This window comes from Perognathus longimembris, chromosome 10, assembly GCF_023159225.1.
Source record: "Perognathus longimembris pacificus isolate PPM17 chromosome 10, ASM2315922v1, whole genome shotgun sequence".
NCBI lineage: Eukaryota > Metazoa > Chordata > Mammalia > Rodentia > Heteromyidae > Perognathus > Perognathus longimembris.
The window spans coordinates 30,788,036-30,860,124 of NC_063170.1; the positions used below are offsets into that span (position 1 = coordinate 30,788,036).

General features: G+C 38.4%; 2 protein-coding genes and 2 pseudogenes across 2 annotated transcripts; all 4 read right to left on the reverse strand.

Moving 5' to 3' along the window:
• Nucleotides 1-6,362: 6,362 nt before the first annotated feature.
• On the reverse strand, nt 6,363-15,969 carry LOC125357915 (olfactory receptor 4K2-like). The gene is given in 5 exon segments (XM_048354760.1): nt 6,363-6,387; nt 8,020-8,712; nt 8,937-9,148; nt 9,150-9,209; nt 15,838-15,969. Coding segments are annotated over 5 exon segments (1,122 nt in total).
• A 10,461-nt stretch (nt 15,970-26,430) lies between these two features.
• LOC125357916 lies at nt 26,431-27,397 on the reverse strand (annotated as a pseudogene).
• Nucleotides 27,398-45,656: 18,259 nt separating this feature from the next.
• Nucleotides 45,657-46,594, reverse strand: LOC125357917 (annotated as a pseudogene).
• Nucleotides 46,595-61,002: 14,408 nt separating this feature from the next.
• LOC125358040 (olfactory receptor 4N4C) lies at nt 61,003-61,929 on the reverse strand. Its single transcript, XM_048354879.1, has one exon. The coding sequence runs from the start codon at nt 61,927-61,929 to the stop codon at nt 61,003-61,005; it is 927 nt and encodes a 308-aa protein (XP_048210836.1).
• Nucleotides 61,930-72,089: the final 10,160 nt, after the last annotated feature.

Here is a 72,089-nt window from a genome sequence, read left to right on the forward strand (position 1 = left end):
CTGATAGAGGCATAAAATTCCATTGTGTATATGTACCACATTTTCCTGATCTATTCGTCTACTGAGGGGCATCTGGGTTGGTTCCAGATTCTCACTATAACAAATTGCGCTGCAATGAACCTTGTTGTGCTGGTAGCTTTACTGTGATTTTGTTTGTGGTCTTTAGGATAGATACCCAAAAGTGGGGTTGCTGGGTCATAGGGGAGTTCTACATTTAGCCTTCTGAGTAATCTCCATACTGCTTGCCAGATTGGCTGAACCAGTTTACATTCCCACCAACAATGAAGTAGGGTTCCCTTTTGGCCACATCCCTTCCAACAACTGCTATTGTTAGTTTTCTTGATATATGACATTCTTACTGGGGTGAGATGGAATCTCAATGTTGTTTTGATTTGCATTTCTTTTATGGCCAGTGAGGTAGAGCACTTTTTCATATGTCTCTTGGCCATTCTTATTACCTCATCAGAGAAGTCTCTTTGTAAGTCTTTAGCCCACTTGATGAGGGGGCTATTGGTTCTTTGCGGTTTTGTTTTGGAGGAAGGTAATTTTTTTAGTTCTGCATATATTTTAGATATGAGGCCTTTGTCCATTGAATGGCCGGTAAAGATCTTCTCCCAGTCTGTGGGCTTTCTGTTTATCTTGCGAGCTATGTCCTTTACCGTGCAGAAGCTCTGAAGTTTGATGCAGCCCCATTTGTCCAACCTTTCTTTGATTTGTAGCCTTTCTGGGTCTTTGTTAAGGAAGTTCCTTCCTGCGCCTAGGAGCCCAAGTGTTTCTCCTACTCCTTCCTTTAGTGTTTTCAGGGTGTCTGTTTTGATTTCGAGGTCTTTAATCCATTTGGAATTGATAAAGTCTAATTGTTATCAATTAAGAAAAATATTTCCCATAAAAAGTACACACAAAACTCATCAACCCATCTACTTAAATTTTTGTGCTATTCTCCTGTGTACTAATGTACCTGTCTACTAATGTATCCATTCATGTATCTCTTCACCTTAATAACTATTATATGCCCTGAACCACCCTACAGGTGTTTTAATTTTAGACTATTTTTTGCATAAGTGCTTTTTTTTTTGCATAAATGCTTTATACAAGCTGCGTCTGGCCTGTCTTCAATCTCTGAGCCTTCTGCATTACCTTTCCAGGAACTGGAATCACAAATGGCATAATAAATAATAGTATAAAACTATGAGTTTTCTATAATTTATTTCCTTTGCTCCTAAAATAACTATGTGGTTTTAGCACCATTGTTATCTCCTTTATAGGTGTAGAAACTGAGACTAAGTGGTGTTAAGATTTTTGCCCATTTTTATACCAGTGATAAGAGAACTTGAATTAAATACTCATAAAAAGATAACCAAGTCTAAGACTTAATAGCCACACTCAGTTCTTGCAGACCCTAAAGGTTATAAAATTCCATGGTATCTATTTTACAAACTATCAAAATTGCTATAAATTACAAATACAAAGTAAAAAACTAATTTTATATCCTTTGCCAAAGTTTTGGATCAGCTCAAGTAACTTGAGAGTAGAATGTTGGAGTTCTTTAAACACAGGATCATGTCATCTGCAAAGAGAGAGAGTTTTACTTCATCTGTCCCTATTTAGATCCCCTTTATATTTTCTTCTTGCCTTATTGCTCTGGTAGGAATTCTAGTACTATGTTGAAGAGAAGTGAAGATAGCATCCTTGTCTCATCTTGATTTTAAAGGAAATGGCTTTAAGTTTTTGCCACTAAGTATAATGCTAGCTGTAGGTTTGTCATACACAGCCTTTATTATATTCTGGAATGTTCCATGGATTCTTTATTTCTCCAGAGCTTTCATCATAAATGAGGGTTGGATCTTATAAAATGCTTTTTCTACATCTCTGGAAATGATCATGTGGTTCTTCTCCTTGCTCTTGTGTGATGTGGTGAATTACATTAATTGACTTGCACAGATTGATCCAGCTTTGCATCCATGGAATGAAGTCTGTTTGATCATAGGGTATAATTTTTAATGAGTTGATTTAACGTTTATTGGCCAGAATTTTGTTGAGGAACTTCAGAGCTTCTGCATGGCAAAAATATATCTGACAAGATAAATAAAAAGCTCACAGATTAGGAGGCAGATCTTCACTAGCCATACAATAGACAAGGGCCTCATATCTAAAATATAATTAGAAATCAACAAATTAAACTCCCCCAATAGAAATGCAATATGACAAATGAAAGATGTCGGGCTCGGTAGCCTCTCCCTGCGTGGGGATCGAGACTCAATGACTCTTTTTACAACTCCCTTTCTCACCCTCTCCCCTAGTCACCCAGCCCGCAGATAAAGCTAGAGTGGGGCAGGGGAGCCAGCACCATCCTAACGCGCTCATGGCCGAAACTAGAAAGCGTGCCCACCTCCTTACCAATAGACAAAGTCAGATGTACACAAGTCTCGGAGTAGGCCTCCAGAGCCAAACTGCTTTATTAAGACAAAGGTACCAGGGGATGATTCCGAGAGAAGGCGATAGGCCCGGACGCCAATAGGCTGAAGGGTGTCACCTGATCCCCTTGAGCTAACATCACTCGAAAGCGCCAAGCCAGGGTGGGACAGATAGACGCCGGGCTGGCTAGACTGGGGGACGCCTGGGCTGGCTAGAGAGTTGGGGGCTGGGAGCAAAGCCAGTCCCTCTGGTTCCGGACCCAGAGAGCGTAGCCTGCTTCCGCTTTCCCCCATGGCTTGGGGGTGGGGCGTCAAGCCCCTCCATCAAGTCTAAGGGCTGGATCCCAACAGAAAGGGAAGGAGCAAGAAATACCTGCCCGCAAGCAACCCTGAGGGGAGTGAGCACCCACATGTAGATGGCACATTAGGGGGACTTTAATCTTTCTTTAACCACAATAATTCTTTCCTTTTATTCACATGATTTCTAAGTATATTTTTCATGCAGGACAGTTTTTCAAACTTGATGTACAGTGACTGGAAAATTATTCTTTCAATGGCAACTTGTAATCCTTTAAAAATGGTAAGCATTGTGTCTGTTTTGAAAGGGGATATGACAATAAATCTACCAGGTGGAAATTCCTGTTGGAAGTAGAAAAAAAAATAAGCTCCCCAAAGCAAATCCTCAAAGAAACTGATTTCAAGAGAGACTTCTCTGAAGTGGAAACAAGAATGGCCAATAGACATATGAAGAAGTGCTCAACATCTATGGCCAGAAAAGAAATGCAAGTCAAAACATTGAGATTCCACTTCACCCCATTTATAATAGCCATTATCAAGAAATCTAATAACAGAAGCTGGCAGAGATGTGGACAAAAGGGTATGCTACTACACTGTTTGTGGGAGTGTAAACTTGTTCAACCACTCTGAAAAGCAGTATGGAGGTTTCTCAAAAGACTAAGCATAGAGCTCCCCTATGACCCAGCAACCCTACTTCTGGGCATTTACCCAAAGGATCACAAACAAGTCAATAGTAAAACTGCCAGCACAACCATGTTTGTTGCAGCATTATTCACCATAGCTAAAATATGGAACCAACCCAGATACCCCTCAGTAGATGAATGGATCAAGAAAATGTGGTATATATACACAATGGAGTTCTATGCTTCCACCAGAAGAATGACATTGCTTCATTTGTAAGGAAATGGAAAGACTTGGAAGAAATCATATACTTAGTGAAATGAGCCAGAACCAAAGAAACATAGACTGTATGTTTCCCTTATTGATAATTATTCATATGTATCTAGAATAGTCCTAGCAGAGGATATCCATAGCTCAATGACTAGGTAAATATGATCATATGAGATGATGCTAAGCAAAATGAACTCCAAGATAAGAAAAATGTTGTTTTTCATTGTTGTTATTTTTAATGTACTATGTAAAGTTATTTTTTTCTTTTGTCTGTCTTCCCTATGGTTTAGCTCTTGTTGTCACTGTGTTTAATTTTGGTACCCTGGGTATTGTATGTATATTAATCTGAATTAGAGAAGGGAAGGGGAACATCAAAATGGTGAGACAATGAATAAAAGATGAACCAATGAAATAGTGACAATATATTGGAAACAAGACTATATATTGGAAATTAACAGTATAACTCATGGAGGGAATTGGGGAAGAGGGAATGTGGGAAATAAATGAGGGAGGACATAACAAGTTTAACAAGAAATCTACTCACACCTTGATAATAAAAAATAATTTTTAAAATGTATAAAATTATCAAATCCAATTGAAGAAAACAATAATCAATATTATTAATAAGATGTTGTTGGACCCATTGCAGGATCTTAGAAGAAATCCATATAAGGAAGAGAAATGAAATTCAAGCTTCCCATCCTCATTAAACTTAGCTCTGGAATACTTTTAGAAGCAAACAAATATATTTTATTGGACTAAATAAGTTTAATTTTTATCACAAATTATAATTTATATTGTATCAGCTTTCATTAGTTGATTTTTCTACCTGCATTTGGTTGTGCTATTTTATTTTACAAGACTTCTTATAACTGGACTTTTGTACTTCTTTAAAATGTATAGCTTTGGGCTGGGAATATGGCTGAGTGATAGAGTGTTTTCCTAGCATGCATGAAACCCTGGGTTCGACTCCTCAGTACCACATAAACCGAAAAAGCCAGAAGTGGTGCAGTGGCTCAAGTGGTTAAGTGCTAGCCTTGAGCCCAGGCCCTGAATTCAAGCCCTAGGACTGGCAAAAATAGGTTTAGTATTGTTAAACTTTATTGCTCTTCAAATACATAGAGGATGAAATTCACCACATACTGATAGATTTTCCATATGCCCGTATTCTATTAATGGTGGGGATAATTTAGAACTAGGACAAGCCATTAGAAATTGTTCATGAATTTACACGTCTCTGTTAACTTATTTCTGCTTATCTAGCATGTTTTGCAAAACATCATTTCCACCTGTTTACATACTTTTGGTAAATGGTGCCATCCTTATTACTGCTGAAGGAGCCCATGGTGATCTTACTTGCCTTATCACTGGTAAGAGAGTACCAACAGCTTCTCAACGCTATATAATTGTAAAAATACCAAACATAGATTATATTTAAGGTTTTAAATGTCTGTATGATTTACACATATCTGGAATAATGATCCTTGGGATGATCCAACAGGGAATGTTGTTATTGATTAGTTCTCTGTATGCCTGAAGTCTTCCAGTGGCTATCTATAGCACTTTCAATTCTCAGATACAAATTCCTACTGTCAAGTCAGCTACTCAGTATCAATGTGAACTTGCATTATAGAGCTGTGTGCTCTTTGATAAATTTTGGCAGTTTTTCATGAGCTTTAGCATTCTCCATAAAAATACAAATGATGACCAGGCACTGGTGGTTCACAACTGTAATTGTAGTCAATCAGGAAGCTGAGATCTGCGAAATGGTTTGAAGCCAGCATAGGCAAGAAAGTCCATGAGATGCTAATCTCCAATAAAGCCAGAAGTGGAGCTGTGGCTTAAGTGATAAAGAGCTAACCTTGAGAATAAGAAGCTCAATGTCAGTGTCCAGGTCCCAAGTTCAAACCTCAGAACTGATAAGTAAATAAATAAACAAACAAACACACAAATAAATACAGATGAGGCAAAGCATTTCAAAAGACTCCACAACTTATATATCATAATAAAAAAATCATTTTCTAAAATAGTCCCTGAACAAGTAAATACTACATAACAGAAATATATGGGGAGGTCCCTAAAAATATCAGCTGAAGAAGATTTGTACAAGTGAGATCCTTAAACCTAAATATATCCCCTCATAGAACTGAAACCATAAAAAGTTCACTCATGCTACCTAAACTGATCTATTTTCATTGTTATTTATATAAATGTATGCAAATTTCTATGCTCTACATGCATTGTATGCCCATATTAATACTGAAGATATTTTCATCCACTGATTTCAAATTTGTAGCTTAAACAGTATCACACATATGGTATCACACACATATTAAATTTTTCCTTGCTCAAACACAAGGAGATGAAAACAGTACCTTCCTCTTATGATTTGACTTACAATTATAATTTATAGGTTCCATTGCTTAATTTCACTTTCCTAATTTATTCTTAATACATATGTTAATCATGGTTTTTCTCCATTTACTCAAAAATTCCAGAAAGAATTAGATATTTATTAAGTTTTTATGCAGTTGTAACTTGTTTTATTTTGGAAATACAAGTTGGATATGTTTGAAAGTATTTTCATAAATATTCTAAAAAATTTTGTGTGCTGCCTTAAAAAAGTAGAAATAGTAAAATATCCGAAAATGTGAGATTAACTAAATGCACTGTTCTGATGAAATACTACAAAATCAGTAGAAATTATGTGTGGAGAAATATGTGGTAGATATATGTAAGACAGATTCACACATGAGGAAATCAGGTTAAACGAATGCACATATATCTGCAGATGAAAAGGGTACAAGGTCGTTATTAATAATTTCCTTTCAGCAGTTTAGAATTAAATGGAATTGTTATTGTATTTTATATACTTATTTGCATTTTCCAAAGCATGTACAATGAACATAAAATAACACAGAAGTATTTTCTTGTATTTTTCTTTCCCAAATAAATAAATATGTCGAAGCAGGAAAAAAACAAATTGTGTGCCAATCCTGGGCTGAACTCAAGGTCTGGGTGCTATCTGTGATCTTTTGTGCTATTTTGAGCTATAGATCCACTTTCAGACTTTTTGGTAGTTAACTGGAATTAAAAGTCTATAGGACTTGTCCTGCCAGGGCTGACCTCTAATAACAGTACTCAGATTTCAACTTTCTGAGTATCTAGGATTTGCCTGCAACATTTTTTAGTGTATTTATGAAAATGCCTTCAAACATTTCCCACTTGTATTTACAAGGAAACAGCATGCACATAGCAAATTTTAAGTAACTATGAATTGCTTAATCTTTATCATCATTTTGCAAAGATGATTTGTGAAGTGAATTACAAAAATTATAGTAGTTCTCATTATTTCAAATACTTGCAATTTGAGTGACTGCCAGCAGGTGGTATTGATACATTAAGGATTTGAAAGCTATATTTAACAAAATTCATTGTATACCAAACCATGTAGATTACATCGACGGGGTATTAATAAACACAAACTTAATTTATTCAAATGTTAAAACGAAATTCTACTTTAAAATATAAAGCAATGTAAATCTTTTTAAATAAAGCAGACTAATTCCATGTTTCAGAATCATTTGAATTAAACTTCTATAATTTCTGTATGAAACAAAATATGCTGCTTTGCTGCTCATTTCATATTTTCTGCCTTGCAGAATTCTTCCACTTGCCTTGTACACTGTGCATTACCAGAATAGGGATTATAGCAATATGACCATTTTGTTAGCCAATTTAATGTGTAGAGACTGTTGCATCATTTTTTTTCATCTTATCAATGTTTGCAATTAAATGTATTCAGACTTTTTCTTAATAATAGTGATTTGAATTTTAAATTGATTTGAATGTTAAAAAGGAATTTTCTGAGGTATATGTAGAAAAGTATACATACCTCCTTTGGCAAAAGCTGATTTTCTGAAGTAGTTTAGATTCCTAAGGCCTATTGAAATCTTGCTGTTTTGTGAAACTTAAGGGGAAACCTCTGTGTAACTAGACAAATAGCTGCTTATAATTACAATTGTATCCCATTTCTCCTTTAATCTGTACTTATCCTCTTATATTTCAAATTCATTATTAATAATCAATGATTAGTCATCATTAATTCATTTATAAACAGTTGATAATTGATATTCAATGTCCTAACTAGTCATTCCTTATATTTTTATAGATGGTCTTTTTTCCTGGAAATATTAATCCCATTAAACTACTTTCCTGAAATTTCAACACATATTTTAAAGAACACATATATGATCACACATACTAACAGATACATAAAAAGACCTTGTGAATGTACAAGTTTCTGGCAATTACAGTTTGATACGAAGTTTGAAAGCAAGAGCCTAATACAGCATTCTAATCAAGGCTTTGGCATTGTACTCAAGGCTGTGTGTCACAAAATAATGGCACTCCATACCTATAAGCCTGAAAAGCCTGAGAAGGAGCAATCTTCTTGGAATTTAGAAACCTCTTTTTGAGCCTCCTCATGGCTGTTTTTACGTCTTGATATCGCAACGTATAGATAGCTGGGTTCAGAACAGGTGTAAAGATGGTGTAAAATACAGACAAACTCTTCTCTGTCTCGAATCTGCTTTGTGGCCACATATAGATGAGAATGCATGGCCCAAAGGACATGAAGACAACAATGAAATGAGCTGTACAGGTTGAAAGGGCTTTAGAAGACCCTCTGGAGAAATGATTCTTGATTGTAATGAGGACAAACACATATGAAGTAAATAAAAGAATAAAACAGGACAAAGCAATAATTCCACCTGTTGAGATCATGAACAGGCCCAGAATGTAAATATCCACACAAGCCAGCTGGAACACCACAGGAAGATCACAGAAAAAGCTGTCTACCTTGTTAGGGCCACAGAATGGTAATGTGAGGCCAAATATAACCTGACTCATTGAATGCATGATTCCCACCACCCACGAAGCTACCCCAAGGGCAATACATACCTGGGGACTAATGATTGAAGCATAATGCAGGGGCTTACAGATTGCTATATATCTATCAAAACACATAGCCATTCGTAAAACAATCTCAGTACCAATGAAAAGATGCAAAAAAAACTGTGTGATACAACCATTAAAAGAGATAGTTTTGGGCTGGGGATGTGGCCTAGTGGCAAGAGTGCCTGCCTCGGTATACCCGAGGCCCTAGGTTCGATTCCCCAGCACCGCATATACAGAAAACGGCCAGAAGCGGCGCTGTGGCTCAAGTGGCAGAGTGCTAGCCTTGAGCGGGAAGAAGCCAGAGACAGTGCTTAGGCCCTGAGTCCAAGGCCCAGGACTTGCCAAAAAAAAAAAAAAAAAAGAGAGATAGTTTTATGACCAGTAAGGTAATCTGTAATCATTTTGGGAGTGGCAAAGGAAGCGAGGGACATATCAATAATAGAAAGATTGGTAAGCAAGAAATACATAGGAGAATGCAGTTGGGAGTCAGCAGCAATTGTGATGACTATGAGGCTGTTACCTACCACTGTTGTCACATAAAACAATAAAAACACCATAAAGAAAAACATAGATTTTGCCGAAGAATTTAGAGAGACCAAGCAAAACAAATTCAGACACAGTAGACACATTGGCCATGTCCAAAGTATTAGTTCATAGGTAGAAGTCTGTATTAACAAAGAAAAGAATAAAAGGAAACATGATTTAATTGAAGAAAAAGTTATTTCTGATTGTCTACTTCCAAAGACTCTTTTTCTTCTTTGAATACTTACACTTCAACTTATTTTATCTTTCTTATTTGATATATTGGCTTAAAAGGAAATTATGTCATAGAGGTAGATTAAATCATTCTGTAAAACACGTAATCATATGGATTGAAATTAGCATACTTTTTTGAGACAAAGCCTGGCTATGTATTCCAAGATAGACTTTTCCTTCAAAGTCCCCAAAATAGAGATCACAGGAATACTCTAACATTCCTGGTTTTAAAAAAAACATCCTGTGGTTCTCAATATCAATCAAACAGAAATAATAATATGAATATTTTATACATATAGTACTTTAATATTTGTCCATCAACTTGTTCTTATAATCTTAATTATAATGGTTAACATTTAATAAGGATTTAATTTATGCTGATGATGTGTTAAACACAGTGAGATGTGTGTGTACCCCCCCCCTACACACACGCATCTAATCATTTGGAATTTATACATAAAGATACCCTTACTGAAAATGTGTATAACTGTATATCACAATAACTTTCAAAGAACATTGTTTTGCAGCTTTAAATATACTCATAGGAAAGTTTTAAAGTTCCAGAGAACTGTTAACACATTTTCAGATAAAACTTTGAAACCCAGAACAATTCCTAAAGCATAGAAGAGTGAATATCAAGTTTAATATAAAAAAATTTAACTTATTTGAGTCATTTTCCCTTACTGAAATGTCACACTCTTCCTTTTATAATATTTGAAATTGTACAATTTAAAATTCTACCCTTATCTCCTAGAGGACATATGACTTCACTTTCATGGAAAGAACTAAAAATATCCATCTCCTTCATCTCATTTCACTTTCAAATCTTCCATAAAATATTCCAACATATGAAACTGTTTTATTTATCTCAGCTCCATGATATAGAGATTAGAAATGAGTACAGAATGCTCAAGTGTATAATGTCTTCCACTAGAAATGATTTCTAATTCACCCCTGCTTACCAGGTCTATTGACAGAAATAGGACTTTAAATTATTTAGTATTAAGTAGCTTCTGACAAAGATCAAAGGAGTATTCTTAAGCACATTTTAAATGACCTACCCCATTCATTAATTATTCAGCAGCTATACATAAAGTGGATGTTTTAGGGATTTGGGAATTTACCAAGAAATAATCTTGCATTGGGATATATTAAACAACAGAGATAACTAAGGGAAGTTTTTTCAAGAATCTTAAGGGAATTTGCAAAAATTCGTTTTTTACAGGCACAAAAGAAATTGAGGAAACAGAAGTTAGAGAAGTCCTTATTTCAGTGGTTCATGCTTGTAATATGAGCTTCTCAGGAAGACCTAGAAATCTCTGTTCAAAGCCAGCTGAGGTAATGAAATCTGTAGGCCACTATCTTCAATTAACCATTGAAATGCCAGATTGGAGGCATGACCTAGAATGCCAGATGTGAGAAAGGAAGCCAAGCAAGTGTGAAGCTCTGAGTTGAAGTCCTAATGCCAACATAAACACACACACACACACACACACACACACACACACACACACACACACAAATACTGTAAATATCATTGAATATCTACATGTAATCATAACTAAATAAATTCCTCAATCTCTCAATCTCTGAGTACTCTAAGACAAGAATAACTTGAAATTGGTATGGCTGCAGGCTGTAAATAACAAGCTAAAGAAGTTTTATAACACAACATTGGAGAAATGATTTTGAGCTGTTAGGGGAAAAATCAAAGAAAATAAAAATGTTAATGTTTAGATTGATAAGCTAAATCAAAGATTGATACTTACACTACCTAAAACATTATATTACATTAAAAAGTATGCTATTAACTTGAAAAAACATACTAGTCTAAAAAGAGAAATCAAAGAGGATACCAGGAAACAGAAGGACCTCCCATGCTCATGAGTATAGTAGGCAGAATCAATATAGTGAAAATGGCCATATAGCCAAAAATGTTATACAAATTAAATGCACTCCCCATCAAAATCCCAGCTACATTCTTCACCAAAATAGAGAAAACAACCCCAAAATTCATATGGAGCAACAAAAGACCTAGAATAGCCAGAGCAATTCTACGCGAAAGAAGCAGCACAGGAGGTATCACAATACCAGACTTCAAGGTTTATTACAGTGCCATCAAAAAACAGCCTGGTACTGGCACAAAAACAGATCTGAAGATCAGTGGAATAGGGTAGAAGACCCAGAAATAAAACCACATACCTACAGTCAGCTGATATCTGACAAATGAGCCAAAGACTCAAAATGAAATAAACATAGCCTCTGCAACTACTGGTGCTAAAAAAAAAAACTGGGCAGCAACATGCAGAAAACTCAAAGTGGACTCTAACCTATCAACATGTACTGGGCTCGGGTCGCCTTCCCTGGCGCGGGGATTCAGGCTCTTCTCTACTCCAATCGCTCCCTTTCTCACCCTCTCCCCTGGTCACCCGACCCGCAGGTAAGGCCAGAGTGGAGTGGGGGGCTCAGGAAAGACCTCAGGTGCACGCGGCCATAGGAGATTGCTTTACCTCCCTCCTTACCCGTGAAGAAAGCCAGGCATACACGGATCTCAGAGATGCTTCAAGAGCAAATCTGATTTAATAAGGGAGGGGCTAGCAACTGATATAGTAGAGGGCGACGAGAGAAGGGGTCATCGACCAGAGAGCTGGCAATAGGCTGGCGAGCTTGTCATAGGACCCCCTCATGAGCTAACGTCACTTGGATAGCGCCACCCCAGGGGCAAAGCCCATGAGACTGGGGAGCACATGGGCTGGCGAGAAATTTGGGGGGCTGTTCGCAAAGCCAGTTCTTCAGGTTCCGGACCCAGAGAATTGTGGCCTGCTTCCGCATTCCCCCAGGGCTGGAGGAAGGGCGGCATCTCGGGCGCGCTCTCCGTTGCCCTTCCCCCTCAAGGCCAAAGCTGAACCCCAACATCTGTCCCTTTTACTTTTATTTTTTCTTTGAACAGCAGGAGGCTCCCTACTCGAGAGCGCACCATGTCTTAGGTTGTCCCACCCCCCATGGGGAGTCGTACCTGTCCTGGGCCACACCCTAGCTCTTCAGGCTGACCTTCCTGCCAGGCTGGCTGGCCCGATGAGAGGACTCGGGGAGAGTGGGATTGGCACTTGAAAGAAAGCCCTGATAATTTTTCTCTCATTCCAGCAGACCTCAGTGAGCAGCAGGTCCTAATGGTCGAGTGACAAGCCTCATGGGGTTCCTAGATGACTAAAAGGCCAAAGGCCACTTGTTGTCTAGACAGCTCTGGCCTATCGCTTACAATATAAGAGACCCATGTGTCTAGCACAGGGCAATGTAAACATAATGTAAATGGGAGCATAAAGCAGACATGAGCATAAGCAATCATAATACAAGGCAAATGCAAACATGAGCAACTGTAACACATGAGCAATTACAACACAGGCAAAAAGCAATGGAGGGTCTCTTATCTGGCTTAATCCATAGGAAATAGAGGAATCCTGGTCCATTCTGGTGTCACTCAAGGTAGTGCAGATGTCTCTTCCTTTCCTCAATGGTGAGGTAGAGGTAGGTTCAGTCCCTGGTGATCTGGCAGCCAGGGTGCTGGTAACTTAACAATTGAGGTTAGTAAACACTTTATAGTAAACATTGCAGCAAGGTGACAATCCCTTGCTTATTGTAAACATTTATCATAAAACATTAAGGTGTCCAAATCCTTTAGCTCCTATTTCCCTCCAATGGGGGCTGCTAAAATAAGCAGCAAAGGGGGGAGCGAAGGAAGGAACAACAGTGTGCAAAATTTCCCTTTGGTTCTTGTGCAAGGCTGTGGGCCACACTGCCACGGCAAACATTACTCCAAAGGGCACCAGGCAAGGTCCAGGGAAGAAACAGGGCCAACACTGGGTCCATCGCCGGTACAGGCAGGCTTTTCCATTTCTCCATAAAAAAAAAAAATCCACCACGGTCTTTGCTTTCCTGAGAGGAAACAAGGAGAGACATCCCTCAAGGGCAAGTGCCCTTGGGTGGTCATTTTGATGAACAATGTTTTAAGTCTCTAGCTGGTATCCAGATTGGATTTGGTTCCCCAGTTGGGAAAACGCATGCAAAGCCCCTTCCCGCACTGATAAGTGGGTCTGTGCCTCGCCATGCCCCTGTAAGGGGGTCCTTCCAACGGACTTCCACCTTTAAGTAGGGTGTTTGGCTTGACCAGTGTCTCTGGAAAGCTGCCAAAGGTTGGTCCTTAGAGAAATTTAAAGTATTCAATGTAAACATCGCTGTCCTCAGCTGGTCATGGGGGCTTCACCCCCTTTTTGTTTTAATAATTGATCCTTTAGGGTTTTATTATGCCTCTCAATTATGGCCTGACCCTTTGGGTTATATGGTATTCCAGTGGTATGTTTAATATTCCACATTTGGAAAAATGCCTGTAAAGGCTTACTGATGAAGCAAGGTCCATTATCTGTCTTTACCTGTAAAGGAAGCCCTAGGATAGCAAAACACTGCAAGAAGTGGCTTTCAGCATGCCGTGCTCTTTCCCCCGCATGCAGAGAGGCCCAACAGGCACCAGAACATGTGTCAATAGATATAAATATATATTTTAGCCTTCCAAAAGGAGCCTAGTGGGTTACATCAGTCTGCCAGATAACATTGGGCTTCAGGCTTCTGGGGTTAACCCCAGGAGATTGCAGAGAAGGGACCTGCAGGAAAGGCATACACAATTTGCAAGTCCTTATAATCTTTTTTTAAAGACTTTTATAGGAATTGAAGGAAATCTCTGATGTAACCCTCTCCAATTTAAGTGAGTATGCTCATGGAGTTCTTGGGCCATTTGAAGGGTTTGAGGTTGTACAATGGTCAGAGCTATAATGGTCCCATTAGTGGCCAGATGGTCAGCCATATGATTACCTTGTGCCAGGTCCCCAGGCAATCCTTGGTGTCCAAGAAGGTGCTATAAAAATATAGGCTCACCCCGCTCTTTTAACAGAGACCTGACTTGGATCATCAGAGGGGTGATTGGGTTTTCATCTAATTTAATGTATGAGAATACCAGGTTGGGTAGCAACTTAACCACATAAAGACTATCAGAAAACAAGTTCATTGGCTGTTTGACATGGGTCAGTGCCAGGGCAACTGCGTACAATTGCTTAAACTGCGCAGATCCAGTGATTGCTTCAAAGTAATGGGTGTTTTCTTTCCCACCGGCAGGGGGCAAGGCGGAGTGTACCACTATGGCAGCCCCTGCTCTGCCCCCATCTGTAAACACATTGGCAGCCTTGACAAGAGGCCTGGTAGAGAAAAGTACAGGAGGGGTCCATGGTAGCCTGGAAAATGAGGTCACCCACCTCGAGGTGCCATAGTGGCAATCTACCTTTCCCATAAAGCCCTCCAGAGCACTGGACACACATGCATTATTCCTTCTGACCCATTCAAAATCTGACAACAGGTAGGGAATGGTTAGTACATCGGGATCAATCCCATAATGTCTCAGGGACGTATCCCTGCCCTTAATTACCAACTCAGCTCGCTGGTCTAGCTGGGAATAAACTCTGGGAGCTCCTCACACTGATGCGTGCACCCATTGAAGAGGCTCGCCTGACTGGGTAATAGCGGCTGAGGAAAGCTCAGACCCGGGGAGGATCCAAAGGCAAAGTAGGCACTCAGGCTTGTAACGTGCCAGCTGTGCCATATTTAGGGCCATTTGGATTTTCCGGAAGGCTGTTTGAAGTGATGGAGTTATTGTAATAACATCAGTGGGCACTTCGCCCTTTAAAGAGTCATGGAGTGGAAGCAGCTCCTCTGTAGGCAGGTGAAGCCAGGGTCTTAACCAGTTAATCTCACCTAACAGTCTTTGCATCTCCACCAGAGTATAAGATGACTGGAAGGATAACTGGGGCTTAAGGGGGCACACAGAGTCTAGTTTAAGTTCTGCCCCTCTGGTCTGGCCCCTGGTAGTTAACCGAGGGCACAGAGAAAGCAAACTTCTCACAATCCTGGGGGTCAAGGGGAATGGAAAAGAAACAGTCCTTGATGTCAATTATAATGAAATTAAGATCCCGAGGAATAGAGGGGATCCATTGAAAGACCCCAGGCTCAGAACCTTAGTGCAGCCATTTTAGGCTAACCAAGCTGTTTCTGGCTTCTGTACCAATATGCTTTGCTAAGAAAAAATTATATTAAATACCCTACCCCCTCCCCTTGATAAATTAGCTAAGCAGGAAGGGCCGCCGTACAGCCCCTCACCCCCTAAAGCAAGATAAGCTCGCATTCTGCTGAACCGGCCCCCGCAGCTGGACATCCTGGTCTGAACAAACAACATGTGCTGACTCGGATAAGGGTCAATCCCTCATACCAAGGGCCGAAGAAAAGCAACTCAGCACACTCCCTGCTAAGGGATGATTGGCTAAACTGTATGATTTGTTTTAAAGGGACTGGCTGCCTGCGTGCAGACCTAGTTGTAATACTTTGAATTTACTGGCTGAAAAAGTGCGGGCTCTGTTGTAACGGACTGTAAGGTTCTATAAAAAGTCATCCCCAAAACAGCTCGGGGCTCTCAGCCACTGACCCGAACCTTGCGGATCTCGAGGTCATGTGTACCTGGGAGCCCGGGCATGCCTGAATAAAACCCTCTTGCGTCTTGCATCCAGTGGTCCGTGTTTGTGTCCTTGGGTGCGGGTCTCTGAGGGTCTTTCACCATGGCAGCCCCCGTAAAGGAGTGCCAGCGGGGATTATCCGCTCATTAATCTTTCTTAGGTCCTGTACCATCCTCCATTTACCTGAGGCCTTTTGTAATTTGTTTGAGGGACTAGGCCACTGTTCCACCCAAATTGGGGCGCCCGGGTGCCATCGAATGGCAGGGACAGTAGGAACAGTGGCCCTTAGGATTGGGTGTGAGGCCCTGTAGAAGAATCAGGAGCCTCCTGCCCCAAGGCCTCAGAGGGAGGCGCTTTTTAGCAGGCACTAGGGCCACCTGACAGGTCCTGGCCTGTGATGACTACAACCTTTCCAACCTTTCCAAGATATCTCATCCCAACAGGTTATCTGGTGATTTTGTTATTATTAAGGGACATACTATTCCCTTGCCACCATTCATGTCATCCCAGGGAAGCCAGTCCCTGGTTGTTTCACTCTCAGCTGTGCCTCCCACCCCTGAGATCTGGGGGCCGGGGATTAGGTCCCACCATGGAGGTACTAATTCCTTTTTTAATATGGTCCGATCTGTTCCGGTATCGATTAAGATTCGGAACTTCTTTCCAAATATAATGATTTCTGTCTCTGGCCTCATCTCGGGGGCAATTGGGACTGCCCAGAGGGCCTTAGGCTGTTTATTGTCTTGATTGGTGGAGAATCAGTAAGTCAGGCCATAAAGCAGATGCTCCGCCCAGGGCGTGTTTGGCCCGCCTCTCTCAAGAACCACCCTCCTGAACTCATGGAAATCTTTAGTTTCCTGCAACTCCCACGAAGTGGTAAGGGCTCTGAGTTTAAAATCGCCAGGGCCTTTTGCGCTCAGAGGCAGAGCGCCACCGTGGCTGCGGCCGTGAAGCGGCCGCACAGCGGGGCTCCCGAAATCTGCATATGTATGAAGCCGAGCCAGGCCTCCGGTGGGGGAGGGGTAGCAAGCCAGCAGTGTTGCATGCCTCTCAGCCGCTGCGGGAGCAGCATCTGGATTGGGGTCCCAAGGGGCAAATTCACACTCGTCCCTGGGCCTCTCGGAGCGGGGCGTTGGGGCCCTCTCCGGACCAAAATTCCCTCCGGCTGCCCTCTCCTGACTCTCCTGACCCAGGGACTCTCCCCTGCGTCCGAGGAGAAGCAAGCCTTGAGGGTCTTAATAGCCTGAAGGGCCATGAGTGGGAGTTGTTCTCCCCATTCTGCCTCCTCTAACTCCCACTGTAGTCGGTCCCAAGTTTCCCACGAGAGTGGGTTGGCCTCAGTGAACCACGGGACCCTATGTGTCAACTCCTCCCAAATTCGTATAGCACAGGGTTCTGAAATACTCATCCCCACGTTTTGGAGGGTGAACTTCAGGATTTTAAGGGGCAAATTACTTGGCCTACTTTGAACTTGTCCCATCCTCTTTGCTGACCTGGATGGGAGGACCGCGCGTCCCGGGGTTTACACCCCAATTTCCCTGAGGGTCTAATGGAAGCCGGACTTCCTCGAGTGGGTTCTGTGCCCCACGCTGGGCCACCAAAATGCCAGGCTCGGGTCGCCTCCCCTGGCGCGGGGGTTCAGGCTCTTCTCTACTCCAATCGCTCCCTTTCTCACCCTCTCCCCTGGTCACCCGACCCGCAGGTAAGGCCAGAGTGGAGTGGGGGGCTCAGGAAAGACCTCAGGTGCATGCGGCCGTATGAGATCGCTTTACCTCCCTCCTTACCCTTGAAGAAAGCCAGGCATACACGGATCTCAGAGATGCTTCAAGAGCAAATCTGATTTAATAAGGGAGGAGCTAGCAGCTGATATAGTAGAGGGCGAAGAGAGAAGGGGTCATCGACCAGAGAGCTGGCGATAGGCTGGCGAGCCTGTCATAGGACCCCCTCATGAGCTAACGTCACTTGGATAGCACCACCCCAGGGGCAAAGCCCGTGGGACGGGGAGCACATGGGCTGGCGAGAAATTTGGGGGGCTGTTCGCAAAGCCAGTTCTTCTGGTTCCGGACCCAGAGAATTGTGGCCTGCTTCCACATTCCCCCAGGGCTGGAGGAAAGGCGGCGTCTCAGGAGCGCTCCCCTTTGCCCTTCCCCCTCAAGGCCAAAGCTGAACCCCAAAAACCATGCACCAAGATCAGCTCAAAATGGATTAAAGACCTCAACATCAGACCTGAAACTACTGAAGGACAGAGTAGGAGGTACACTACAACTTATAGGCATAGGCAGGAACTTCCTGAATAGAGTCCCAGGGCCACAACAGATAGGAGAGAGACTTGACAAATGGGTCTACTACAAAATAAAAAGTTTCTGCACAGCTGAAAACATAGCCATTAACTAGAAAGACAGCCAACCATATTGGAAAAGATCTTCACCAGAAAAGCAACAGACAAAGGCCTTAATATTCGTCATCTCCAGAGAACTCAAGAAACTTACCCCTTCCAACCCTATAAATGGGCAAGGGAGCTAAAGAGAGACTTCACAGAAGGAAAAATAAAAATGGCAAAGATACAAATAAGGAAATGTTCAACACCCCTGGCGGTAAAAGAAATGCAAATAAAAACAACCCTAAGATACCACCTTACCCCAGTCAGAATGGCCTATACTCTGAACTCAGGCAACAACAAATGCTGGAGGGGATGCAGAGAAAGAGGAACCCTTCTCTACTGCTGGTGGGAGTCTAAACTAGCACAACCACTCTGGAGAACAGTATGGAGGTTCCTCAAAATACTCAGCATCGACATACCCTACGACTAGCCACACCAGTCCTAGGCATCTATCCTGAACAACAGGATCCAGGATGCCCCAAGGACACCTGCACATCCATGTTCATAACTGCATAATTTACAATAGCCAAGATATGGAAACAACCCAGATGCCCCACTACAGATGAATGGATCCAAAAATTGCGGTACCTGTACACAATGGAATTCTACAAAACAATTAGAAATGATAAAATTAAGGCATTTACAGGGAAATGCTCAGATCTCAAAGAAATAATGTTGAGAGAGAGAAGCCTAGAACACCGAGAACAAAGGCCCATGCTCTCCTTGATATGTGGATGGTAGGGGGGAAGAAACTAAGAAGCTGAGATTTTGTCTGTAAAATAACAAACATCTTTTCAAATGGTATTTTTATATGTTTTAGTCAGTGACTTTACATCATGTTCCTAAAATCAAACCATTACTAAATAAATATAAAAGTGTCTAGGATAGCCCTAACAGAGACGGCAATAGCTCAACAGCTATGGACATATGATTATGTAATATGAGGCTAAGCAAAATGAACTCCAAGGTATGAAAACAAGTGTATTTTATCATTGTTGTTATCTGTAATGTACTATGTGAATTTCCTATGTCTTATCCCTTGTTGCTACTGTATATGATTCTGGTACACTGGGTATTGTATATATGCTTATCTGAAATAGGCAAGGGAAAGGGAACATCAAAAGGGTGAGATAAAGAATAAAAGGCCAACCAACACAATAGTTATACTTGTAAGACAATATGTTGGAAAGGAACTGTACAACTAGCAGGCTGAGAGGGAGGAAAAGTGAGAGAAAAATGAGGGAGGGAGTAACAAGTATGACAAGAAATGTACTCACTACGTATGTAACCATAAATCCTCTGTACATCACCTTGACATTAGAGGTAAATTTTTTTAAAAAAAGAACTTAACATAGTACATTAAAAGTAACAACAATGAAAAAATATTTTTTCCATATCTTGGAGTTCATTTTGCTTAGCATCATCTTATATGATCATATGTACATAGTCATACAGCTATTGTGATCTTCTGCTAGGACTATCCTATATATATACAAATTATTATCAATTAGGGGAAACCTAGAGTCTATGCTTCTTTGGTTCTTGGCTCAGTTCATTAATTATATGATTTTTTTCCATCTTTCTTTCCATTGTTCTTACAAATGGGGCAATGTCATTCTTTCTGACAATTCCATTGTGTATATACTACCAAATTTTCTTTTTTTATAATAATAATTACTTATTTATTGTCAAAGTGATGTACAGAGGGGTTACAGTTTCATACGTTAGGCCATGGGTACATTTCTTGTACTATTTGTTACCTCCTCCCTTATTCCCCCCTTATCTCTCCCCCTTTCCCTCTACTCCCATGAGTTGTTCAGTTGGTTTACACCAAATGGTTTTGCAAGGATTGCTTTTGGAGTCGTTTGTCTTTTTATCCTTTGTCTCTCGATTTTGATATTCTCTTTCACTTCCCTAGTTCTAATATCAGTACATACAGTATCCAGGGTACTCAGATGAGATACAGTGATAGCACGGGTACAATCACAGGAAGGGGATACAAGAGGATCATCAACAAAAGAAGCTATGGTTTCACATGGCTATTACCACATATTTTTTGATCCATTCATTTACTGAAGGGCATCTGGATTGGTTCCATATTTCAGCTATGGCAAACAATGTTTCAGTGAGCATGGTTATGCTGTTTGTTTTAGCATGGCCTTGTTTGTGGTCAACTGGATAAATACCCAGAAGTGGGATTGCTGGGTCATAGGGGAGGTCTATGTTTAGTCTTTTGAGGAACCTCCATACTGCTTTTTAGAGTATTTTAACAAGTTTACACTCCCACAAACAGTGAAGTAGCATTTCTTTTTGTCCATATCCCCACTAGAATCGGTTTTTATTAGTTTTCTTGATAATGGCTATTTTTAGCTGGGGTGAGGTGGAATCTCAGTGTTATTTTGATTTGCATTTCTTTTCTATAGCCACAGATATTGAGCACTTGTTTTTTGGCCAGTCTTGGGGCTTGAGCTCAGGACCTGAGCACTGTCCCTGCCTCCTTTTGCTCAAGGCCAGCACTCAACCACTTGAGCCACAGCGCCACATCTGGCCTTTTCTGTATATGTGGTGTTGAGGAATCTTAACCCAGGGCTTCATGTATACAAAGCAAGCACTCTTGCCACTAGGCCATATTCCCAGCCCCTGTTGAGCACTTCTTCATGTGTCTATTGGTCATTCTCATTTCCTCATCACAGAAGGCTCCCTTGAAGTCCTTAGCCCATTTTAGTAATGGGGCAGTAATTTCTTTGAGGATTTGTTTGGGGGAAATTAATTTGTTGATTTCCAAGTGTATTTTTTATATGAGGCCCTTGTCTGTTGTATGACTAGTGAAGATCTTCTTCCCAATCTGTGGGCTTTCTGTTTATCATGCCAACCATGTCCTTTGCCGTGAAGGAGCTCTGAAGTTTCATGCCATCCCATTTGTCCAAGATTTTTTTGGTTTGTCTGGGTCTTTGTTAAGAAAGTTCTCCCTGTGTCAAGGAGTCCAGTGTTTCTCCTATTCCTTCCAGCAATGTTTTCAGGGTATCTGCTTGTACCTTGAGGTATTTGATCCATTTGGAATTGATTCTCATGTAAGGTGATACATAAGGATCTAACTTCATTTTTTACAGGTGTTTAACCAATTTTGCCAGCACCATTTGTTGAACAGGCTGTCTCTCTGCTATCCTAATTTTGGGCTTCTTTACCAAAGATTAGGTGACCATAGATCTCTGGGTTTATTTCTGGGTCTTCAGTTCTATTCCACTGATCCTAAGGCCTGTTCTTGTGCCAGTACAAAGCTGTTTTTATTAATATAATTTTTTAATAGAGTTTGAAGTTTAATATTGATATTCCTCCAGTACTGTTCCTCCTGCTTGGGATTGTTTTTCTATTCTGGTTCTTTATATTTATCATGCTAGCTGTGCCCTTTGCCATACAGAAACTCCTCAGCTAAATGCAATCCCATTTACCCAGGCTTCTTTCTATTGTTTTGTTTCTGGGTTGTTTTTCTTAGTTCAAACCTTGCCAAGTAACCCTAGGGTTTCCTCTGTCCTCTCCTGTAATATTTTCAGGGTTTCTATTCTTATTTGAGGTCTTTGATCCATTTGGAATTGATGCTGTTTCAGGATAATATATAAGGATCTAACTTCAGTTTTCTACAAATGTTTAACCAATTCTGCCAGCATAGTTTGATGAATAGGATATATTTTTCATATACTGTGCTCTTGGCTTCCTTATCAAAGATTAGGTGGCAAAGATCTGTGGGTTAACTTCTGAGTCTTTGATTCTATTCCACTGGACCTTAGCCCTGTTCATTTGACTGTACCAAGCTGGTTTTTTATACAACTCTAGCTTTGAAACAGAGTTTTAAAGTTGGGTATTCATATTCCTCCAGCACTGTTCTTCCAGAACTGCACTTCCTGTTTTGTTTTGTTTTGTTTTTTTTTTTTTACTATTCAGGGTCTTCTATTATTCCATATGAATTTTTGGATTGTTCCTTCTGTATCATTGAAGAATGTTGTTAGGATTTTGATGGGTACTGCATTGAATTTGTAGATAAATTTTGAGCAATAATGCCACTTGATTCTATTATTTTCTGGTTCTAATTTGAATAATTTCCACAATAATACTTTCTCAATATTTCCAAATATGTACTTGATTATGTTTCCATAAATCTAGATAGTCTTTGTATCTGTAAGTGAATCATGTTTAAAAATTGCTTTATATAAGGTTAGGTATGTCATCATTCATTTTCCTGTTAACCTATGTAGTAAGTCACAACATACAAGAATTGGAAGCATTCTCATTACAACCATAAAAGATAAGTATAAAAGATAAGACAAAAAAGGCAAGAGATGAAATATCTTAATTATACCTCATATTTGTTTATTTAAAGCATTATTTGATTTTAAAAGGCAGTCCTTTTTCCCACAGTGAAATTATTATTTTGCATCCTTCATGCAATCAAGAAACATGCTTCAATTTGTTTTCTAAATTGTTTTTATTGTCTTTATTAAGTTTTACAAAGATTTTACTATTCAATGTAAGGTTATAAGTACAATGCATCTTGATCATTATTCCTTTTTTTCATTTTCTCCCCATCCCTCCCATACCAATTCTTCTCATCAATTTTCCTAGTTTCATAGGATATCCATTGAACTTTATGAGACATCTTCACATTCTAATATTTCTTCAGAAAAATACAGTGTTGGGGATTGTTATGGCCTGGGTGGAAGGCTGCCCTTCCACCAGCCTTGAGACAATGGGAGGAAGTCCCTCCCACCTTCTGGCCTCAACCGGAAAAGAAAGCCTCCGCCCCTGGGAGGTGAACACGTGCGTGCCACCATGATGGGGTTGTCCCTCCCACAAAGGAAGTTTCGTGATATCACTTGATGGACATGGTCCTTAGCCTGTGACTGGCCCTTTGGCCAGCCCCCTTTCTTTACCGCCATTGCCTCTATATAAGTGCCTTCCCCTATTAAAGATTTTGAGACTCATCCCACCACTGCAGCGTGTCCCTGATGCCTTCTTTCTGCCCCCGCTCCTGGTAACATGTGAGGGGACTGGGGGGAGGGGAGGCTTCAGCAACCTTTCCTCAACTTAGCACAAGTCCATTAGAGTACGCCTTTGGCCTTCTGCCGGTGGAAGGCAAGGCCGAGTGCTCTTTCATAGATTTTGGGGTTCAACCATTCTCCCCGGGAGATCGGGGAAAAAAGGATCGTTCAGATCCCGACATAAAGGAACATAAATAAAAGTGGTAACTGTAGAAATGCACCCAAAATAATCAATATTGGCATAGATCAAACACTAGATAAATTTACAAAGTCTATTCAAATAGTACTTATGTCTGCATTTAAGTAACATCAATTTGTGTGTGTTGATCCCAAAACAAACATCAAGATTATTAATATATAATTATTATATTCGGTATGGATGTCAACCACTGGTGAGTATTTCACATGTATTTTTCCTGAATTATCACAATAGTGCTAAAATACTATTCATATATATGAAGAAACTGAGAGTTAATAACATTATAAAAATTACTCAAACTTTCACAAGTGGTAAGACTGGAATTCAGAGTTACTCTAAACTGATAAACACCCCACAAGACAGACAGATTATGTGCTTCAATAGGGTATGTTATACCTAGATAGGGCCTGAAATAGTATATGTCTCAATAAATAATTACAAAATAATTGACAACTCAAGAGCAGAGACTCATATTAAGAAAATTTGTGAAAGAATGAAAATGAGGTAAAAGTAAACTTCTAACAACTTAGCCTGTTTTATTTGTTTAACTAACGTGAGAAAATAAAAATGGTTTCTGATTTGGTTTAAAATGTAACTAGTTTTCTAACTGAGAGTCAGTGGCTCACAACTATAATCCTATTTACTCAAGAGACTGAGATCTATGGACCATCATTCAAAGTCAGTCTAGGCAGGAAAAGCACAGGAGAATCTTATTTCTAGTAAACTACCAAATAAAAATGAACCTGAAGTAGAGTTATGGCTCAATCGACATAACACTATCCTCAAGCAATAGAAGCTCGGGGACAGTGCCGAGATCCTGAATTCAAGCTGTAGGGCCAGAAACACACAAACAAACAAGTTTTAAAATTTCTTTTAAATTCTAAATAGTAGAACATTTTAAATGTTAAATATTTAATGAGAAGTTTGTTACTAAAATATACAGAGATCTTAAAGGTCCAAGTTAAAAATAAAACAGTATGAAACTATACAACTTGAGGGGGATGGGAGGGCAAAATTGGGAGAAAGCGAGGGAAGGGATGACACTGTTCAAAATAAAATGTACTTATATAACTATTTGTATAAATCTACTTATATAACCTGACTTATGTAACTGTAAACCATCTATACATCACCCTTCAAGAACAATTAAAAACATAATGTCTTGGTGAGCAAAGGAAAAATAATAAAATAGATTCCACTTGTTTAAAATTATGAAATTGTTAATGCCATTTCTTTCTTTTTTTTAAGGTAAAGGCTTGAGTTTTTCTCATTGTACTCACCATCCAAATTTCATCAGATTACTACCAGAACTCTTTTCATATCAGTCAATTCATTTAGTATGTCACAATATCTGCCCATCTGATCTAGCTTTGCCACACACCATCATTGCCAAGGGAAAGTAGAAAAATGTTCTACTTTTCTTCTATCATATTGTAAATTAAGTCCTAGAAACATCCAGAAAATATTATACCAAAGATTACATTGCTAAAGCTTTGACTTGAATGAAGTCATTCCTCAAAAGCATAGGAATTACAAACCAGGTGCCACTATGCACCAGTGGCTGATGTTCTGTAATGCTAGCTATTCATAAGGCTGAGATCTGAGGATCACATTTTGGAGCCATCTCAAATTAACCACCGAAAAGCTGAAAGTGGAGGTGTGGCTCAGTGATAGAGCACTAGCCTTAACAGCACTCAGGGACAGCACTCAGGCCAAGTTCAAGCCTCAGGAGAATCACAAAGAAAAAGAATGAAATCAGATCCACTTGAAGCCAAGGTCTAAGACAATATGAAATGACTTTTTTTAATTTATTCTAATTCTATAAAATAGTCACAGAAATATTTATTTCCTTTTTGTAATAATCAGATATGAAAAATAATGCCAGAATAAAGAAATGCTCCACAACTTAATATAAGATAAACACTGATGTAGGGAAATGTTCTTTGTTCCTAGTAGTGACTCAGCTTTAAACTAGTTTTATGAGCCTCTGAATCTTTTGGCCTTTAGCTGTGAAGAAAATAATATGTTAGCTGATTTCCTAAAACAATAATAAAAAATCTATTTTATATAGTCCATAATAAAGCAGGAGAAGTGAACTATATATTTCTTAAATTACTTTCATATTTTCTTCTCACTAATAATTTTATCTATAAAATTAGAAGCAAAATTTACACCAAGTCTAATATTTTGAAAATGAAAGGGATGTCATGAATGTAATGGTTTAATAGGTCTTTCAAGAGTTTAGTGTTAGTAACAAGTATTTAATCAGACCTACAATTTTTCCACAGACATCTTTCTAAAATGTAATCTGATTCAAGTAGAAGTTTACATTCTAGGATTTTAAACCTTACAAACTATTCTTACCCTATTTGTTGTACCTACTATCAAGTGACAATTACAGTTTTAAGAACCTGTTCTGTTAAATTTTAAATCTTCCAAAGTGTTCTATGTTCAAAATTGAACTCAATTTTCCCCCCTCAATCAATGTTTTTAACAGCATTCAAAATTTTTCATTACATTATCAATTTTCACATGGAAAAAGTCTGTTATAAAAGAAGTCCATTATATCCCAAACTCCTGATTAAAACTGTGAATTAAAGTGGATACCATCAAGATACCACCATATGTCTGATAGCAAGAATGAGATGTTCCTGAGTAGAACATAAGAGAGCTACATTTTGTGTCAGGGTTCTCTATGTGTCTTAATCTGAAATATGTATGTAGTATTTGTGAATATATAAAACCTTCAGTTTATGTTCAGAATTTTGAAAGTTTGTGCATTTTCTTTGAAAATAAAAGTTAGATTTCAACTATTATCAAATAGAATAACAATCTCTCAAGAGGTTTGTAATCACTGTACTTTTAACCCAGGTGTTACTTATTTTCATCACTGGCTGTTTACTAAACATGGTTTTAGGCAGATAGACTCTTCTGTTAACAAAACGGAAAAGTCATCTCAGATAGAATATTTTGTGCATAATATTGGATATTTTGGCCCATTATTGAAATATCTGTGACTTCGTTTCTTCACTACTATCTTTACTTCATGATTTCTCAATGTATAGATATAAGTGGATTCAGAAAGGGAGTAAAGATGGTATAGAAAACAGAAAGAATTTTGTCCACCAGGAAGCTTGTAAAAGGCCACCCATAAATAAAGATGCAAGGCTCAAAGAACATAAACACAACCATAAAATATGCAGTACAAGCAGAGAGAGCTTTAGATGATCTTGTACAGGAGTGAACTCTAATAGTGACAACAACAACAATATAGGAGGTGAGCAAAAGCAAAAACTCATCAGAGCAATCACACCACTGGTTGAGATCATGAAGATCCCAAGAATATATGTATCTATACAGGCCAGTTGAATAACCAAAGGAAGGTCACAGAAAAAACTATCTATAACGTTAGTATCACAAAAAGGCAAAGACAGCATAAGTGCTAACTAGCTCATTGTATGCAGGAAGCCCACTGTCCAAGAAGTTACCACAAGCCCAACACAGACCTTTTGGCTCATAATTTTTTTGAATAATGTAGGGATTTACATATGGCAATATACCTGTCAAAAGACATGGAAATCAGTAATACAATCTCAGTCCCAGTGAAGAGGTATAAAAATACTATTTGAGAGATGCAGCCTTCAAAGGAGATGGTTTTATGCTGAGCCAACAAGTCCATGATCATCTTTGGTGTGGCAAAGGAGGACAGGCACATGTCAATGAGAGACAGGTTACAAAGTAAGAAGTACATGGGGGAGTGGGAAAGGAGTTGGATTGGATCGTGAGCAAAATCAAACAGTTGCCAAACATACTCATGAAATAGAAAAGAGAAAACACCACAAAAAAGAATATCTGAAGATCAGGAGAACCAGTAAGTCAGGTAACTCAAATTCAAGCACTCTGGTTTGGTTGAACCTCTCCATTGATTTACAGGTACATCTGCTTTACCATCTTGAAAAGAAGAAAATAACAGAGTTGGGGGAAGCTATCGAAGATGGCAGAGGAGTAGCAGAGCCCTAGCTAAGGTCCCTCCAACATCCCAGTTTTACCACTCCAGAGAAACTTCTACTCCTAGAACGACAGCCCAAGTAAGTTATAACCATATAGGCATTCTGGCAGGAAGGAAAAATCGACTTTGCAGGCCTGAAAACACAGATTTCAGCTCTAGATGGCAGCTTGCCGCCTTTCCAGTGCCAGCACCAGCCCAATGCTCAGCATTCCGCACACCTAACGCGCACAGCGTTGACCAGAAAGAAATCCTCCAGATGGCGGCAGACAGACGCAGATTGCAGGCTGAGCACGGATGGCCCAAATTCACAGAGAAAGTATGAATACCCCACAAAAGACATTCTCACTCACACCCACAGAGCAGCATCTGGAAGGTAGCCCTTCCCCCACTGCAAGAGTGAAACACCATCTTTGACCCTGGCATAGACCTGGTCAGACCAGACTGGAACTAACGTGGGCCAGGGGAAAGCGAGGACAAAGAGTCCATCTTTGAAAAGTGCAAGAGTGAACTGTGAGAGCCAGATTCGCTCAGGAGAATGACCTCTGCCCAGGTGGGAGACTTGTCCCCAGGATGCAGCTCACAGACTCAGGTAAACTCAGGCAGAGGTGCCCCGCCCCACCCTGCCCCACCGACTCAGTGGCTGCTAACTCTCCAGGAGCTGGAATTTCTAAAATCAAACCAAAAGTGGTAAACAGCTGTGGGTGGCACGCAACAATCAGACTGGAGAAAAAACAGTTCCCAAGACAGATAAACATCCCCATTACAGAGGATAACCAATTCCCAGCAGGAAATGGAGCTAAATTACACAGCCAGCTCCACCTAGGAGAAGGTCTCCCCACCCAGGAGGAAGGAATCTCCCCAAGGTAAGTGACTCTCAACCAAGTAAACCAGGCCACAAACATCCTTCCCTGCTCAGTCCAAAGCCTAGTCAGAGCCAGGCCTTAAAGGCAGCAGCCCCACAGCAGACAGGAGGAGCCATGATTCCCAAAACTCTCAGTGTCCCCCATCTACAGAGGGCACCCAAGTCCTACCTGCAAGCTGTGCGAACCACAGAGCCCCAGGATTTAACTAACAGGGGATGAGGGTCATACCAGATCCACCCCCTGCAAACTGAAAGCAAAGCAAACTAGTCAAGCAGCTGGAAAATAGACTGTAGACCATGGCAAGGAAACTAGAAACTGGAGAGAGCCCACCCAAACAAGTAAGACTCCATTTTTTAACATACATTTTTAATTTTTAATTTTTTATTTTTGAGTTGTAGTTTATTTTTTGTTTTCTGTTTTTATGTTTGTTTTATTGGTGGTGTTTTTGGTAATTTTTTGTGTTTTGTATATTTGTTTTCCTGTATTTTTTCTTTGTTTTTCTTATCATATTTTCTTTCTTCAAAATTAGTTTCCTTTGATTAACACCTTTAATCATTTCTGCTGACTTTCCATTGTCTATCACTTTAACCACGTTCTTTCTACCAATTCTACTCTTAGCCACATTTCCACTTCACTTAAACTAAACCAAAATTATCACCCCTCCCCCATTTATTTTACTCTATTCACTTCACTACCCCTAACTTACCTTCCTAAATTTAGTTTCAGGACCTCCACACTCAATTGACCCATGGTTATCGGATAGAGGGTATCCCTGTTCAATCCTAGTGAATCAAAGGGTTTCATAGAGAAGTCCCACCAGTCCAAAAAGAACTAAATATAAGAACAAAAATTGCTCATAGGGGACTGGGGATATAGCCTAGTGGCAAGAGTGCCTGCCTCAGATACACGAGGCCCTAGGTTCGATTCCCCAGCACCACATATACAGAAAACGGCCAGAAGCGGTACTGTGGCTCAAGTGGCAGAGTGCTAGCCTTGAGCGGGAAGAAGCCAGGGACAGTGCTCAGGCCCTGAGTCCAAGGCCCAGGACTGGCCAAAAAAAAAAAAATTGCTCATAGGGTTTTAATGGTAAATAAGTAGCCACTGAATACAGGGCTCAGGGTTAGTTGTTACATTAAAATTGTATTCTTTGGGGACACAAAATCGGAATTTATATTACAAAAAGACAGGGAAGGTATTTGTATGTAATTGTGAACTTCTAAGATTTATACAACTGTGTTTGGTAAGGTCTGCTTTGGGTCTTAAACAGTGCTCATAGTGCTTGTAGATTGCCATTTTTCAATCTAAATGTGCAGAAGAAGCACAAGAAAGATGGCAAGCCAGGGAATCTCATCTCCCATGTAAATCAAGCAAGAAGCAGGGCAGTCAATCAAAGACCTAGAAAAGAACCCTCAAAATGCCCTACAAGATCTACTGATAAAAATCTTAAATGAAAATTTGAATCAATACATCAATCCATCCATAAAGTTATAGGGGATTTCATGGCCTCCACACATAGAAAGGTAAATGAACTTCAAGAGTCCAATGAAAAGAGAACTACCCAGCTGAAAGATTTGAGAGACACCGTTCAGAACCAAATGAATAAAGTAAAGAAGTCCACACAGGACCTAAGAGAAAATTATAGCATAGATGTGGAAGCCGTCAAGAAGGGTCAGTCAGAAAGAAGAGAGATTCAAAAATCAAGTAGCTAGCCCTCAGTCCAGACTAGATGAAGCAGAGGATCGAATCTCAGGAACTGAAGATTCCCTAGAATCTATGGAGAACATCAAAAACCAATGCAAAACCAATGCAATCAACAAAGCAGATCACTCCAGGTGCTCCAAGATATAACCAGAAAGCCCAATTTAAAGCTAATAGGTATTGAGAAAAACCTAGGGAAGGAAGTTGGTGGACTAGCCAACCTATTTAACAGAATATTAGCTGAGAAGTTCCCTAATATCCAGAAGGATAGGCCTATCCAGATACAAGAAGCCTTTAGAACCCTAAACCAACCAGACCAGAATAGGACATCCCACCAACATATTGTGATCAAAACAAGATCAATAGAGTCCAAAGAAAGAATCCTTAAAGCTGTGAGGGGGAAGAAAATAATCACATATAAAGGAAAACCAATCAGAATTACCTCCATACTTCTCTGCAGAGACCATGGGAGCAAGGAAAGCCTGGAATGAGGAATACCAAACCCTAAAAAGAAATAAAATATCAACCAAGAATACTGTGCCCAGCTACAGTCTCATTCAAAGCCAAAGGTCAAATAAAAGTCTTCCACAGTAAGGAAAAATTGAAACACTATCTCCACCAAGTGAGCTTTACAGAAAATCCTCAAAGATGTACTACACAGGGGAAAAAATCAAGATCACAATTCAGACAGAGAAATGAACCCTAAATAGAAAACCAGAATATTAGATCAATAAATGGGAAGACACAGCTCTTAACAAGATAGATACAATGAAAGGAACAAACGATCGTTTCTCAATCCTATCTCTCAACACCTAATTCCACAAATAAACAACATAGGCTCACAAGTTGGAAGAAAAATCAAGATCCGTCTTTCTGCTGCCTCCAAGAGAGACATGTATCCAGCAAAAGCAAACATCTTCTAAATGTGAAAGGATGGAATAAAATCTACCAAGCAAATGGCCCGCATAAGCTGGCTGGCATTGTAATCCTAGTATCAGATAAAACTGACTTCAAATTAAAAACGGTAACAAGAGACAAAGAAGGTTCTTACATACTAAAAAAAAAAGGATCTCTCCTAGAGAAAGATATAACCATCCTAAATATCTACACCCCGAATACAGAAGCACCAAACTTCATCAAACAGACACTACTGACTCTAAAAACACTCATAAATGCAAACACATTGGTAGTTGGAAACTTTAACACCTCACTGTCACCTCTGGACAGATCAACATCACAACAACTGAGCAAAGAAACCACAGAACTAAACAACTGCATAGACCAACTAGATTTAACTGACATCTACAGAATATTCCATCCAACAACATGAGAGGATATACTCTTCTTGGCTGCACATAAACATTCTCCAAAATAGATCACATTTGGAGGAACAAAGCAAATCTGTACAAATTCAGAAGTATTGAAATCATTCCCTGCATTCTCTTAGACTACAATGGAACAAAATTAGAGCTCACCTCAAACAGCCACCACAGAAAATGATACAATTCATGGAGACTAAACAACACATTGCTGAACCATCAGTAGGTCATTGAAGAAATTACAGATATTCAAATGTTTATGGAATTAAACCAAGTTGAGCACACAAAGTACTGGCTTCTTTGGGACACAGCAAAGGCAGTACTCAGAGGAAAATTTATATCTCTGAGTACCAACATAAACAAACTGTAGAAACAGCAACTCAACAACTGAAGGAAACTCCTTAAGGTCCTCAAAAGAGAACAACAAGCCAAACCCCAAGCCAGTAGAAAGAAGCAAATAATTAAAATCAAATCAGAATTAAATGACTGAGAGTTAAAAAAAATTTGAAAGAATCAACAAAACGAAGAGTTGGTTCTTTGAAAAAATTAACAAGATAAACAGACCGCTAGCAAACCTGACCAACAAACAAGGGCAGCACACCCAAATAAACAAGATCAGAGATGAAACAGGTAACGTCACAATAAAAACAACCAAAATTCAGAACACCATAAGGGACTATTTTGCAGACCTTTATGCCAACAAATTTGAGAACCTGGAAGAAATGGACAATTTCCTGGCAAAAATTGATATCCCCAAACTCAACCATGAAGATTTTAACCTTGTAAACAGACCCATATCCAGCACTGAAATAGAAATGACCGTAAGAGATATCTCATCCAAGAAAAGCCCAGGTACAGAAGGATTCACACCAGAATTCTACAAGGCATTCAAAACAGAATTCATACCAATATTTCTCAAACTCTTCACTGAAATTAAAAGAGAAAGTTCACTACCACACATATTCTATGAAGGCAGTATAACCCTCATCCCAAAACCAGGCAGGGACTCATCATGGAAAGAGAATTATAGACCAATTTCCCTAATGAACATTGATGCAAAAATTCTCAACAAAATTCTGGCAAATCAACTTCAACAAGTCATCAAAAAAATCATACACTATGATCAAACTGGATTCATCCCAGGAATGCAAAGTTGGGTCAATATATGCAAGTAAATTAATGTAATCCACCGCATCAACTGGAGCAAGGTTATCACTTGGTTATATCCCTAGATGCAGAAAAGGTGTTCGATAAAATCCAGCACCCATTTATGATAACAGCCCTGAAGAAACTGGGATTCCAGGGAACATTCCTGAATATAATAAAGGCAGTCTATGACAAACCAACAGCAAGGATAATTCTAAATGGTGAAAGACTAAAGCCATTCCCTTTAATATCAGGAGGAAGACAAGGATGTCCATTCTCTCCTCTCCTCTTCAACATAGTACTAGAATTCCTAGCCAGAGCAAATAGGCAAGAAGAAAACATAAAGGGGATCCAAATAGAAAAAGATGAAGATAAACTTTTTCTCTTCACAGATGACATAATCCTATACCTAAAGAACCCCAATAAAAATCAATGGACTTTCTATATGCCAACGAACTGAAGACCGAGGCCGAAATCAGGAAAGCAACTGCTTTTGTAATAGCCTCAAAAAACATAAAATACCTAGGCATAACCTTAACCAAAGAAGTGAAAGACCTCTATGCTGAAAACTTTAAAAACATAAAAAACTAAATTAAGGCAGAACTAAGGAAATGGAAATACCTCCCATGCTCCTGGATAGGGAGGATTAATATTGTCAAAAGGGCAATATTGCCAAAGGCTATCTAGAAATTCAGTGCAATAACCATTAATATCCCAACACCATTTTTCAATGAAATAGAGGAAGCAATCCAGTAATTCATATGGAGCAATAAAAGACCCCAAATAGCAAAAACAATCCTAAGCAGAAAGAACAGTGCTGGAGGAATTACAATACAAAATAATTTTTAAAAAACCAACAGCTTGTTATTGGCACAGGAACAGGCCTGAAGACCAATGGAACAAAACTGAAGACCCAGTAATGAACCCGCAGAACTATGGCTATGTAATCTTTGATAAAGGAGCTAAAAAAATAGGATGGAAGAAAGATAGCCTCTTTAAAATATGGTGCTGGCAAAACTGGTTTAACAGTTGCAACAAACTAAAACTAGATTCTAAAATATCACCCTGCACCAAAATCAATTCCAAATATGTCAAAGACCATGAAATAAAAACAGATATCCTGAAAACACTAAAGGAAGGAATAGGAGAAACGCTTGGGCTCCTTAACACAGGATGAAACTTCCTTAATAAAAACCCAGAAATGCTACAAAGCAAAAGGGTGGACAAATGGGACTGCATCAAACTGCAGAGCTTCTGCAGGGCTAAGGACATAGCTCACAAGATAAACAGAAAGCCCACAGATTGGGAAAAGATCTTTACCGGCCATACAACGGAAAAAGGCCTCATATCTAGAATATATGCAGAACTAAAAAAATTAAATTCCTCCAAAACAAAACCGCAAAGAACCAACAGCCCCCTCAACACGTGGGCTAAAGACTTAAAAAGAGACTTCTCTGATGATGAAATGAGAATGGCCAAGGACCGCATGAAAAATTGCTCTCCATTAGTGGCCATAAAAGAAATGTAAATCAAAATAGCATTGAGATTCTACCTCACCCCAGTAAGAATGTCCTTTATCAAGAAAACTAAAAATAATAAATGTTCATATTTCTGAATTTTAGGAACTTTTGTTTCCTATGAAAGTGACACATTCTTTTTATAGTAAGCATAGTGAAAAATCTCGGCTTTACAAAATTTCCCTATTTTCTGACAAGTTAAATATTAATAGAAAGTATTCTTGTAGCATTTGGGTCAAGTTCTTTAAATCCTGGTTTATCTAGGAAGGCAATTTTAATCACTATTTCATTAGGACTATCATCCTTTTTATTTAAAATTTATAATTTTATATTAATAATTATTTCTTGACTTAATTTTATTGTCAATGTGATATACAGACAGGTTATCATTACATATGTAAGGTAGTGAGTGCATTTCTTGACAAACTTGTTACCCTCTCCCTCATTTTCCTCTCACCTTCCTTCCTCCCCAGTCCCATGCCCCCACATGAGTTGTACAGTTAACCTCCAACATATTGTCTTGTGAGCATCACTGTTGGATTGGTTCACCCATGTTTATAATTATTGAGTATATGTTAATGTTGATACCTGAAGAACACAAGCCATAGTTGCTTCTTAAGAGCTTTAGAATTATATCCAGGTTTTAACCTATCAGCTGTGTCGACAGAACCAAAAATACATCCTCTGACAGTCAGAAGTTTACTGAAATTGCCTGTGTTTTGTATAGTAGGCATCAGAAGTATGGATTTCTGGTTTATATCTTCTTTTATCTTGGCTAAAAAAAAAGAAGAGCATGTTTCGGACATCAGGGATTACACACTAAGATCTACTGGTGATTCATACCTGTCGTGCCAGATAGACAGAAAACAAATGGGAGGATCATAATCCAGTATGTCTCAGGAAAAACACAAGATACTATTAAAAAATAACAGAAGCTGAAATGGCTGGGAGCATGTCTGAAGTGGTAAAGTACCTACTGAGCAAGTATAAGGTCTTGAATTCAAACCCCAGAACTGAAAGAAGAAAATGAAACACTCAACATTATGCCCATCACAGAGAAAATAATAATATATGGAGGAGTGGAGAAGAAATAATAGAAATGATTATAATTATTAGCATTATTGATCTATGTGTTATGAATTCACATCATAAAGTCACAAACTAAGGGACCTTCTGTATTCACTGACAGACCAAATATTCTGAAAAGGCTTGATTTTCACATTCACATTCTTCCCAAATATTACAGTAATTTGAATTCCTCACAAGCCTCATACTTGCCAATATTCCCTGCAAGTGGTTTTTTAAGATAAGAAAATAGATCAACTCAATTGTAAGAAGAAGGAAAAGAAATAACTTCTTTAAATGATTTATTAACACAAAGATTCTGTAAACCTAGTGTGAAAAATTGAAGAGTATACATATGTAATTTCACTACAGTAATCCTGGGAAAAGGTTAAAGAAAATTGCAAAAAGGGCTTGGAATGTCGCTTAGCAGTCGAGTGCTTGCCTAGCATGCACAAAGCCCTGGGTTCGATTCCTCAGCATCACATAAACAGAAAAAGCCAGAAGTGGCATTGTGGCTCAAGAGGTAGAGTGCTTGAGCAAAAAGAAGCCAGGGACAGTGCTCAGGTCCTGAGTCCAAGCTCCAAGATCGGCAGGAAAAAAGAAAAAAAAGAAAACTGCAAAAAGATTTAAGAGAGGAAGGAAGAAAATAAAAGGTAACTCTGAGAGGGTGTCAGGGACATGGACGAGCTTGCAGAATTTTGAACCTTGTTGGGATTCTCGGCCCCCAGCGCTTCTCCTGGCAGGTGGGAAAAGCAGGGAGCACATCCCACGGGGTTGAGCTGAGAAGAGGCAGAGCTGCGAACCACCTGCTTGAAGCCCAGAAAAGACACGCAGGCGATTCGGGAGAAAGTCAAGCATTCATCCGACTTTTTAATAAGAACAACTGCATTTATAAAGGCTAATTGGCACCAGGAAGGGGAGGGATGTGGCATGCCTAGCTAGGCGCTGTGATAGGCTGACTGGGCTGTCCACCAAGGGTGTGGGCCGGGGGATTTCCTCTAAGCGTGGCATAAATCTACATCACAGCCCACAGGACCACCTCTGGGTTCATCAACCGAGGCCATCTTGGCTCACACGCAGTTTGAAGTGGGAGGCAGGGCTGGTTAGAGCCACCTTTCCTGTTCCAAATCCGGAGAAGGCAGGCAGGGCTAACAACCACGCAGCCCCAGGGCTGGAGAAGAGTCGGGCTGGCAAGGACCACCTCTTAAAGCTGCAAGCCAGTGCCCCACATCTCCCCCTTCTGTTTTTAATTAGCAGGAGGCACCTTACTCGAGAATGTGCCTGTCTTAGATTGCCCCCCCCTTAGGAGATCTTACCCATCATGGGCTAACACCCTAGCTTTTCAGGCAAACCTACCTACAGGGACTACCAGCCCAATGGATGAACTCAGGGAGAGTGGAATTGGCACTCAAGAGAAGGCCCTGTTATTTCTGCCTCACACCTGTACAACCCGGTAGGCTGTACGTCCTGGTGGGTATCTTGACTAACCTCATAGGGTTCCCAAATGGCTAAAAGCAGCATAATGCTCAGACCACCATTGACTGGACAGCCCTGGCTTATTGCTTAAGAATTAGGGGAAACCTATTTGCCCTAGTAAGAGGCAATGTAAACATGAGGCAAATGTGAACACAAGGAAAATGTAAACACAAGGAAAATGTAAACACAAGGTAAATGGGGGGCCTCTCCCACAAGGGGGAGTAGGTGAAGGAGCCACCCATTTAGCTCAGTCCAGGGAAAATTGAAGTTTTTAGTCCATTTCTGTGCCACTCAAGGTAATGCAGGCAGCATTCCCCTTCTCTGGCGGTGAGGTAGAAGCAGGTTCAGGCCCTGGTAACTCTGGAGGTCCACAGCAGCCAAGGTGCTAGTAACTTAATGCATGTGGTTATTAAATATTTTATCATAAACATTGAAGCATGGTGCCAAACCTTCAACGCCTATTTCCCTCCAACGGGAACCCCTAAGCTCAGCAGCAGGGGAAAGGCAAAAGGGAAACAACAGTGCAATACTCCATTCCAGTTCTTTCGCAAAGCTGCAGGCAATATTGCCACAGCAAAACATTACGCTACGAAAGACTTTTCTTCTCTCTGTCTCTGTTATGAAGGAAAGTGAAGTGAAGGAGTCAGATGCAAGAGAGCATAGGGTCTTCCAAGTCTTTTTTCTTGCCTCTGTCCCTTTTTAAAAACTAACTTTTAAGTACTCAAATAAAGGAGTTTTGGTTCCACAAGTCAGGTTATGAGTATAACATCTTGACCAATGTTATCTTTTCATCATTCTCCCCCATTTTCCCCCACCTCCTCCCTACCCTTAAGTTGCAGAGCTTAACTTTCACATAGTGTACATTTAATATAGCCTGTTTACTCATCCTTCTTTCCTCCATTGATGTCTCTCTCCTTCTACCCCTCACCCCAAAATCACACATTTCAGCTTCTTGGTATTCATTTACTATTTATTACTCAGAGGAGCTTAAAGTTAGAAAAATTTCCCAACTTTGTAGAAAGCAGATGAAAGCAAAAATTTTAAATATCATTTCTCTTAAATACTGTAGTGCCATATATTTAAATAATATAGAAAATGTCACAACAGGCAAAGAAAAGAACTTGAGAATAAAAATAATACAGAACAAGTTTACAAAAAATATTTAAAATGTTACTATGTGAATATATGACCTGAATTGACATAAGGGACTTTGCAGATTAAATTAAGCATGATTTAACAGCTGGCTTTATGACAAGAGTATCCAATACTATATGGATAGGCTTAATAACAGTAGTGCTTAAAATTAAAAGTTTTATAAATATCAAAAACCAATTCTAGGGCTGGGAATATGGCCTAGTAGTGCCAAGAGAGCTTGCCTCGTATACCTGAAGCCCTGGGTTCAATTCCCCAGTACCACATATGTGGAAAACGGCCAGAAGTGGTGTTGTGGCTCATGTGGCAGAGTGCTAGCATTGAGCAAAAGGAAGCCAGGGACAGTGCTCAGGCCCTGAGTCCAAGGCCCAGGACTGGAAAAAACAAAACAAAACTAATTCTAAAGTTTATATGGTAAGAAAGAAGTTTCAATAGCCAATGCAGTAGTGAAGAGAATGAACATTAGAAGGTTTTTACTGCCTGACTTCAAGACAAACTGTAAATTTACTATAATTAAGAAAGCATGGTCATTGCCTGTCTCAAGATAACTGCTGGTTGACAGTACCACACTCCTGGTATGTTCAAGAATCAGAACTATAATATCAAATACATGGATGAAACAAGAGGGGGTAAACAAGTAGAGGATATCTACTGAGAAAGGAGTAGCTAGAGGGGCTGGGAATATGGCCCAGTGGCAAGATTGCTTGCCTCCCATACATGAAGCCCTGGGTTCAATTCCCCGCAACATGCATATAGAAAATGGCCAGAAATGGCGCTGTGGCTCAAGTGGTAGAGTGCTAATCTTGAACAAAAAGAAGCCAGAGACAATGCTCAGGCCCTGATTCCAAGGCCCAGGACTGGCAAAAAAAAAAAAAAAAAAAAAAGAGCAGCTAGAGAAATCCAAAGTATAATAACAGACTCTATATCTCCACTAGATCTCTAAAACAATGAGAAAACATTGCCTGCTGGAAATCAGAACTACCACCCAGATCATCTCCATTTGTACCTGTTATTATATTCCCTTTCACTCCCTATTTTTATTTGGGTGATTTCTCATCTCCTTTTTGTAAACATAAACTGTCAAATACATATACACACAAACATCTTAACTAAAGTACGGCATGTGCAAGGGAGGATTCCAATAACATTGAACAATTAAAGTTTAACAACATGAATTGAAAGAAGCTGGGTCATGTGTTGTTGGGGGATGAGGTCAAGGGAAGGCAGACAAATGGTAAGAAGGCTAGGCAGAGGTAGTCATAATAGTCAATGATCCTCTGTGAAAATGTAAGAAGCTGAATTAGTAGAATATGTGTGGTGTGGAGGGGTGGGGAGATGGGAAGAATGATAAAAGGGGTGAAATTTATCAAGATGCATTTTACTCATGAATGGCATGTTGAATTGAAAGTCCTTCGTACAACTACTTAGGAATAATAAAATGAAAACCACTCAAAGAATCAACAACACAGTTAATAATTAGACAATGAACTAAACAGACAATTCTCAAAAGAAGTAAAAATGGCCAATAAATATATGAATAAATCATCAATATCCCTGACCATAACAAAACTACACACCAAAACACTGAGATTTCATCTCACTTCAATCAGAATGGACGTAATCAAGAACACAAACAACCAATACTGGCAATAATGCTAATAAAAGGAATCTTTATACACTATTGGTGGGCATGAAACTAGTATAACCACTGTGGAAATCAGCATAGAGGTTCTTCAAAAGAACTAAAAATTGAACTACTATATGCATCCAGTGACATGTGCATATTTGCTAGTCCGGGTTAGGTTTAGATACTCCATTTGTTTGCTTGCTTACTTACTAGCTTTTCAAACTGGGTCTCCATATGTGAAGACTAGCCTCAACCTTGCTATACAATCTTGGCTACTCTCAAACTTGACATCCTCCTGCCGCGGCCTCATAAATGCTAGTTGCAAAATAAATACAATTAGTTATTATATTTGTCAGATACCAATATTAAGTACTATTGAAGAGCCAAGTAGCTATTCCCAAAGCCTAATTACATTCATTTTGAACTTTAAAGTCTAGCATATATATAAATAAAGTCTAGCATATCCCCTGAACAGTCTTGAACTAACCTTGGTGTTTCCCATCTTCATTTTTCAGTCTTAAGAACTTATAAAGTAAAGGCAGGCTAATGACAGAGTAGTAGCTACTGAAGCAGTGGGATGTGAGTGGATTTGAATCTTAAGACATCTGTGACCTCTAAGGATAACCCCCTTTCATGAAATCTTATGGTGTACCTAAATGACAGAATGACATGTAAAACAATTTAGGTCTATTAGGTGAAACCATGGAATGCTTCTCTTACAGCTTTTTATGCTGTCAATTCCTGTATATCCTCTGGAGTTTCACTTATACAACATAGACTTGCAATAATCACCTTCAGGTTCCTGGCTTTATCACTGTGGTCAAACACACTTTAGTCAAATGGGATCGTGACAACACTTAGTCAAATGGGGTCATGAATGAATGAGCTAGATAGAATGGGTTAAAGAGACTGATAACACAGAATCTGGCTCTCATCTATGCCATTTACAAGCTGTGTTCTCATGAACAGCTATAACTTAACCTTGCTGAGCCTCAGATTTTTCATTTGTGAAGTGTAAATAATATGACATACCTCTAAGTTTTAGGGAAAAAGTTACAACATTGGATGCATTGCAAAATAGGCACTCAATAAGAAAAAAGATGAGGCCTGGTACTGTGGCTCACACCTCTAATATTAGCTACTCGGGATGCTGAGACCTGAGGATCACAGGGAGGAAAGTCCATGAAACTCTTGTCTTCAATTAATCACCAGGACACAGAAAATGGAGCTTTGGCTCAAAGTGTAGAGCACTAGCCTTAAGCAGAAAATCTTAGGTACAGTACTCAGGCCCTGTGTTCAAGCCACATAACCTATGAAAGTGAAAGAAAAGTAAAGAAAAGACAGAAGGAAGGATGGAAGAAAGGAAGGAAGGAAGGAAGGAAGGAAGGAAGGAAGAAATAAGAAAGAAAAAGAGAGAAAGAGAGAGATGAGAATGGCCAAGTTGAGACAGAAAACTTGCCAAAACTCTAGCAAGGTCATGTTCTAGCTTAGATGCCAAAACCTGTATAACAAGAAAGATGGATCAATGAACTGAACTCCAAGATATGGAAAGAAGCGGTTTCTCATTGTTTTTGTTATTTTTAACATACTATGTGAAATTATTTCTTTTTTTCTTTTATCTTCCCTGTGGTTTAGTTCCTGTTGTCACTGTATTTGAGTTTGATACCCTAAGTATTGTATATATGTTTGTCTGAATTAGGAAAAGAAAGAGAAACATCAAAATGGTGAGACAAAGAGTAAAGGTAAACCAATACAACAACAATCCTTACAATACAATATGTTGTAAACTAACTGTACAACTCAAGAGGGAGGATATTGGGGAAGATGGAAGAAAAATGACAGAGAAGGTAACAAGTTTGACAAGAAATATACTCACTACCTAACATATGTAACTGTAACCCTTGTATCAAGGTGATCCTTGACAATAAAAATTAAAATAAAAAGTTTTGCTAAAAAAATGACCACACCATTTATCTGTGATTGACACACACAAAAAAAAGGATGTTTTCACTAATTTTCTTCATCTTTTGAGTTCCTACAATCTTATTACATCCATTCCCTCTTTATCTGAAGATGAGCATGATATTAACCAGAAGTGATTTCACATTGGTTAGTAAAGCTACTATATACTGCAGTGGGTTCAATTGTCCCTAAAAGACATGCCCAAGTCCTAAATCAAAATATCTAGGAGTGAGTCTTTATTTGGAAAATAACTTTATCTATCTAATCAAGTTAGGATACAATCATGCTAAAATAGCATATATCCTAAGTCTGTTGACTGGTGTTTTTATAAGGAAAAGAGAGAGAGATTTGAATGCAAAGGCACAGAATTACAGGATCAAAGGCCAAATAACAATGGAGCAGATGTTCTAGAGATACAGCTATAAGCCAAGAAATTCCAACAACCACTTTTAACCACAGAAGCTGGGAGGCCAGAGAGGGCTCTGCTTGTATCAGATTTCACACATCTTGCCACTAGAACTATGAGAAAACAAAGTTCTGTCATAATCAAAAAGGAAAAAGAAAAAAAGCAATAATGCATACACTTTAAATCAATAGACATGCTTTGCCATAGTCAAAAGTGAAAATTATAAAATATGATGATAGACATAATGCCTTATTCAAAATAGAAATCTTTCAAAGAAAGTATTCATGTAAGAAGTAGTGAAGAGCAATAATGTTACATATTATCGGTAAAAATTAAATTGATAGAATGGGAAAGGTATTGTGTCTCGTGATCTAGTATTTGTAGTGCTTCTAATGGTATATATCTCAAACATAATCAAACCACTACAAAAACCATATTTATAGCACTTTATGTAAATGGCCTATAGCAGTACAAATTTAAGTATACAAAAACTGAGATAATTTAAATAATAATCAGAACTCATAATTGGCTAGTTCATAGAATTTTAAGAATACTTTTATTTGTATTCATTTAACATGTACATAATATTTTAACAATTATGAACTGCACGAATAATAAGTTTTATATAATTATTCTAATTACATCTAGTCATATGGTAAAGTATCACAATTTGATATATGTATATGGTGTATAATGATCAAATCAAGATAGGTGTTACTTTCAATTTCTTTTATTTTTTTTAATTTTTATCAACACAATACCATACATATTTATGAGATAAAATGTAATGTTTCAATTTAATACTGATATATATCAGTAATATTTTAATACTGATCATTTATAGAACAAATATTAGGTTATTATGAACTATAGTCATTTTACTGTTCTATACAATCTGGTATTTCTCAGAGATGGAATCATAACAATTTCACATTGTTGGCAAACTCATTTAGTCAATAAATATTTATTGAGCACTTTCTTTGTGTCAAGTAGTAAAAAAAAAAAATGAAGCAACCTGTGTTTCATCGAAGTCCTGTATCCAAGTGGGGAAAGATTGGTGTACTGATTAGTAACAAGTTCTTTAAAAAAAAAAAAAAAAGGTTATGAAGCATTATTGATGACCAATGTCAACAAGATGATCAGAAAAGGTCAAATGTCAAAGTGACACTTGAGGTTCAAAGCCAGACCAAGTAGGAAAGTCCATGAGATTTTTCTCTCCAATTAACCACCAAAAAGGTAGAAATGGAGCTATGGTTCTAGCAGAGTGCTAGCATGGAACACACAAACTCATGAACCTTGACCAGGCCCTCAGGAACTGCACACACACACAAAAGGAAATAAAAGAAAGAAATTATGAAGAAGTCTTGGCAACATCTCAAAGACAATCCTTCAGAGAGAGGGAAAAGCAAGTTAAATCCTTCAGCAGGGAAAGCATGCCATATTAGAAGCTTATAAGCAGAGTGACTGAAGAGAGTGAAGCATTTGTCAATACCTGTAACACTCTCAGCACAGAGTGAATTATTCTAAAGTAAATTCTGGACTTTAATAGTAAGGAACCAATTTCACCAATTATAATTAACTTCTCATGTGTGTTTGTACTGGAGCTTTAACTCAGGACATCAGACTCTCATTTAGCCTTTTCACTCAAGACTGGTAATCTACCACTTGAACCACGGCAACACTTTCAGCTTTTGCTGGTTAACTAGATAGAAGAGCCTTTCAGATTTGTCTTCCTGGGCTGGCTTTGAACTGGGGCTTTCATATCTCAGCCTCCTGAGTAGCTAGGCTTACAAATATGAGCTAATTATGATTAATCCACTACACTAATGCAAGGTACTCATAAAAAGGTTGTATGTGCACGTGTGTGTGTGTGTGTGTGTGTGTGTGTGCATGTGTATTGAAGAATGGGCATGTATTTTCTGCTCAACATTTTTTTCACAGCTGTAAAGAGTTTATTTAGCAAGCAGAGAGTAAATCTGCTTGACTTTTGTATCAACATAAACTCTCTTTACAAAGTATTTTAACTTTTAAATAGTATAAACAATTATTGAAATTCTATACTATAAACAGAAGAAAAAATAAGGTAACAAGGAAAAAGATGGCAAGGAATTGTTAATTATGATTAAAGAATTATGGGCCAACTGCCATAGCTCACCCATTACAGCCCAGCTACTCCAGAAGCAGACGTCAAGAAGATAGAGGTTTAATGCTCATGAAAACCACTAGTGAGAAAGCTACCCTTCTCAACAAACAATCCTGGGCATTGTGCTTCTCAGTAGAAGTCATTCAGTCCATTGCTGAGATGGGAATGAAGATATAAATAACTAAAGCAAAAAGGATTAGAAGTGTGATTCAAATGGTAGAACACTTGTTTAATTCCAGTCCCTGGACCACCAAGAATCAAGAGCAGAAGGCAAAAGAAAAGGAATTATGTGGCAAAACACAATGGAGAAGTTTTGTTGGTGTCTTACTCCTGTAATCTGAGCTACTCAGGAGGCTGTGATGTGAGGATCCTGATTCAAATCCAGCCTGGGCAGGAAAGTCTGTGAGACTTTTCCTTTCAATTAACCACACAAAAAAGCCTGAAGTGGCGCCGCAGTTCAAGTGGTACAGAGCTAGCTTTCAGCAAAACTTCATGGGAATATAGCCCAAGCCTTGAGACAGACATGCCACACACACACACACACACACACACACACACACACACACACACACACACACTCACTTGGGAAGCAGCCTGGGCATTTGCGAGTCGTTAATCGAAATTGGGAGGCTGAGACTCTCTTCTTGCTACTCTCTGTGCTGCCTACCACCTGGAAAGCCACCCCCCTTTGTTTTCCCTCCTGGATTGGGAGACACTGGGCACCCATCAGCAGAAGCCCTTGCTGGTATCAGAAGCTCACATAGCAAATATTTACCCACATGTACCCATTATGCTGTGCATTCTTGGTTTGATATTCTTGGTCTTCACCAATAATAGAGTCCCAGGAAATTGAACCCAGAACACAACAGGACATAGGAAATGCAAAGGCTTGGATTAGATTAATAGATGGAGAATTACATTCCTTCTAAATATTTTCTGGGGATGATTTTGTCAGGAAGAAGCTTAATTTTTCTTGATATAGTGCTCTGAGCACACCACAGAGACTGCACTCACTTGCTAGCTTCTGGTTCTCTGCTTTTCCACAATTTCCAGTGAGTGATACTTTCTATCCTCTAGTGCCATTGAGGTTCTGAGTTACTTCACTATACCAGGGATTAGCAAAATGTCAGCTCCTCAAAAAGACCCGTTCAACACTGAAAGTAAACTCTTTATCCACAATGCAGAGGCAAAGTGTAATTCTCCATTTTTCCATTCAGCTCTTTAAGAAGAATATTTTTTCCTGAAACATTGAAAATTATTTTATGTATCCAGTAAAGGAATATTAAAATAATAAACAAATAATAATAATAGGAATAAAGGCATATGATTCAGTGAGAATGCCAACTAGATTTACTCCAAGAGGGCAATGAATTTACTTTACTCAATAGATCTTGTGTTGGTACTGTAGAACAGTAAAATAGCACTAATGGGAGGTGATCAATAAATGCAACATTTGAATGAAAATAATCCAACTTCAGATGCAATTCCATAGTCTTGGCTTCGTTAACCATTTAACCCTTTACTCGGCTAACTGCTAGCTAAACTTCACTTTCTCCTTACAAAAGATGTAAATTACAGGATTCCACAAAAGAGATATCACTGTAAGGAAGAGAAAACCCATCTTGTCATCTAGAAAATTCCTAAAGAGATGGGTGTCCATAAAAATGCCAAAAACAACCATGAGCTGTACGATGACATCATGTGTGAGGACAAGGCCTTACCTTTTTTACTAAAGATTGTCAGCCAAGTTCCACTATGATGCTTGTGCAGATGAACTTGATGACATCCTTAATTTCTCATTAAAAATTCCAGTAGCAAATTATACACCGAATCAACAATTTTTTCATGGAAGTTTTAACTTCCTGTTTTTGAAGTGTATAAATCACAGGGTTCAGCAAAGGAAATACCACTGTATGAAATAAGGAAACCACCTTGTCAGCTGGCAAGGCCCTGAATGGACGAGTATAAATGAAAAGTGCAGGTCCAAACATAAGCACTATAATAATAACTTGAGTGGTGCATGTGGACATGGCCTTGTTCTTCCCTTCAGAAGATGACTTCCTAATGTGGCATAGGATGATTGCATAGGAGAAAAGAAGTCCCACAAAACACAACAAGGTAAGCAGACCACTGTTGAAAACCATGAGGATTTCCACCACAAAGTATCAGTGCAGGCCAACTTGATGACCTGAGGAACATCACAGAAGAAGTTATCGAGCTGGTTTGGACCACAGAAGGGTAAATGAAGGATGAGGACCACTTGAACCATGGAGTGCACAAACCTTCCAAGCCATAAAGCCAAAAGCAATGCATAGCTGGTTCTAGGACTCATGACAGTGGAATAGTGTAAAGGTCGGCAGATGGCCATATAATGGTCAAAAGCCATCACAACAAGAAGTAAGCCTTCTCCTCCTCCAAGGAAGTGCAGGAAAAAGCATTGAGTGATGCAGCCTTGGTAGGAGATCACCTTCTTCTCAGAAAGGAAGTCCACCAGCATCCTGGGAGCCACAATGAAGGAATAGGAGGCATCCAGGAAGGCCAAGTTGCCCAGGAAGAAATAGAATGGGGCTGTGAGTCAAGGATCTGACCTTATGGTGACAATGATGAGAATATTTCCAGGAAGAATGATGAGGTAGAAAATCAAGATGAGTGCAAAGACTAAAAGCTGAATATCTCATGACTGGGTCAAACCAAGGAAAGTGAATTCTGTCACCACATTGCTGTTGATTCTCTCCATCTTCCTGCCCTACAGGACATCATGAACATTGTTTGGTCTTATTTACTCTGTAGAATAGAGTTACTGTCATTACATTATATCCCTTCTAGACTAGACTTCTAGGTAGCATACCTCTAGCTAAATATTTGGCAAATCTTACATCAGCTGAAGCAACACTTTATCGAAGAGACCCAGTATGAGGAGTCATCTTCATCCGCTTCATTTGTCTACATTCAAAATGAAAAATAAAAAAAATACTTCTCTGAAAGCTTTGGTCATATTCCCATTCAACCAAGTTTTTATAAAGAACTTCTCCCTTTTAAAGACAGACCTTCTTCTCCTTTGCAAATCCAAAACTTTTGAACTATAAAAGATGTTTCCTAGTTGAGACATAAGATAACTTCAATCATCAAGTATGTATATTATATACATCATGCTTGAAGCTAGGCCTTTGTCTCAAGTTAGACTCATTTCTCCACATTCAATCTACAAACTTTTATGTACAGATGTTTTATTTTTTACTGTGAAATATATATATATATATATGTATGTGTGTGTGTGTGTGTGTATATAGTAACACTCTTGATTTCTATATGTCTCATTAATTTGTAAATTGTCATGGTTTCTTTGACAAGTTGTCCTTATATATTCTGATCACAAAATGTCTACTGGGTCCTCAAATAGTAAGTATGAATATTAGACCTTTGAGATTTTGCTCTGTCTGTTACCCTGGTCAAACACCACTCCTGTCTCCAATCCACACACATTCTTCATGCACTGAATTGTCACTTAGTCTCATGTATTTACATACTTAGAACCCACTTGTTTCTCTGTTCGCATAATTAATTTAATTATGATTATGTATGTAACTCAGTATAGAATACTATAGTACAGAGCAACTAAAATTGGGGAAAGGGAGAAATGTAAGTGTAGTCTAATTCCTTCCTTCCAAAGATGAGAACATAGAATCTCCTCTGATTAGGGTTCTTAAACTTATAATAAATTTTATTTTTGCTCTGACTGACAAATACTAGAAGAATAGATGTGGGTATAGCTTAATTTGGATGAATTTCATTCCTCGCTTTGCTGGTTTAAAATTAGAAGTTCAACATAGTTCAAAATTCAAAATATTATGCAGGTTGGGTGAAAATTTGCATTCAAAGTTTAGTCTGCTTACAGTACATATATATTTCAAAAGGTACATATTGGTGGAACCATTAAGGTTTGACAAGGATATGGGAATGTATATATTTATACATATATAAATATATATTATATTTTGAATATTATGTATATGATTATATATTTATATAATGCATATTATATATTACATAATTTTATATATAATATAGGACATATAATTAAAATGTATATATAATTTTATAATATACTATAAAATGTTGCATAATTATATACATTACATGGCATAATGTGTTAATAACATAATATGATGTTATGTTATATAAAATATATGCTATATGTAATATATTTTTTCTACACATCATTATGTTTATGTCACTAAATTCTTGTTAAAATTCCACTTTTAATATTTGTAAATATATAGAGATATCATATGCATGTATACATAATATACAATTATATAAAAGCCTTATAAATAAATGTGCATGTGTTTATAGTACATATTCAAAAATTTTTGTAGAATAGACATACAATATTTTAAAGTTCAATCCTGTGACTTCCAACAAAGTATAACAATGTTTAACCATCTGCATCATGTACAAGAATAGCACCCATGTTACAAACAAGTACATCAGAAAATGGGAAAGTCTTTGACAAGAAGTATGCAGAAAAAGAGAAAGGTACCAGGAAGAAAGAAAAGAAGAGGATAGCAAACCATGAATCAATATGCAACAGTACCTTCTAAAGTACTAACACTAAAATATTTTCTAGTTGATATGATTCCCATTCATTTCTAATTTTTGGCTTTCCCTTTTTATCCTCTGCATTTTTCTATCCTATTTAGTTTTCTCCTCTTTAGCCCTTGTTTTCATTATTTTCTTATTACTAAATTTCACCACTTTCTTTTGTTTTAAAATTACCACAAGGGGCTTGGTATATGGCCTAGTGGTAGAGTGCTTGCCTCATATACATGAAGCCCTGTGTTTGATTTTTCAGCACCACATATATAGAAAAAGCAAGAAATGGCACTGTGGCTCAAGTGGTAGAGTGCCTTGAGCAAAAACAAGCCAGGGACAGTGCTCAGGCCCTGAGTTTAAGCACCAGGACTGGCAAAAATAAAATAAAATAATAAAATTTGCGTGAAAGTAACCATCCATTCTAGTCATACTCTTAAATAGTATCTTCAAATTTACAAAATTGACCCTCTAATTATTTTATTTTACTGTACATATTTTATGACTTATATACCAACTTGAACTCACTAAAAAGAGATGATATTTTTACTATTTGGGGGTACTGGGAATTAAATCTAGAGCCTCTATTGCTATTCAATTCCTCCACCATGAGACAGACTCCATTTTTATTTAAAAGTAAATCTCATTAATGCTAACCAAATGTTTAATAGACATTCAAAAATTAAAGGGAATATTCTAACTAAAACTTGTAAGGTAACTATGTATAGAATAGGGTTAGGTTGAAGTGAGGAAATTAGGTCCAAATAAGGTAATGCTATTGACATGTATGCTCCAACCAAAGTTAATACTAAAGACATTTTGCATTAGAAGATAGCTTTGTGAAGAAGCCACAATGCTACTAGATCTTTTACCACTAGCATTCAGTAAACTCTGGGTGACTTAATTTTATTAATTAATGAGACAAGAAATATAAATATTCAGTAAAGGCTTCATGTTAAATTACATATCAAGGTTTTCACATTCTATAATATTTCCTGGCAAAATCTTACATAGAACTATTAAAACAGAAGAAACGTCATACCTGCTCAGGATGGAAGATGTCTGAAAAAATTATAAAATATATTCAGTTTTCCTCAAGAACTTATGACCTACCATTTTTACATTTTTCTTCCCTTTTTTCAGCATTTCAGAAAAAAATAGTATGTTTTAGTCATCTATGTGGTCCTTAATACCAGATGTCAACTCTCTCAAGACTAGCAATAATTTCTCTTAATTTTGCTAACAGAATTGTTATATGTACAATTAAAACATAGAAACTGAAGATGTATTAGAGGACAAGGCAGAAAGTAACACATTGCTGATGTTCATCCTTGGCTTTGACATTTCCTACTGGAACTCTGACTTCTAGTGCTTTGCTTTCTGAAACAGCAGATGAATCAGTTAAATAATTGTAATGCATTTTTTCACTATCTTGTTTGATTTGGGAGAAGCACCCAAGAAACCTGAGCATTTCGAGATCCTATACAACTCTCAAAAAGTATGTTTCTACCCTCTTCCAATAAAGTATTAACTGATCATTGTGAACATTGTTCCAAGTATTTATTGTCACATGAAAAATCTAAGATTTTGAAATCTTTTCTCTTTATTCTGTACCACAGATAGTAGTTTTGGGATTTGAGACTTCTTCAACCCATTCAATATCTCCAAAGGGAGTTATCAGCCTAAAATAAATAATTATCAGCAAAAATAGCCAAAAGAAAATATCCAAGATCTGTAAAGACTAATTTTTCACTCTGTCGCCTAATACCAACATGATTAATTATGAATGTGAAAAGCAATCTCCTATCACATAGGACACTATATGGAAACATATTTATTTGAAAAATATTAGATCCTGAGAGTATTTAATATTATGACAAAATTTAAAATAAATGATGATGAGACATTACTGATACATATGTATATATATATATATATAGAGAGAGAGAGAGAGAGAGAGAGAGAGAATGCAAGCAGTACCAGGATGTAGCAAAAAAATATAAAAATGTGATATCTAAACAAAATATGAAAAGATGTGTCATGATCTTAGTATTTCTGTTCATTTACTTTTATTCTGCCTACTAGAATACAAAATAATAACACTTTATTTTTCCTCTAAATACTAGGAATTAAAAAAATTAATGGAATATCAGGGAAAATGAAAGTGAATCCATTCAACTTTTATTCCTTTTTCTCTTTGTTTTAAGAGGAAATTGAGTTCACAAGCCTGTTTTCTCTGAAATACTAAGCATATTTCTGTAAAATTAACATAATTCACTACCATGTATGTGTTTGTTCTAAATTATTTTTATTCAAAGACAAATGCTGATAAGTAGAAAAGAGGGAGAATTAAGAAACGAAAGAAAGAAGTGTAGGAAAAACTAATAAAATCAGAATGCATTTAAGAAGAAAGGACAAAAGGAAATATACACATTATATATGTATACACATATACATATTACATATGTATATATGTATACACACATATACATATATACACATACACATATATTTGTGTGCATACATATATATGTAAATACTTATAAATCACAAAGAGACACTGATTCAGTCCACAGTACAAAAGTCACATTGTCATAGAATAAAACAAATGATAAAGGTAAACAGAAGTCTTGGGCTGAAGCTCAATAGTAGATCTTGAATTAAATACACAGAATTTAAAAGAATTAGAAGAAGACCCTGAGAAAGTGAAGCAATATGCATGAACTTCAGGAGTTACTTAGGGACCCATCAATGCCATCTCCTAGTAGATTCAAAACTTGTCTTCAAAGATTATTTATTATATGATATTCTCTTCTATCTTCACAAAACTAATCCAGGACCACACACAACTCTCTCACTACAAAATGTAAGTTAAAATTAGTTCAAAGATCCAAATTTGTCAAAGTAGAGGGCTTTCAGTCCATCCAGGAAAGCTTTACTTTCTTCTACAGACTCAGAACTTAAGAAATAGCAATCCATCATGAACAAAGAACTAAGAATCCATTATATACCTTGAAAATTTACAATAAAGATTAAAGATGAAATACTATTCATTATTAAAAAAACACAAAAAATGTCTTAGAAAATTAAGACTAGGGGCTGGGAATATGGCACAGTGGCAAGAGTGCTTGCCTCATATACATGAAGCCCTAGATTCGATTCCTCAGCACCATATATATAGAAAAGGCCAAAAGTGGCACTGTGGCTCAAGTGACAGAGTGCTAGCCTTGAGCAAAAAGAAGCCAGGGACAGTGATTAGGCCCTGAGTTCAAGCCACAGGACTGGCAGAGAGAGAGAGAGAGAGAGAGAGAGAGAGAGAGAGAGAGAGAGAGAGAGAGAGAGAGAGAGAGAAGCAAAGAAAATTAAAACTATAAGGAAATTTCTTCAACTCTATAAATGACATGTAGAACAAGTTTACAGAAAATACACCTAGACAAAGGTGAAAGATTGATTCCCCCTCAAAGACTTGGAGCAAAGCAAGATCAATGTCTGCTCTCACTATTTTTATTCATTGTTACACAGAAGCAGTAAAATGCATAGAGGTTCATAAGAAAAGATGGAAGAATAGTATTCAAGCAACTGTGTATGGAATAGAATAGAAGGTTTCAAACATACAACTTTGATAAATTCTTAAGGAGATTAAAATGCTAGTTGAGGGCTGGGGATACAGCCTAGTGGCAAGAGTGCCTGCCTCGGATACACGAGGCCCTAGGTTCGATTCCCCAGCACCACATATACAGAAAACGGCCAGAAGCGGCACTGTGGCTCAAGTGGCAGAGTGCTAGCCTTGAGCAGGAAGAAGCCAGGGACAGTGCTCAGGCCCTGAGTCCAAGGCCCAGGACTGGCCAAAAAAAAAAAAAAAATGCTAGTTGATCTAATTTAATCATTATATATTGGACACATGAATTGAAGTACCATAGGTACTCCATAAATATACATACATGTTATCAGTTAAAATGTTTCACATAGAATGAAAAACAAAATCCAACAAGAAATAAACAAAATAAACTTTGTTAAAACTATAGGTTGGGGTCAATATATTAAATTTACTGTATTTTCAAGCAATAAAAGCAAGACAGTCTATGTTCAAAAGTGATATGTACCTAACAATAAAAATAAACTAATAAAATGAATCCTTTCATAGATTTCTTTCACTTCATACCAGTAAGCTATTCAGAAAAAAAAATGCCCTATGCTTTTGGAATCTAGAGGGCAACAAAGTAAAGAGATGGAAGTGGTAGATGAGAAATGAGGAAGAGAAGGGATATCAGAAAAGGTAATAAGTGGTGGGCAGGATCAAATCACTTTGTATGTATGAAAATGCCACAACAAAACCCATTATTTTTGTCTAATTGATACAGATTGATATTTCATAAAAAGAACAATATGTAACTGACTAAAGAATTAATTATGTAGAGTAATTACACACTTAATAACAGTTCAATTTCCAGTCAGGATTGCTATGAAGCAATAGGAAATCACCCTAGTTCTCTCTAGTCAGAGATGTAAGGCCCTAACACACTTTGCCTCAAAGAGATTGATAAAAAGAAAAAACATAAGCAAATAGAGAATAACAAGAACAAAAAAGTACTATATTTAATACATACAAGGATAGTAAACTTGCTAATTTCCTTTTCCTCCTCCCCTATCACACACCTGTAGTGGGCCAGGCCAACTCAGATCCTGACTACCACACACAGAGGCACAGATCAGCAAAGTGAGACCATAGCATCCAGATGCAGAAACCTTTCACAACACTGCTGGTCAGCCCAGAACCAATGCCAGGAACTGAGAGTACACCTACTCCTACCATGGTAGAACTTCACTGGTTGTGATCAGAGTGCTTGACCTGAACCCACCCAAGAAAAATCATACTTGAAGAAGGCAAAGAGGCCAAAGCCTTTCCTCACCACCACTCTCCCATCTGCTTCCAGCAGAACATCAGCAGGACCAATACTGGGTGCGCACTAGGACCCTGCATCCTCCACAGCCCTGGCTGCTGTTTGAAAAAGTTCTGCTAAAAGGCAGCCAGGACAACATCCCACACCTGGCAGGAGGCCACCCCTTCTGAAGCTCATCCTCACCCCAGAGGCTCAATCCAGTCCCTTTAGTACCCACCCCAGAATGGCACCCACCAGCCCAAGGATAGCTTGTCAGTCTAGGGGGAGGGTGGCGAGCCTGGGACAGTTCACCTAGTGTGAAATAGCATAGGGCAAACATGCAACACTCACTAGATGTGAGCAAGTCAGCCTGCGGCCAACAACTCACCAATCCAGGGGTATAGCTGCTCACCCCATGGAAAATAAATGTTAGTCCAGGATCAAGAAGATATCAGCCTGGAATTTTAGTGGGGACAATTTCCCCCACTGCCCTGTGTAAGCCTTCTCCCTCTGAAGCCCATGAAATGAATGAAACAAAAAGCTGGCTCTTTGAAAAAATAAAATTGACAAACAACTAGGAAGTTTGATGAAGAAAACAGAAGAGTCAAATCAATAAAATCAGAGCTGCCACAGCAAACATTACAACAAACATCCAAGAAATCCAAATAATTATAAAGGACTACTGTGAAATCCATACTCAAAACATAATAGTAAAGCAGAAGGAAAACCTAGCAGAAATGGGCAAGTTTCTAGAGACATACAAACTGCCTATGCTGAACCAAGAAGATATAAACCAGTTAAACAGGCAAATAACACATAATGAGATAGAGGAAGTAATCAGAAGTCTTCCAATAAAGAAAAGCCCAGGCTCAGACGAACTAACACCAACATTCTTCGAGCTTTTCCATGAAATAGAAACAGAGGAAACAATTCCAAAGTCATTTTATGAAGCCAATAACACATTCATCCCTAAACCAGCTAAGGATCCAACAAAAATAAGAACTGCAGAACAATTTCTCTGATGAACACAGATGCAAATCTCTTCACCAAAACACCAGCCAACAGATTGCAGAAGCAAATAGAAAAGAACATACATTATGTCCAAGTAGCTTCATCCCACAGATGCAAGGCTGGTTTAACATATGCAAATCAAATATAATTCACTATGTCAATGGCAACAAAGAAAAGAACCACACAATCACCTCAATAGATGCACAAAAAGCCGTCAATAAAATACAACGTCCATTCATGTTAAAAGCTATGGAGAAGCTAGGAACAGATGGAACATTCCTTATAATAATAAAGCCTATATATGATAGGTCAACAGGAAACATCATAATGAATGGAGAAAAACTAAAATCATTTCTCCTAAAATCAGGAAGAAGGCAATGATGTCTACTGTTCACAATAACCAAGATATGGAAACAACCTAGTTTCGCCACAATATATGAGTGGATCCAAAACATGTAATTCCAATACACAATGGAATTTTACACAGACATTAGAAAGAATAAAATGTCATTTGCAGGGAAATGGATGGAACTAGAATAAATCATGTTAAATGAGGTAAGCCAAGCTCAGAGAGACAAACTGAGAATGTTCTCTCTGATATATGGAAATTAGATCTAAAATGCACTGGGATATGAGAAATGTTACAATATTCTAGATACATACAGTGAGACCCAAAAAGAATACTCTTAGGGGAGAAACACAAAGGCTCAATGCCTAAGTGCCTTTTGATATTTCATAAAATAATATACACACTGAAACTCCAAGATATGGAAACAAGAGAATTTTTCCTCATTTTTTTACTTTTTAGTTTTTGATGATTCTGTCTCCTTTATCTTATGTATGATGTATTCAAGAATATATCCTTGGAAGGGACAGGGGAGGGTACAGAACTCAAGGGAAAAAGTGTGAAAAGGTGCCGCAGTGGATCTCACTGGACATTAACAAAAGTGAATTATACAACTCACGAGTGGTCAAGAGAGGGAGGAACTTGGAGAGAATCAGGAAACAGAAGACACTGTACAAAAGGAAATATATTCATTTCCTGACTGATTTAATTGCGATCCCTCTGTATATCACCTCTATAATAACAATGAAGTAAGTTATTTAAAAAAAAAATCAGTTCAGGTCTGGGAATATGACCTAGTGGTAGAGTACTTGCCTTGTATACATGAAGCCCTGGGTTCGATTCCTCAACACCACATATATAGAAAAAGGCAGAAGTGGCACTGTGGCCCAAGTGGTAGAGTGCTAACCTTGAGCAAAAAGAAGCCAAAGGCAGTACTCATGCCCTGAGTTCAAGCCCCAGGACTCACAAAAAAAAATATATCAGTTCAGGCTGGTTGTGAGAGCTTCATATGTATAATCATAAGTGCTCAAGAGGCTGAGATTTAAAGATCAGAGTTCAAAGGCACCGTGAGCAGGAAAGTCTATGAGAGGCTTATCTCCAATTACACACCAAAAAGCCAAACATGGAGCTGTAGCTCAAATGTTAGAATGCCACTGAAACCCAAAGATTAGGGACAGTGCAAAGGCTGAGAGTTCAAGCCCCAAGACCGCCACCAAAGAAGAAAAAATTTCAAAAAGAAAAAGAAAGAAAAATCAGCTCAATAGACTTCTTATATTCATAAATATTTGCTTAACAATACCATATATATGGTGTGAAAAGTAATTATTTGATGCACATACATTGTATGCATTGCATAGTAGTATCTCAACCAATTAGCTCCCCACCCTGTCATAGAGTAACTATTGTATGGGGGAAGGAAGGAAAGAATGAAGATATGTAATGTCTATTCTTTTACTACATTTCTTTCTTTTTTTTAACCAGTCCTGGGGCTTGAACTCAGGGCCTGAGCACTGTCCTTGGCTTCTTTTTGCTCAAGGCTAGAACTCTGCCAACTTGAGCCACAGTACCACTTCTGGCCTTTTCTATATTTGTGGTGCTGAGGAATCAAACCTAGGGCTTCATGTATACAAGGGAAGCACTCTTGCCACTAGGCCATATTCCTAGCCCTGTCATTTCAAGTACAAAATCAACTATTATTTACCATAATCAGGGTGTAATATATTCAATTCTCAGAAATTATTCATCTTATAACTATGTTTCTACTTTGATCAGCATTGTGCCAATATCTCTAACTCCTGTCACCTCCTATCTTCACCCAGGCAACCACTATTATACTCTTTTTGCCTGTGGGTTGCACTGATTTAGGCTCCACATATAAGTGATATCCTACAGTACTTATCTTTGTATCTGGGTTTGATTTATTTTGATTAAGATATAGTCTAGGTTCATCTAAGGTGTCATAAATTCCAAGATCCCTTTTTAAAAGGCTGAATCATAGTCTGCTATGTGTTTGTATGTATAAATTCAGACAAACATATATACATATACACACATACATATATACATACATACATGCATATGTGTGTATATATGCACACACACATGCTCACACACATATATAAAACATTTATTCCATTAATTTGTCAGTGGCCAAAGTGGTTTCCACATTTTGTCTTTTGTGCATAGTGCTATAATGAATATGGCATAACTGATATTTCCTAGAGACACTGATTTCCTTTTCATATATACTCAAAAGGAGCATTGCTACATTGTATAGTAGCTCTGCTTTTCATTTCTTAAGCAACTTCCATGTCACTTTCCAAAGAGCTATATACCAATTTGCATTTCCATCAAAACCATGCAAGTTTTCCCTTTTCATAGAAAATATTTTGTAGCCAGGTGCCTGTAACTTATGCTCATAGTCCTTACTACTCAGAAGGCTGAACTCTGAGGGTTGTGATTTGAAGACAGCCCAAGCAGCAAAGCCCATGATATCCTTAGCTCCAATAAACTACCATTTGTGGCCAAAAGTGGATCTGTAGCTCAAATGGTAGAGCACTGACCTTGAGCAAAAAGGCCCAAGAACAGCACCCAGACCCTGAAATCAAGCCCTAGGTTTGAAACAAAATACATACGTATGTACATACCCACTGTGTAAACCTTTGGCATATGGGTCTAATAAAACCCAAATTGTGATTGGGGATATAGCTAAGTGGATAAGTGTTTGTGTGGCAAGTGCAAGGCCCTAAGTTCAGTCTGCAGCTCTGAAAAAAACTAAAATGTTAAATAGAAAGTTTTTTTATCACCCAAAAAGTATCTTCATGCCTTTTTCTGTAAATATACTACAAAAATCATTGCTTTGTCACCACAGATTAGCATTTCCTGTTATGAAAGTTAAATATAATCACAAAGATATTTTCTTTTAATTCTGAATTTTTATTAGCATACTATATTTACTATTTCATGATATCACCAGTAATGTTTTAATAACATAATAATGAGCAGTTTTGCTTAGAAACACTAATATTACTATCACTACTACCTCTTTAAGAGGAAACCATATTTCATTAAATATTTAGGTTAGAGACCCTTGATGTTTAACTCCCTAGACAGAGTTATTATTCCATTTAAGAAATCAATAATTTAATCACTTACAAAACTGATGAAAAACGGACACATATTTACAGAAGTGTGTCTCCACTAGAAGTAGTTTACAGCCATACTCTTTCAGAGTAGGGCTTTTCTTATGTTTCTGTTGGGCTGTTAATGAAAAAGGCAGGTGAGCATTTTTTTCTCACACCTATTTACTATTTCATTTTTTCTTTCTTTTTTTCATATTTGTGCTGGTTCTGTGCTCTGAACTCAGGGACTGCATCCTGTCCCTTAGCTTTTTCCCTCAAGGCTTGTCCTCTACCATTTGAACCATACCTCCATTCTTGTGTTTTTAATTGTTAATTGGAAGTAAAGGACTTTCTCTGACCTGGCTGTCTTTGAACTGTGATCTTCCACCCCCTGAGTATAGGGTTATATATTAAGCCACCAGTACCCTGGCTTTGTTGCTTGTTTTTTTTTTTACTACAAAAATATTCTTTTGTGGATCATGGAAGAGAAATGGGGACTGGCCTCTGATAATAAGCATATGATCCTCCCAAATAGGAACTACATGGATGACAAGAGGAACAAAGTCATATTGCCAGGATAATGGGGCAGAGTCAATGAATCTTTCTCCTTCATTAGTAGTCAGAAAGTATATCCAAATCAACTAGAAAGGTCATAGAAGCTGGACAAACCATAGGCTGTGGCTATAATATTAAAAACAAAGTATGTGTGTACTTGATTAAACCAGACATGCTGAAAGTCATCTACATGATAGAAACATATGAGAAAGATAAGTGTGTGACATATATATCACATATATGTGTGTGTGAGAGACATACAAAAAGATGGGATAACCAGTCAATGATACTTCTGGATTTTTCTTTAAAATGCATGTGTTCATATGCAACTGGGAGTGATACCAAACAGGGATAAGTGAAATGAAGGTTTCCTATCTTGGTTCAGAAAGCTCCTTGTGAAAAACAATGGGCAGGGGCAATGAGAAATATAAAGGCTGAGATATGATCCTAACTTGAAGGAGTGATCTAAAAGGGGATATCAAACAACCAGCACACACTAAGCACAGCCTCCTTGTAGCCAAATTCCTGTGTGAAGAATAAGATTAATTTTCACTGGCAACAATCAGAAAGAGATTATCTAATTCTCTACTTTTGGTTCTTAATAAGATCTTTGTACTTCTTTGCATTATAGCCTAATTTTTCAGTGTCTCCTATTATATAAACTTCTACTCTTGCTTAATTTTCTTTGATAGTTTGGGAAATGGATATTTGAAAGGATAGGTTCTATTTCAGGAGCCTAAAATTGTGTATGGATAAGAATTATTTCTCCAAGTTCAGAGAGGTGAAAAAAAAAGGGTAAAGGAAAGATGATGAAGATGTTCATAAACTGTTCTAACCAGCAACTAAGCACCAATATATGTTAACAGTCAGGCACCGAGAACTCACTCCAGTAAACTTTGCTACTCAGGAGGCTGAGATTTGAAGATAATGGTGTGAAGCAAACCCAGCAGAAATGTCCACAACTCTTATCTCCAATTAACTACCCCAAAAGCCACAAGTAGAGCTGTGACTCACTTGTAGAGTGCTAGCCTTGAGCAAAAAGAAGCTCAGGAAAAGTGCCCCAGGACTGTGCAAAAAATATATGCCAACAGGAAAATTTACTTGTTTGAACTGACAGATGGTGGGAAAATTGAAAAGTTAGTAGTAGGCAATGTTACTTAAGTATTTTAAGAATGCCTTTGAAATGGAATACTGGTTGTTCATGCCTGTAATTCTAGCTACTTAAGAGGCTCATATGTGAGGATTAAATTTTAAAGCCAGCAGAAAAAGTTCTTTTTTGTTCTCTTGCTGGTTGTGGGGCTGGAACGCAGGGCCTGGGTACTGTCCCTGAGCAATTTTGCTCAAGGCTAGTACTCTATCATTCTGAGCTACAGTACCACTTCCAGTTTTTGAGTGGCTAATTGGAGATAAGAGTCTCAGAGACTTTTCTGTCCAGCCAGCTTTTAACTATGATTCTCAGATCTCAGCCTCCTGAGTAGCTAGGATTGTGAGACACTGGCAACCAGCAGCAGAAAAGTTCTTGGGACTCATCTCCAATTAATCACCAAAAAGCCAGAAGTAAAGGGGTAGCCAAAGTGGGAGAGTGCTAGCTTTGGGTGAAAAACTCAAGTGAGAGTGGGAGCCCCTGAATTCATGCCCCAGTATCTGCATCAAAAAATGAAATGATGAAAGGAAATATCTTTGAAAAGATTTCTTTTGTAGTGAAAGAGAGTTCCAAACAAAACTGGGAGATTGTGCCAAAGCCAAGATAGTGAGAATGAAACTGGACTACAGTGATTCTGGTAGGAACCAGAAAAAGGCATAATATGTCAAAAGAAACCCTTGACTATCCCAAAAAGTTGATGTACAATGGAGAAAAATGTCCACAACCATGGATGTATTTGTTGGGTAGGTGATGGAGAAACACCAACAGAGAAGGACAAGGATCTCAAGAACTAGCTGGTGACACTCTCATTTAACTGTTGAATTCTACATTGTATTAGTTCATAACCTCCTGAGCATGAATCTCTGAGAGGATCTTGAGGATGTTGCTCTACCAATTGTAGATAAATCCCTTCTTGCTTAAAATATTAAAATGCATAATTATGATAATTAAAGTATAGTAAATCTCAGTCTTAGAAAAAAAACGTTTTAATGACATGATTGTAAAATGTAACCCCTACATCTCCCATATACACTTATTACATCTCAACAATTATAACATTTAAAGGGTGTACCCTTTAAGTATAGTAAGTCTAAATTTTTATTTGTTGGTCATAAGGCTTGAATTCTGGGCCTAAGCACTGTGCCTGAGCTCTTCAGCTCAAGGCTAGTGCTCTACCAATTGAGCCACAGCACTGCTTCCAGTTTTCTGGTGGTTAAGTGAAGATAAGAGTCTCAAGGACTTCCCTGCCCAAGCTGGCTTTGAACCATAATTCTTGTATCTCTACCTCCTGAATAGTAATGATTACAAGCATGAGCCACTCACTGGAGGCTAGCTAGTTTAAACTTTTAAAATGCATAACTCTCATCTACAAACCTGTGACACAGCCTAGTACTATAAAAATAAAAATAATTTGAGAAACAATAATTTCAATACATAAAATTAATTTCAGCCAGAATTGTCTTCATTTCTCATAGCATCCGTTTCTTATAACATCCACTAACATACCATATGACGACTCAATAACTTTAGCATAGAAAATTTTACTTCCTGGTTTCGAAGTGTATAAATCACGGGGTTCAGCAAAGGAAATACCACTGTATGAAATAAGGAAACCACCTTGTCAGCTGGTAAGGCCCTGAATGGACGAGTATAAATGAAAACTGCAGGTCCAAACATAAGAACTATAATAATAACATGAGTGGTGCATGTGGACATGGCCTTGTTCTTCCCTTCAGAAGATGACTTCCTAATGTGGCATAGGATGATTGCATAGGAGAAAAGAAGTCCCACAAAACACAACAAGGTAAGCAGACCACTGTTGAAAACCATGAGGATTTCCACCACAAAGGTATCAGTGCAGGCCAACTTGATGACCTGAGGAACATCACAGAAGAAGTTATCGAGCTGGTTTGGACCACAGAAGGGCAAACGAAGGATGAGGACCACTTGGATCATGGAATGCACAAACCCTCCAACCCACTGAGCTAATACCATTATATAGCATGCTCTAGGATTCATGACAATGGAATAGTGTAAAGGTCGGCAGATGGCCATATAACGGTCAAAAGCCATCACAACAAGGAGTAAGAACTCCCCTCCCCCAAGGAAATGCAAGAAAAACAACTGTAGGATACAGTTTCTGTAGGAGATCACCTTCTTCTCAGAAAGGAAGTCCACCAGCATCCTGGGAGCCACAATGAAAGAATAGGAGGCATCCAGGAAGGCCAAGTTGCCCAGGAAGAAATAGAGTGGGGCTGTGAGTCCAGGATCTGACCTTATGGTGACAATGATGAGAATATTTCCAGGAAGAATGATGAGGTAGAAAATCAAGATGAGTACAAAGACTAAAAGCTGAATATCTCGTGACTGGGTCAAACCAAGGAAAGTGAATTCTGTCACCACTGTGCTGTTGTTTGTCTCCATCTTCCTTCCCTGGAGGACATCATGGATCATTGTTTAGTCCTTTTGTGTTATGAACTACACTTTATTGTTCATACTGTGTATGCCTCCCAGATGCTAATTTTTCTTCCAGCTAAAAAATAGTTGACAACCTTTACTTCAATTAAAGCAACACTTTTGCTGGAGAAGTTCAATGTCATAGGTAATCTCCTTTAGTTCATTCTCAAAATTTAAAAGGAAAACAAAAACACTGACCCCAATGCCATGGTCATATCATTATGTGAAACACATGTTTCTAGTGGATTCCTTTGCTTTGGAAGTCTAGTTTCTTTTTCTTCTAATTCCTAACCTCATAAGTCATAAAGCTAGTTTTAAATTGAAATATATCTTCAATTATTAATTGAATATTTTAAATACATCAACACTTAAGGCTTAGCATTTGTCTCAGTATTAGATCATTTTTTCATTATTTACACAGACTATAAAGTTTTTGTGGTCTTTGAGTCCTTCAATCCTTGTGAAATATCTTCCTTCATGTCTATATGATTCATTAATTTGTATGTTTATCAGGTATATATCAGATATCTCATCTGATACCCTAAAATAGACTTACCACAAAGTGTTTACCGGAACTTCAAAAGTAGCATTTAAAGTCACAGCTTAGAGATTTCGACCTTGGATAAGCACCCCTCCTGTGGCTACTCCACACATTGTTCATGCACTGAATTGGCATTATTTGAGTGTCATATATTTACATACTAAGAACCCACTTTTCTTTCTTTGCATAATCTTATTAATAATTATCTAAGTATATAACCTCCGAAAACTATATCATAAAAGAGCTAGAAGTAAACACAAGATAATTTCAAATTACTTCATTCCAAACAAGAGAAAACAGAACCTCCTCTGATTAAATTACAAACCTAGTGACTTACTTTTGTTTAATTGAAGCCATAGTAGAATATTGCAAGCATACACAATTCAGCATAAATAAATTAGTTATAGCTCTAATCAATAGATTTTTCCCTGTACTTTACTAAGTAAAAATACTCCTACTAAATTCAACTCTCTTCTAATTTAGAATTAGATATCTAGCCTGCTGTAAATAAAATTACTGTTCCCAGTAGGAGCTAGTCAGAAGCACAGAGAAGATTCACATGTAAAGTTTAGTTTGTTTAATTTTATATGGATATTTTAGAAGGTATGTATCATAATCCATTGAGACACTGAGAGAATTTTATATATATATATATAATTTTGTGTATATCATTTACAATTCCACTTTTAATCTTGTAATGTATGGAATACATGTATGATGCATATCTTTCCTTTCTCCCACATTTTACTTAATTTTTAATTTATTTTTTAATTTTTAATTTATTCATTTTATTTAATTTTCTCTTTAGTCCTTGTTTTCCTCATTTTTTTCTTTCTATATTTCATTCTTCCTATGCTTTCATTCTGAAATTAATGTATGTCTCTTCCATCATCATAATTTACTATTAATTGATATTCTTCCAATTTATGGACTGGAGCTTCTAATATTTCACTATACATATTCAACTACTTATAAGTGAACATTAACTACATAAATGAGGCTTTTTTTTTTTTTTACCTTTTTTGCAGTACTATGGATTGAACCCAGAGCTTCTTGGTAGCTAATAGTAATTCCCCCATAAGCCAGACTCCTATGAATTCTCTTTATTATTTAAAGGTAAATCTCATCAAAATTACTGTAAAGGAATAAATGTATTTGATGATGATTCAAAAAAGCAGAAATGGAATGCTTGTGAGCAGGCCAACAGAAATTTGTAAGATAGTTAATGAGAGAATTAACAGCTTTACATTTATTCCAAAAAGCATGAATCAAGTTGAGTAGCATAGTAAAATACTTTTTTATTCCAAACATGTTATATGTATAATGTATATTATATTCTGATAAATATATAAAATACTAAAAATACCATAGACCTACAATAAAAATATTTCTTTATTAATAAAATAAAAAGTTCAGATTACATAACCTCTAAATTGTTTTCAATGTCAACTACTTAGACTAAACTAGCACACAGAACTTGGGAATCATTTATTTCAGTCTCAAGTCCTATGTTAGTAATTGACTTAGTGAATGATTCTAAGAAATTCCCTTAGCTTTCAGAAACCTGAGATTTTTTTAATATAAAATAAAGTAGTAACTATTTCAATCTAACAGGGAAAACTAGAGGTAATACTAATGTTAAAATATGCCTTATTCAAATATGCACAAATAAAAGTTAATTCTGAAGATATTTTCATGTTAAGATATAGTGCTATGAAAAGGATACAATGTTACTTGATCCTTTCAACAGTATCTTTCAGTAAAGCCTGGGCTGGATATAGTAGCTCCACAAATTTGAGTATTAATGAAACAAGAAGTTACACATGTCCAGTAAATGTCATGCTAAATTGCCAGGGTAGTTAGTAGTATGAACATCAAGATTTTCTCAGTCTACACCTTGTTCTATCAAAATCTTACGCATGATTGGTAGACTTGTAGGAAACAGGAGAAACTCCATACCTGTTCAGGATGAAAATTAAAAAGTCCTTATCTGTCCTGTTAAAAATCATAAAATACATTAACTGTTGGTTTTTGGCTTTTCCTAATGAAACTCTGACTTTTAGTGCCTCACTTTCCACAACAGCAGATTTATCAGTTGAAAAATTGCAACATAATTTTTTATTGTCTCATCTGACTTAGGCCTTGTAAAGTGAAGCACCCAAGAAATCTGAGTGCCCAGAATTTGAACATTTCTCTCTCCAATTACCTTTTCTCCCACTTTTGATAAAGTGTTTACTGATCATTGTGGGCATTGTTCCAGATATTTATTGTAATATAGAAAGGCTTAGACTATGAAGTCATTTCTCTTTCATCTTGTTTTGCAAAATGTGCTGTTGGGATTTGAGAGTACTTACTTCAATATATTGAGTGAATCCTAAGAGAATTATTAAGCTAACAATAATAGTGATCAGCAAAAATAGCCAAAGGAAAATATCAGACTTCATAAATAATTTTAAGTGGGTTAGCTAATGCCACACTGAGGTAATTCTGAGTTTGAAAACAAAAATTCTATCAGAATGCAATGTGTAAGCATATTAAAAGATGACAGATGAGAGAAGTTGAATTATATTATAATTCAAAAATAATATGCAATATATATGATACTATCTATATTATAGTGCAAGCCATTTCAGAATTAAACAAAAATATGAATATGCTAAAATACTTAGAGAAGCTTCAGTTTATTAAATTTTTCCTACTACCCTAGGTTGTAATATGATTCAGCATGACAGTATAATTGATCCTGCCTTTTTTGATATTTGGTTTTTAAGTATTTAAAAATATTTAATTTTTAAACATTTAGTACCCCAAAATATGGTAGCTATACACAATAGAATATTGCATAGTCATTAGAAAGAATAATATTACCTCATTTGCAGGGTAATGGGTAAATCTAAGCCAAGCAGAGAGACAAATGACGCATGTTTTCTCTCATATATAGAGACAAGATGTAAAATACACTGGTGAATAATAAATTATACAGACTTCTAGGCATAGACATATAATGAGACCAAAGGAAGATGCTCTTAGGAGGGGAAAAAAGGCACAATGCCTATATACATCTGACCATACAAAATAATACTTATCAAAATGAACTCCAGGAAATGGAAACAACAGTTTTATTTCTTTTTTGCTATTTGTGTTTTCTTTTCTTCTTGTCTTATTTGGTTATATGTCTTTGGGAATATAAGAGGAGGCATAGAAATGAGGGGACAAACCATAAACAAATGTAGCAATGGTACCCCCTGGACACTATGTTGAAAATGAACTATACAGCTTGTGGGTGGTATAGAAGGGAAAATGGAGACAGTGAGGGAAGGGATGAAATTATCCAAAAGGAAATGCACTCTTAGGTTGGATCATGTAACTGTAACACCTCTGTTTTTAGCATTTTCAAATAAAAATCAAAAGAAAAAAGGGATAACAGTTTATATGCCACTTTAAAGTGAAATATTAAACATATGTTTGTAAGATTAAAATAATTTACTATTAGGTATGTCTTCATTCTAATTTTTTTTCATTCAAATACACAGGGTCAAAAGAAGAAAAAGTGGAAAAACAAGAGAAGAGACCCAAAAAAGCATTAGCCAAAATGCATACAAGGAGAAAAGACAAAAGAAGGAAACCTAAATGAAAAAATAATTACATAATTTAAGAAACTGGCAATGACAGCAAGAATCTGGTCCATAGGGCTTCTCAGTCCACATATCCATAAGTGGGATGTCAGCAACAAACAACACCGTAGGAGTACCAGTCCACAAAGCCATAGAGCCATAGTGGAATATCAGCAACACACACCCTGTAGGAGTGCACAGCCCACAAATCCATAGAGCTGAAATGGGATATCAGCGATAAACAAAACCATGCTACTATAAAAGATGAACTATGATATAATAAACGACAAACAAAACCATGTTACAATAAACAAAACCATGCTACAATAAAAGATAAACCATGATACAATAAATGACAAACAAAACCATGTTACAATAAACAAGACCATACCACAATAAACAGAGGACTGGGGCATAGCTTAACTAGTCAGGCATCTGTTAAGAAAGAGTAAGGCCCTGAGTTCAATTCCAGCGCTGAAAAAAAGAAAAAGAAAATGCATGTTTAAGCAAATACTTAAGTTCCTACCAACCACATTGTTGAGTATATTATTATCTTTTCATCACAGATATTTTTCTTCTGTACCGGTAGTGGAGCTTGATCTTCTGGGCTGGGCACTGTCCCTGAGTTTTTGTGCTCAAGGCTAGTGTTCTCTCCTTTGACACAGTGCCACTTCCCAAAGATATTTTCATGTATTATATTTTTTCTTTTTTCCAAATTATAAAAATAATCCAGGACTACGCACACTTCTTAGTTCTTACCACAAAACATAAGCTAAAATTAATCTAAAGATCCAAACATCCTCAGAGTGGTGAGTTCATTTTCTTCAATTGACTCCGAACTTAACAAAAAAGGAAGAAAAGGCAGTCAGTTCAGTGTCCCTGAATCAACAAAGAAAAAAGAAAAAATATGATATTCACTAAAAATTTGCAAAAAATATTTGACAAAAATGAAAGCACTCATTAATAATTAAAATAAATGAAAAAAGGTGTAAAAATACGATATTCACTAAAAATTTGCAAAAAATATTTGACAAAAATGAAAGCATTCATTCATAATTAAAATAAATAAAAAAGGTGTAAAAGACAATTAGACCATTTTGTAAATGGTATGTAGAGAAAGTTTACAAAATAGCCATGTAAATAATGGTGAATGACTGTTTCCCACTGCAAGATTTGTACTGGGGCAAGAGCAATGTCTGCTTTCACTATTTTTATTCAATGTAATGAAAGGCTTAGAATTGCAAAAGTAAGGAAGAAAGAACACTAGAGAAGCAATTGTGTGTGTAAACAATAAATCTAAATAAAATATAATTAGACGTTTCTCAACATAGACATGTTGTAAGTTCTTAAGAAAATTGCAGTGAAGGGAAAGGGGGAGGAGGGAAGGGGGTATGAGGGACGAAGTAACAAACAGTACAAGAAATGTATCCAATGCCTAATGTATGAAACTGTAACCTCTCTGTACATCAGTTTGATAATAAAAATTTGAAGAAAATTGCAGTGGTAATTACCCTAACTTGATCATTACATGTTGCAAACATGCATTTGAATTATCATAAGAATCCCATAAATATCTACAAATGCTATTAATTAAAATATTTTAAATAAAAGAAAAAACAAAGTTGTGGGGCACGCCCTCCCGGATGCCTTGCATCATTAAGAGCCTGTTTTCCCAACCCTGGGGCCACGTGGCTGTTAGCCCCACCTGCCTTTCGTCCAGAACCAGAAAGACAGTTCTAACTGGCCCCACCTCCCAGCCTTGGGACCACGTGTATCCAAGATGGGGGCTGGTGGTGAACCCGGAGGTGGTCCTGTGGGCTGTGACATAGATTTAGGCAGCCCCTTTGGGAGGTCCCTCAGCCCTCCACTCTTGACAGACAGCTCAGGCCGCCTCTTATAGCCCCTAGCTAGGTGTGCTACACCCCTCCCTGTGGGGCACCAGCCTGCAGCTTTAAGAGGTGGTCCTAGCCAACCTGCCTCTTCTCCAGCCCTGGGGCCATGTGGCTGTTAGCCCCACCTGCCTTGTCCGGTCCAGAACCAGAAAGGTGGCTCTAACCTGCCCTGCCTCCGGCCTCGGACTGTGTGTGAGCCAAGATGGCCGCTGGTGGTGAACCCAGAGGTGGTCCTGTGGGCCGTGACGTAGATGTAGGCGGCCCTTTAGGGAGGTCCCTCGGAGCTCCACCCTGACAGACATCTCAGGCATCCAATCACAGCCCCTATAGGTACACATACCTCTCCCCTTCTGCCTCCCTCCAACCCATGTAAAAGAACAGCTCATTGCCACCATTAAATGAGTCTTAGAGCTAACTGGTTCCTGGACTGTCTGTGTGTCCTCCCATGAAAGGGTGGCTGGGGTGGCAGTTCCTCGGCCCTTTCCTATTCTTGGCCCATCTGGGTGGAGCATGTTCTCCCATCTCTCCTTCAGGACAGGAGAGCCCGGGAGGCTAAAAACCCCTGACACCTCCCCTTCCTGCCGCTCTTTGGTCCTTAAAAGTGTGATTCCTCCCTGAATAAACTTGAGACTGCGTGAACTTTCTCCCAGGCTGTCTGATTGTCCTCTGGCGAAGGGGGGCAGGGTGTGGGTAGTTTGCCGACTCTTCACCTTTTCTTGGCTTTCCCATTGGGGTGAGCTCCCAGCCTCTCGCACTGGCCAGGGGAGCACTGGGGACAAAGGACCCCGACATCTGGCGCCCAATGTGGGGCTTGAGGAAGCATAGGTTTAGAAACTACCAGTTACCAGCAAGCAGAGTTAAGCGAGTTCCCAGAGGTAAGGGTATCCCCGGGAAGGATGGGACAATCTCAGAGTCAGCGGGGTGATCCAGCCCTCCAGGTGCCGAGATTTACACTACAAAACACCGGACTGAACATTTCAGACTCCCAAGCCGAAAAGGCCTGGGAGACTTTGAGGCACCGTGCACCCTGGGTGGCAGCTGCCGGCCTTTTCAGCCTGGCTACTTGGGAGGGATCTGTGGGGGAATGTCTTGGATGGGAGGGAAACAGCCTTCCCCCTGCCCAGGAGGAGAGGGGCTCAACACCTCACTCCGATGAGCCTTGGCCTGACCCCCCAGATCCCAGGCCAAGCGCCTCAGCCACAGGATGCTTGGCAGATGCGAGGTGGGGGGGGGGCAGACTCTGCCGCCTCGTCACCCCTCCCCCACCAGAGGCTTCTTCTGAGGTGGCCTTAAAGAGCCTGGGAAGCATTTGCTGAGAAGTGCCTTGGATGGAGGGGAGACAGCCCCCTGGCTGCCCAGGAGGAAAAGGGCTTATTTGCTTAACATCTGCTTTGAAAGAGACAAAGAAAGGCTTTCGGTTCTTGTTGTTGATGTTTGCTAAGTTTGGAGATTCGGTAAAATTCTGATTGTTGTTGGCTAAATCATAATCTTTCTGTGGACAATAGAATGAGTTTTAACAAAGCCCCAGGTAATGGGCGTGCCAAATTCCTGCAGGTGGGGCAGGGATGTGGAGACTCCAGCTCCTGATAACCCTGCCCCCTCCCACCCTTAATGAAGGTGTCTTTCTGTGAGCCTGCTAAGACTCTGACCAGCTCAGCCGCCATTAAGCCGTGCCACGTGTCTGTGTTCTGTTCGCGTCTTGTCTCCCATCTCCTGGAGCTTCTCTGCTCATAGCATCCCACTTCAGCTCCCCATTGTAGCTGAACTGGTTTCTAAAAATTTGGCTTCTCAATTTCCTAGCCGGATAATCTGTGAAAATTTTAGTTTCCTAGGAAAAGTTTTTTTGTTTTCTAACTGACCATGTGGTTCTAAAATATAGGCAAAATAATATCATTTTGCCACTGGAATTCCAGAAAACTTACATGGCAAATTAAAAAAAAAAATTCTAAGCGCGCCTCACAGCTTGTGCACAACCGTCTATATGTCTGTCTGTCTGTCTGTCTGTCTGTCTGTAAAACATGTAAAAACTAGGATCATGGTTTAAAAATTACTTGCCTTTTTAACTACTGTTTTAACTTACTTTAAGTCTTAATTGATCTTTACAGCCTGTGGGTGGGGTCACAGTAAATAGCCTGGAGGCTTATCTTTATTCTCTCTCTTTCTTGGAAAACTGCTCAGGGAATCTAGGAGTCCTGTAAAGATTTTGACAGGCCCAGAGTGCTCCTGCCCTGGCTCTGCCCCACCCCCTCTCAAGATTAGAGTTGGGTTCATAACAGGCCTATCATAACAGAGTTGCAACCAAGACTTACTCCAAGGTAAAAAAAACATCTGAGTTATGTTTGGTGGCCACAGGGTTGCCTTGGGGTAGCATTGGTCTTTCCCCCTCCACGTCTCAGAAACTGTCGTGGCTGCTGCAGAAAGCAGACTTGGTTGGCCTTTGGTCTCTGTGGATTTTGTGACTAGGAAGAAGGTTAAAGGCCCAAGCCTTCTAAAATCTGTTTAAAGTTGTCACCCTGCTTAAACCAGTAGGGCACCAGCCTACAAAAGTCAGAGTACTCAGAGTAAGCAACCAGGGAATACTGGGAGATTTCAAATGTCTTTAACCAGTCTGTGTAGAATTTTGCAGGCAACCCAGCAGGAGGCATAAAAATCTATCCAGGGGACTCTGAGAGATGCCACTACAGCCTTTCCCAGATCCAACCCATCTCCTGCCTGCCTCCACCACACATGACTAATGAAGCCTGCTGATTCAGGATGAAAGACACAGCCACTTCGGATCTGCTGAAGATGAGACTTTTACATTGCCCTAACCCTTTGTGCTCTTGATTGTTAATTCATCTTGTTGTGCCATGTCGCAAAACCACCATGAAGAATACCACTGAGACTCAGACATTTCGAAATGCAAAAGCAAGGCAAGGCTTTATTTAAGCGAGCTGCAACTTGGGCCTCGTCCTACCCACCGACATAGTGGAGGTTAGGAGGCAGCCTCGAGCTGTGATTATACAGAGCTTATAAAGGCAAAAGACAAAGTTACAGCAATCAGGTGTTTAAGCAAGCAAGATTATGGGTACAAATCTGATTGGCTCAGGGCTTGAGGTATTCTAGGGGCAGTTAGAGTAAAGCATTCCCAGTCATTAGAGTTCTCGACCGGCTGGGCCCTAATAAGCTTGTCCTGGGTTTGCTCACAGGGCCTGCTTATTTTCAGGTTCACGTGGTAGAGTGGGGTTCGCGTGGTAAAGTGGGGCCTGACTTCAAAGTCTGGCACTTCATTTCCCCCCTTCTGATAGGTAACTTGAGAACCAATCGTGGTTCTCCTTGCTTAGTCTGATTCTGACTGAGAATCTGTAGGGATAGATTGGTATTGTGCCCGCAATACCATAAAAACTCATAACAAATGCGACAGATAAAAACATAGTTTTAGGAGCTGGGGATATGGCCTAGTGGTAGAGTGCTTGCCTCGCATACATGAGGCCCTGGGTTCAATTCCCCAGCACCACATATACAGAAAACGGCCAGAAGTGGCGCTATGGCTCAAGTGGCAGAGTGCTAGCCTTGAGCAAAAGGAAGCCAGGGACAGTGCTCAGGCCCTGAGTCCAAGGCCCAGGACTGGCCAAAAAAAAACAAAAAAATCATAGTTTTACACTGAAGCCCCAATTCTGACCCTATTTATATTATAGCCAATTTGATTACATACCAACTTTACCATTTGTTACATACTCACTTTAGGGATTGTCTTTCTCACTTTTAGCTTGCCAAAACCTTTTAATCTAAAGGAAACATTTTTGTTTTCTCTCTAAAGTCTTTCCTTATATAGTTTTATAATCTGTGTCTTATAAAATTTAACATATCCCCACTCACACCATCTTTTACTTCCTCACACCATCAGTGACTTACTGGAACATTCTGTGACAATTCCAACTATTCTATATCTATATTTTATATTCTATATCTATATTCTACATCATGAGCCAACTATTCTAGAGTAGATTTCTCCAGTTTCCAGTTCCTCCAAGTGCCTAAGGTTGCCAGTGGAATCTGCAAGATACACCCCCAGGAGGGCTCCATGAAGATGCCTCCAGC

What these genes read in the sequence shown, in the direction of transcription:
- LOC125358040 (XM_048354879.1), bottom strand. Translation starts at nt 61,929, where the DNA reads ATGGAGACAAACAACAGCACAGTGGTGACAGAATTCACTTTCCTTGGT.